This window comes from Pelmatolapia mariae, linkage group LG14 (assembly GCF_036321145.2).
Source record: "Pelmatolapia mariae isolate MD_Pm_ZW linkage group LG14, Pm_UMD_F_2, whole genome shotgun sequence".
Classification (NCBI taxonomy): domain Eukaryota; kingdom Metazoa; phylum Chordata; class Actinopteri; order Cichliformes; family Cichlidae; genus Pelmatolapia; species Pelmatolapia mariae.
In genome coordinates this window covers 22,772,057-22,841,163 of record NC_086239.1, presented here as the reverse complement: position 1 = coordinate 22,841,163, position 69,107 = coordinate 22,772,057, and the positions used below count along the sequence as shown (strand labels likewise).

Here is a 69,107-nt window from a genome sequence, read left to right as displayed (position 1 = left end):
TAGTTCAATTTAAGAGGTTGCCAAGTTAGTAGTGGAACTATATATTTTATTATTATTATATGTTTGTTTGAATATAGTGTAATTTTGTACAGGTTTGCAGATTTTCAGAGAGACAGATAATGTAAAAACAATTTCCACAGAAAGCATATATACCACTGTTTCATGATTACTGTGCAAAGAAAGAGGGGTGAGCAAAGTGTGGACAACTGATGCCCTGCTGTATCCCAGTCAGACAGAAATCAGAAATATATTGAACAAATGGTTATCTGCTAGGGATACCTACGTTACTAAATCATTTTACAGAAAACCTTTTTAACAATGATGTTTATATGAGAGTACTTGGTTAATTTCAAAACAATCCGGTCATTAACTTCAACAACTAACTTCAAAAACAAATAAAGGAAAGGAAATAGGAAGGACCGCTATGCAGTAGAGGGTTAATAGAAATTACAGACAGGCAATAACATTTTACACATTACTGTTTACATGAACAGATATCACATGTTCAGCAGTTACACAGTGGTTCTGGTATCCGTGTCTTGTTTTTACAGCCAGTGTTGACCAGGGTCTGAATGAAAAGGTATCCAAGTGCTGTGACCTGAAGGCGTACAACCCAGTCAATGAAATGTGTTGTCAGTCAACCATCACAGCAAAACCTGGACCAATGGCTGAATGTTGTGGTAAAGGTGAGCAATGCTGGACAGACTAGTGAAAAACATCATACCAAACATACAGCATACAAATAAAACATAGCATTACATTTACACCATCACAAAATCTCAAGTGTCTGTGACTTTTTAACAATCTGATTTGCTTGAGTGTTAAACACTGAGGCTTAGCTAGTCAGGCTCTATTCCTCTTCAGTGCTTTTGAAGAAGCTCCTTATTTCAGTAAGGTGTAACAATTTTATTTTAGATTCCTCAAAGCAACTTATTTTGTTTTTTGGGCTTTATTTTTGTGAATTCTTGAGTTTGTTTTTTCATTGTTTTTCTAGTGTTTAAATTTTGGATTCTCTTTTAATTTAATGTTTGTTCTAAACATTGTGAGTTGTGTCTGAGGTGTAGCCACTGTTTAGCATTTATGTAGTTTTAGATTTCTCTCTTAATTTCATTTTTCTAATACTGAGTTTGATTTCTTGTATTGTGTTTCTTTGATGTATTTGATGTACTTTCTGCAAGTACAACACATCATCCAATAGTATGATGTGTTGTACTTAGGTAGTTAGTTGCCTTTTCTCATATGTCAAAGGCAAATGTAAAAAAATAATTATTTGATGTGCTTGAAACTTTCAGTTGGGTTGTGCCAAAGTAAATAGTGTTATATACAGTAAACAGTCCTTTACAGCTACTGGTACAATCCAATCCAAGAACCACTTAACTAAAGAGAAACAAAGGAAACAAAGGAAACAACAAAACTGAGATTTTTGATTCCAGATGACATGTCTTTGTGAGAAACAAAGATGTTTAACAAGTGGTGATGCTGAGTACAAGCATCATTGTTTTCAGTAGAACTATTAGCAAAATAAAGATTTAGTTATGGTTGAGTATGATTTTTTTAAAAAAACAAACATGTTTTTTCCCCACAGAGGTTTTTGATAAGGATAAGCAGTTGTGTTGTCGTCCAACTGATAAGAGAATAATTTTGGTGAGGAATTCTAGCCACCACCGGTGCTGTGGCCACAAGCAGTATGACACCAAGACTCAGTGCTGCTGTACAAATAAGGAAAACATTCTGGAGATACAACCTAAAGATTCAGACTGCTGTATGAAGGACTCTCCAGCAGGTAAGCTCACGTAACTGCACGTCACACTGGGATTGGCAATAATAACCAAAATGTTGGTATTGGTATTGGTATTGGTATTGGTAATTTATTTCAAACATGTAAACAATATACAGGTACATTTAGAAAAGAACATAAGAGAGAGAGAAAAACATACTATACAAAAAAAATCAATACATTTCAATATAGCTGCCGTTCTGATTAATTTACATGTGGAAAGGGAGTGGGAAGAAGTAAACACTTATTTAATCCCACCCCTTTGCCATAAATTATCAGTTAATATTTAGTCAGCTTCCTTACTGATATAATTTGTAATAAAATATAGTGAACAGATTTCTGATATACTATATACTATAATATAACATCATGAATTTTTTTTGTGGGGGTAAAATGTTCTGCAGCACTATATACGTATGAACAGTATTAACAAAGAAAGAAAATATATAAAATGTACAAATATACAAACCGGTGTAAAAAAGAGAGAGTGTGTTGTAGTGATGGGAATTCCGGCTCTTTTTAGAGAGTTGTGGCTCTTTTGGCTCGGCTTACTAAAATGAGCCAGCTCTTTTGGCTCTTCAGTTTGTTTTGTTGCTTTAATTAATTTATTATCAACAACAATATAAAATTATGCACAAAATAAATTACTGATGTAAAAAAATGTTTTATTTATATATGTTTATTATATGAATATGCTTTTGTTTATTCACTACATATAAAAAGTAAAAAATAAATGATAAAATACAAAAAACAAGTATTTACATTTCAACTCTTAACACTGCAAACCACAACACAATAAAATATAGATTGAAATATGCAAAACAAAACAAAAAAGTGAACACCCAGACCATTTAGAAATACTAAGTGCCTCAACTTTGAGAAGCTGATCCATTTTTTTCTGTCAGTAATTATTTGTCCTGTTTTGGAGAAGATCCTCCTTGTTTTTGTTTGTTTTTTTCACCGTATTTTTTTTACGAGGTGAAGCAAAGAAGTCTGGTCATTTTGTTTTTCCAGGCTCCTTAGATTACCATGACCTGGATGATTGAGACCTACACTGACATTCTTTGATAAGTCCTTTAAAAAACTATAATGAGATGTGAGAATAATTTGAGAATAATCATTAGAGGCACTAAAAAGATTACTGACGTAACAATAAACTGCAAACAGCAGCTTGTTTGTTTTAAAAAACTGTGTGGAGCTCTGAATGGCTTCATGAACTTTGCAGTACCCCTGTAACTTGTTACGTTTATGACATGTTGTTGAACCAGAAAGTCAGCCAACTTTTAGTTTCTGCTTATGAGATGTTTTTCACTCTCTCCACATTCCCACTGTTTCTCTTTCACTCTGATTTTCGCACATTTGGCTTCATGTGCTTCAGGTTTTTTGTGGTTGGTAATTCCTCCACATCTGTCTCATGTTTTGCCTTTCTAAGTTTTCTACTTCTCTTCTTTATTCAGTGCAACAGTTTGGACATTCCACCATTGGGCTCAGTGCCCAAACGTTAAGGGTCTTAAAAGTAAATATGGGTAAGCCCACATTAGGGTCTTTCCCTTCCTCTGAGGAGATTACATCACCTCTTGCTTACGTTTCGCAAGATATAAAACATCCAACTCTTGTTGTTCACAGCTGGAAAAACAAAGCATGATTTGGCATTTTAGCATTTTTAACATGTGGATAAGCAACACATGGCAGAGGAGAGGGAAGGAAGATCAGATTGTTGATTGCTTCACAGACATGACTGAGCTGAAATCTCAATTTTATCATCAGTACAGTGCAAAGGATGGGAAAATAAGCAGGCTCTTACTTGTGAATATCAAAGAGGGTATTGTATTAGAAAATGCAGCTACAAGTAAACATGCTGAATGTGAACATGTATAATTTCTTCTCTCTCAGACCCTCTGAGTCATCTTTTGTGGGCATTATTCATCTCAACATGTTTTCTCTGATAAGATTTTCACCGCACTTTCTCATCTTTCCACCCTTCTGACCATCACACCTCTCTATTTAGGTCAAAGGAAGACAACATCCACTGTGTACAACCCCCATACACAAGTCTGTTGTGATGGATGTGTATCAGGATGGAAGCCTTGGATAGATCAAGTAATGTTTTCATTGTTCATTTTTTTTTTCAACCCTGACCAACTAGATGAATTTTTCATTTCAGTGCAAGTCAACAATGTCTGTGGCAAAATCAACCCACTCTTTCCAGTGAAGCCAGAAGACCGAAGCACTGTTCCTTAAAAAAGAGAGAGAAAAATGTATGAAGGCCATACTAGTGAGATTTTGACTAAGTGAATGTTAGCACATACATTACAGTATTAAATTCAGTTAAAATAACTTTAAATGTATAGAGCTAACAACAGAGTCCCAGTCATTCCAGAAATGCAAGTTCTTTTTATGCAGCTTCCATGAGAAAGCATGGAGCTCCACCCCGCTCCTTTTATAAAGTAACTGGGTGTTTTTAATGTGGTGCGTAAAAGTCATCTAAAGGCATACTTACCACTGCTGCAAAAGGATACCAAGTCTGGTAAGACTAAAACAAGACACATTATGAAATTAGATGTACTTAATGTAAAATTGTAACCCTTTTTCTTTGCTTTTAATATTACTGATTTTCATTTTTCATCTTTTTATTTTCCAAAACTAATACATTTTCAGCTCTTGCTGATCGGAGCTGGCTTGGCCCTGGCTTATCGAAGAATAAAGAAAGTGGAACTGGCTGTTCAAACCCCCCCAAGGCTGTCCGCTGGGATTGAAATGATGGGACGAGGTGTGACTTCTCAGAATGGGTTCACTGAGTGCAGCATGAATAAGATCTTGTGAAGCTTGTGGCTGCTGTGAATACTCAGAATAAGACCTCTGAGCGAAAGTTGGATCACATCATGGAGCAGCTCACTGTGGTCGTGAGTTCTCAGAATGTGCTCTGTGAGCACAAGAATGACAAGACCACGGAGCGCAAGTTTGATAACATCATGGAGAAGCTCGCGGCTCTCCAACGGGAGATTGAGAGACCAGTGTCGGAGTGTTAAGAACAGCTTTGAAATTCTCATGAGTTGTTCGCACTAAAGTAAAACCACCATCATAATGCGGCTATCCCTAACAAAAACTCCCTGATAATGACTGTGTTTAGACTGTTCTTCCCATTCCATGCATGGCCACCTGGGTTGGCTGGCAGACTGTTTACTTAGCCTGGCAGGGCGAAGGACACTGTCTCAGCTGAACTATGGACACGCACACACATACACTTACACTGATAAGCACTCACTTATCCCCCCCTCCCCTTCCAAACGCCTTCGATGCTTGTTCCCTCCTGGAGAACACGGCAGGTCTGGGCCCGCGCTGGAGAGACGGCGCAGTGGCAGGATGGCTGCTGTGTTTGCCTAGGATTACTCCTCACCCCCTACCCAACCCTGTTGCTGGTCACGTGCTCCATAATGTTATGCTGTGGACATTTATGTGCTTTCTGTGCAGAGGAGTTTTTTTGTTTCCTGTTCTCATGCTGTCCTCCCATAGGAGCTCAGCATGAGTAGAGGTCTCTTTTTTTCCTCTTGTACTTTCCCATCGTAGTGTACATTTCAGTGGTTTTCTGTAACGTAACCGTTCTCCGAATTGTATCCCCATGTGATGTCTGTGTTGTGTGTGTAAGGTCGGGGGGCGGGTCCATTCCACTGCAGGGCAACCTGCATGTGGCGAATAAAATTTGAACTTGAACTTGAACATTTATGTGTTCACCTATGTGCAATATAATTTTTAAGTTACAGAGACAGGTTGTGTTACAACGCTGCAATGTTACTGTATTATCTCTGATTCTTCAAGTGCTGTGGAGAGACACCGTATGGCTCGGGATGGGTATTCCTTACAACATGGCTAAAGGGACTATATGTTGTTCTCAGTTTCATGGCAGCCCAGGACAACACTGCTGTGGGACAGAAATTTACCAGCCTGATGTTGAGATTTGCTGCAATGGACACAGGTGATTTTGTGTGTGTGTGTGTGTGTGTGTGTGTGTGTGTGTGTACGGGTTCGTACTATCCTGGTGGGGACCAAAATCTGACTTTTACTATCCTGGTGGGGACTTTCTGCACCGTGGGGACCAAAATCCAGGTCCCCTCGGGGTTGAAAGCAATTTTCACACTCAAAATGCGGTTTTACTGTCAGGGTTACAATTAGGTTATGGTTAGGTTTAGGGTAAGGGTTAGGGTTAGGCATTCATTTTTAATGGTTAGGGTTAGGGTAAGGGGCTAGGGAAAGCATTATGTCAATGGGATGTCCCCACGAGGATAGCAAACCAGACTGTGTGTGTGTGTGTGTGTGTGTGTGTGTGTGTGTGTGTGTGTGTGTGTGTGTGTGTGTGTGTGTGTGTGTGTGAGATCAAATTTATTGTGGAAAACTGTCTGTTTGCTTGCCACCAGTCCAGTGATTTATTTATTTAGAAGAACTAAAATATTTAGGAATTTCATTTATTGTACCATTCAATATTTTGTATTGATAAACGGGTTGGAAACCGTTGTAATGTTATCAGAGTTATCACCCAAATCAGCAGCTGTTTAAATCTGGGTTTTAGTTTTTCATTTATGTTCAGTTTTGTATCAGTTGAACTGGTTGAGTCTTGGCTGCCGTTTCTACTTGTAGTAGCTGTGAAAGTGTGGTTGACAATGGCACTGGGTATAAATGCATTCTGTGTAGATCCTGACGGACACCTGAAGATGCAGCTCTGATGTTTTTCTTTCACTGTGTAAACCCTGTGCTGAAGAAATGAAGATAATACCTTTCAGGCTGAAATCTATCAATACAGATAATGGCTCATATAACTCAGGCTCCAATAAGCTTACATTTTTCATCTCACTCTCCATATTTGATATTAATTGATACCTCTGTTTTCCAACCAGACATCCCAGACTGAGAAACATCCACTGCTGTGGAGTCAAAGCCTACAACATTAAAGACCCACAGATGAAGTGCTGTGCAGGAACACTGTACAATCTGACATCACTAGATGAGCATGGAGGGGATGCACAGTGCTGTGGATCCATTCTGCAAAAGCCACAGGCCACACAACCCCCCCTGGCTTCTGCTCCGCGGCTGCTGAGTGACCCCTCATCTGGGGCTCTCCTCAGCTCTTTCTGGAATAGTGGCGCGGCTGCCCCCCTGTTGGTCTTCCTTGGTCTCTTGTGTTCTGGGGGCCTCTGGATGTCTGGAGTTTTGATCTCCTCCATACCTGCTTCATGCCCTGGAGGACGGGGCAGTGGCCCCCCACACCCTCTAGCAGATCATTACATGAAGGAACCTTTTAAAAACAAGCACGTTCATGCTCACAGGTGTACACACGGGTGATCACACACACAAACTACACCCTTTTTGGCTCCTACCTCAAAGCACACTGTGCGCTGTCGATCTTACGTGCTGCACAATAATGTTTAATATTTAGTATTTACTGTCATATTCCCATATATCATTGTGATGTTGTTTATTCTATTACTCTCATTTTCTTCTGCTTGTTTTCTTTTTTCTTTCTCAACAGGTGATCCAGGTGATCGATATATGTATTTTTTGTCTACTTATTCTGTTGGTTTTTGTTTTTTGCCCTTTATCCCCGTCCCTCTTCTCAGCTGTTTTTCTTTCCCTCTTTCTTTCTCCCCTTTCTTTCCCCCAGTCAAGTCTGTCCCGTATTCAGCAAGTGAAAATAAAATAAACAATAAAAGGTGAATCAAATAGACCATTACGGCAAGGCTGGGATGGTCCATTTGGTAAAGTAAATCCGTTGGGCATCTTTCTTCACCTTTAGACAATAATTCTGATGGCAAAAGAGCCAAACGGGACAGGCAAAAAACAGAAAAAGAAAAAAAAGAAGCAAAAGCCACAGGTAGAGTCAGTGATATTGATGGCGTCAACAAAGCATTTTGTATTTCCTACCATTGCTTCACCCCCTATAAACAGGCTTCTGCCTGTTGTAGGCACGAAACATGATTTAAAGTTACTTTTGGCTACAGTGGTTAGCATAACTGATTGGCAGGTTTTAATGCTAGATTTTTTTGTGAAGGAACATGAAGCATATTTTTTGAAGAAAAGAAATTGATATAGGTCTGGGGAAAAACTTAAGAAAAAACTTAAGAAACTTAAGAAAGCAGCAGCTCCCTCCCACTACGCCATTGAAAGTACTGTTTAGTAATGAATGCTATATAACTGGAAATCTTCTAAATAGCCCAACGGATTTACTTTACCAAATGGACCATCCCAGCCTTGCCGTAATGGTCCATTTGATTTACCTTTTATTGTTTATTTTATTTTATTTTATTTTTTTTACTTGCTAGATACGGGACAGGGGAAAAGAAAAGGGAGAAAGAAAGAGGGGGAAAAAAAAAAAAAACAGCGGAGAAGAGGGACGGGGATAAAGGGCAAAAAACAAAAACCAACAAAATAAGCAGACAAAAAATACATATATCGATCACCTGGATCACCTGTTGAGAAAGAAAAAAGAAAACAAGCAGAAGAAAACGAGAGTAATAGAATAAACAACATCACAATGATATATGGGAATATAACACTACATACTTAATATTAAACATTATTGTGCAGCACGTAAGATCGACAGCGCACAGTGTGCTTTGAGGTAGGAGCCAAAAAGGGTGTAGTTTGTGTGTGTGATCACCTGTGTGTACACCTGTGAGCATGAGCGCGCTTGTATTTAAAAGGTTCCTTAATGTAATGATCTGCTAGAGGGTGTGGGGGGCCACAGTCCCATCCTCCAGGGCATGAAGCAGGTATGGAGGAGATCAAAACTCCAGACATCCAGAGGCCCCCAGAACACAAGAGACCAAGGAAGACCAACAGAGGGGCAGCCGCGCCACTATCCCAGAAAGAGCTGAGGAGAGTCCCAGATGAGGGATCACTCAGCAGCCGCGGAGCAGAAGCCAGGGGGGGTTGCAGTGACGTGCCCGTGAGCTCCGCCGGCAGCCAGCTGTGCCTGAGTGACCGAGCCCCAGGCCGAGAGGCCGAGGGCACCCCACCCCCGAAGTGGCCCGAGCGAGCCCCAGGTTCCAGGCCCCGATAAGCAGCCACCAAGGAGTGAGCCGGTGTGTACCCGGACGCCCACCCCCGGACACAAAGAACCACCAACGCATCGATGTCTGAGGGCGTCTGCCACCGGCAGGGGAAGTGGTGGGGGGAGATAGGCCTCCAAACCTTGGAGGGCCTGAGATGTCCCCAGAGAGGTGGCGTCTGATACCCAACCTGACATATAGACACAGACATACAGGCACACTCAAATACAAACATCCATTCGCACCCTCATGCTCTCATAGGCAATTACTCCACACTCAACCAACGTGGAGACAGACATAAAGAGACGCTGTACACACAATCACACTCCCCAAGCGTACTCTAAGAACCGGGTCTAGGTACCCTTGCCCCTGGAGGGGGAAACTGCACCCAGACCCAGGTGGTGTTACCCTTTTCCCTGCAGTGGGGAGAAGCAGACTGCCCCGACTCCGCAGCAGCAGGGAGGCCCCACACACCAGACCCCAGTCGGACGGCCAACTCCTCCTCCTAGCCCCCCCGCTCCAGCAGGCCGCAGAGACCGGGGGTGTGAGAAGACTCCAAACCTCCCTCTACCCGCTCATATGTAGTGTTGATGTATATGTGTTCTAAGGTGCAATTAAAACCCAGGAGGGCATGGTGCTACCTGCCAGAGAGCAGCAGGTAAGCGCATAGCCCCTCCTGATAGCCCTCAATGTCTACGTGTATTTAAAATTGAGAGGTGGGCAACGACGCCAGGGGTGAGGTGTACACCCTGATGGTAATTTGGAGTCCGTGTTGTGAGCCCACCCCCAAGATCCTATATGTATGTGTTATGAGAGTGTGAGTAATGTGAATGTCTAAGTTGTGAGATAAAATTGAGGCAGAGGCAGCCAGAAGGGGACAGGGGGGGGGATGCCTCCTCTGCACCCTGGTGACACACCCCTACCCCAAGGCCCTGCATGTGTGGGTGATTGTGGTGGAGCGGGAAGAGGGAGCCAAATTTTCTCTGCTAATGTTACAATGTTTCTGTAACAAAGAGCTGATAACTGAGGATGTAGCAAGATTATTGGCTTAACATGTAATGTGGCCTGACTGAATTAACACAATGCCTCAGTGACAGTGACTGCAAACAATTATGTTTTTATTACAGTTTTTTACAGACGCTAGGACACATTTCTCAATACTTAGGTCACTTTTGCAATACTCCTCACACAGTGAGCACAACAGAAGTCTATGTGGGCTAAACTGAGGATCAGTTATCATTGTTTTGGCACAAAATGCATTCAATGACTACATCTCTCAAATTTCATGAATTATTTTCTCACTCAGACACAACAACTGCCAAAAATCTTTGTACGTACAGGACATTTTGCATGTACTTACATACTGTTTTCAAAACTGTTAAACTTATGGTCAAAACAATAACATAATGCAAAACTGAATAAGACAGCAAAATTCAACAGCAATATTTTATTGAAACATATTTTAAATCTAAAAATGCAGTTTAACTAGCCACAGCTGATTCTCATTGTAGATGAACATCTACACAGGTGTTACTCCTTCAATTTCATTAAAAAAGGAGACAACTGCTGAATAGGTTTGTTTTGTGATGTAAACATGGACCCAGCCAGAAATGGAGAAGTGGCTGAAAGCGGAAGAAGAGTGGCTGGGAGGGGGCGAGGAATACGTATGCGTGGTGGAAGAAGAATAAGAGGAAGATCAAGAGCTGTAGTCTCAGATGAGATCAGAGCTACTGTAATTGATCATGTAGTAAATCATGGTCACTCAATGAGAGAGGCTGGTCAGAGAGTGTAGCCAAATCTGCAACGCTCTACAGTGGCATCTATTGTTAGAGTTTTCCAGCAAACCAACAGGTAACTTGTATTCTGCAAGGGCATTTGCACATTTAAGAAGTAAATAAGCTTTTGTGTAATTGTTGTTGCATTTCTGCTTAGGACTCAACGGTTACCTCACACAGGAGGGAGAGGACGGATGTTCACTGATGTGCAGGAAACTGCCATTGTTGATATGGTCATCAGAAACAATGGGATAAAAAACATCAGGTCAGGATGAAACAGTCGTACACTGTGCCTTTTGAGAGGAACTCTGAACATGTCAAGCAACTCAGGAACCAGTATGTCCAGGTAAGATCACAATAAAATACAGATCAGTTTTTGAACAAAACCAAACACACACAAAGACAATTTTTACAAATTTACTACTGTAACAGCTTATGTTGCCTTGTGGATTTATGTTAGAGAGTCATGGAGATTGAAGGCAGGCAAACACACCACATTTTCATCTTTGTGGATGAGGCAGGTTTCAACTTGGCCAAAGCACGGCGACGAGGGAGGAATGTGATTGGGGAGAGAGCCACAGTGAATGTCCCGGGCCAGAGGGGTGCCAACATCACAATGTGCACAGCAATATCCACTGATGGCCTGCTGTTACACAGACCACTAATTGGGCCATACAACACTGAACGGCTCCTTGCGTTCCTGCATGATCTCTATGGAAGGGTTGTGCTAGGTGAGGAAAGGGATGCGGAGAGAAGGAATCAGCCAACATTTATAATTGTATGGGACAATGTGGCATTTCATCACTCCCGTGCAGTCACCGAGTGGTTTTCAGCCCATCCCAGAATGGAGTCTCTTTTCCTCCCACCTTACTCTCCATTCCTCAACCCCATAGAGGAATTCTTTTCCTCATGGCGGTGGAAGGTTTACGACCATCATCCACATGATCAAATGTCCCTCCTGGATGCAATGAATGCTGGATGCCTGGAGATATCAGCAGAAGATTGCCAGGGATGGATCAGGCATGCCAGAAGATTCTTTCCTAGGTGTATTGCCCTAGATGACATAAGATGTGATGTGGATGAGAACCTGTGGCCAAATGGAGAAGACAGAGTAGATTAGCGTTACTATTGTATGTGTATCAGTGGATGGTGTGTATACAAATTCTTGTATTTTGGGATTACTTAGTGCAAAAAAATAAAAATACATAAACAAATATTAACGAATTCTGCATGATGTCTGATTCATTCCAGTAACATATATTGAAATTATAAACGGAGATGTGTCCTTGTTTTACACAAGAAAACACTGTGTAATGCTACATGTTGTTAGTGTTTTTTAGGTCATTGTTTTGTGGGTGACAAAGTGTGTTTGTCGGCTGTCAACCTTTGCTAGGGTTCTGGAAGAATGAGTTTATTTGAGACCTGAATAAAGTGTTTTGGTAGTTGTAGTGCATTTTGAATGTGAAATGAACTGCTTTGCCAAGCTGAAGGTCAGTTAGGAGAATTGTGTGAAGAGTTTTGCAAAAGTGACCTAAGTATTGAGAAATGTGTCCTAGCGTCTGTAAAAAACTGTAACAATAATGTGACAGGTTGAAGGACTACTGTTGAAGGACTACTGCATATAAAACTGTTCTATTAATACTAATTCATATCAGTTGATATAAGGACAAAAATAATGTAAATATGGTAAGAAAATGGTTAAGAGTTTATTATTTTTCATGTTATATTAATGGCTTTCATGTTACTTAAGAGAACTGCAATCTATACATCAGTGATCGGCTAGTAAGCCTTTTCTGGGATCGATTAGCAGTGTCTCTATTCTCCACTAGGGGGCTTTCGCGCGTTCTCCTCACTGCAATAAACTACTGCAAGAGAGACGCAAGTCATAATCACTCTCGTGATTCTTTTCCCCCTGTTTTCAGGTAAGAAGTGTTTAAAAGTTGATATATTTTCAATTTGTACACTGTTAAGATATTTAAGAGGTAATCCTTCATTGGTTTGTAAGCTTTAGAAGAATTGTATTACAGTTTTGTGCACATATACGTGGCGGTTTTGAGCCTCAGTTTTGTACTGTGTAATGGCCAGTAAAGATAACGGCAGGAGCTAAAAACGCCGCTATTGTCAGCCATTTTGTCAGGAAACCTGTTCTGGCATATATATAGTAAGCACTTTAGTATTTTGGTTTATTATTTAGTGTTTTTCTTCCACCATGTGACATTAAGCAGTACAGAATGTGAAACGTTTCTGTTCATTTTCACTGCAATAAACTACTGCATGAGAGACGCAAGTCATAATCACTCTCGTGATTCTTTTCCCCCTGTTTTCAGGGGTGTAACATTTGGAGGCACCGCTGGGATGGCTGCTTAGATGTCCGGTGTCCACAATCTGCACATCACAGTCCAAGCCAGCTAAATCCCCCCACTACAACCCAGGCAGACTGCAGTGAGGAAAGTGTTGCTGTCGAGGCGAACTGGTAGCTGTGTTTTAGCGCATGTTTCCTGAGGCCAGCCAGAGATAATCAGGTGCTGCAAAAACGACTCAGCTCAGCGTCACCTGTACATGCAAAATTCTTCCTGCCTACTGCCACAATGTCTTCGGTGGAAGAGCTGCGAGAAGAGGTTGTGCATGAAATGCACACTTTGTCCAAAGATCAACTAGTGTCAATCTGCGAGTTCCTTGGCATTGCAGAGAAAATAGATGTTAGCGGAAAAACACGACTGTCACTGCTAACACACATCCAAATACACATTGAGAGAGAAGGTATAACAGTACTTGAGGATGAAGGAATGTCAGAACTGTTGTTGCTTAATGAGAAGATTGCTGAAGTAATGAAAGAGACAATTGTTGAGACTGAACCAAATGCAAATGAAGGGGGTTATTCAGGGCACAGAGAGCAACTAAACACTGCAACCTCACTGGTAACAGAGACAGCTAATGCAGTTAACACAGCGGTTAGTTCTCACTCCCAAGCTAATCGCTCTGTCCCTAACTCATCTGTGTCAAGTGCCCCCCAACGACCAAGCCCTTACTCGCAGAAAGATTTCAAAATATCAGGCCAGATTGGCGAACCAGGTCAGAAAGATAAACTGACATTTTCTAGTCTTGCTCACCAGATCGAAAATGGACTGAGCAGAGGCTACTCAGAGCTTGACATTGTAGATGCTGTCATCAGAACTATCTTGCCAGGTCTACAACTACGCAGCTATTTGGAGGGAAAAGCTCAACTCACCCTTCCGACTCTACGCCGCATCCTGCGCTCCCATTTCCAGGAGAAGAGCGCCACCGAACTCTATAAACAACTTGCCTCTGAGGTACAGACCCCAAAAGAGACTGCTCAAAGCTTCCTGATAGGAGTTTTAGATCTAAAGCAGAAAGTCCTATTTGCTTCCCAAGAATCAGAGTCAGGACTCAAATACGACCCAGCTTTAGTCCAACGTATGTGTTTACACACCATACTCACAGGCTTCCAGAGTGACAGTGTCAGGATAGATATTCAGCCACTCCTGTTAGACTCTAAGACACCTGATGAACTCCTGTTAGAGAGTTTAAATATGGCTTGTGCCAATGAGGCAGAAAGGGAAAAACAAGAAAAGATGTTTAGCATCACAGACGGCTACAAGTGTGAGTGCAGTGCAGTCAGATGATGTGTCGCCTGCTAAGAACCCTGTGAAAGAAGTTAAAGCTAAGATACCACCAACACTTTCAGGCTGGATGTAGAAGCAGAGGTATGAGACCATATAAAGAGAAGCATTTAAACCAGCAATGGTTACCACCGAGGGACAAGTGCCCATCATGCCCAACCATGCCCATCATCCACAAGTCCCAACATTGCTCCAACTGTAAACAAGAAAAGTCAGGCATGAGACAGTGTTCAGTATGTAAAAACGCACTTTATTGTTCAAAAGCATGCCAGAAACAACACTGGAGACAACATAAGAGACAATGCACTGGCTTAAAGACTAACAAAGACAATGAGACTGTTCAGGTACGACTGCCGCCAGCTCATGTAAACACCCCTCACAAAGTCACGTCTCTGGTGGGCAGGCAATGTCTGGTTGAGTGTCTCCTGGACGGCCAGAGGCTTCAAGCTCTATGGGATTCAGGCTCACAGGTGTCGGATCATCGATGAGAAGTGGAAAAAGGACTATTTGCCACACACAGAGCTGAGAGATGTAGCTGATATTATGGACACATCTGAACTCACCCTGACCGCTGCAAATGGGACCGACATGCCATATCTTGGGTGGGTTGAGACAACCTTCCAACTTGTTTCCGGAACTGAACAAACGGAGAAGTTGACCATCCCCATGTTGGTAATGAAAGGTTTTCAGCTCGCATGCCCTATTATAGGTTACAATGTCATTGAATACATTGTGAATAAGACTGACCAAGCTAAACTGTACAGCACAGTGAGAAAAGCATTTCCCAGCCTCAAAAGACACAAGGTGAAAGCTTTTATACAGGCTGTTAGTGCAGATACAGTTGACGAGTACAAAGTGATGACAAAGAAAGACTGTATTACTGTACCTAAACAAAGCCACATGCATGTTGAGGGTCGTATAGCAGCAGGGCCATTTAAACAGGACATGGTCATGATATTTGAGCCAGACTTAAACCCTCAGTGGCCAGACAATCTTGAGTTTTTTGACACTTTGGTTAAAGTTAAGAAGGGTACTTTACCTGTCATAACACTAGGTGTCTCTAACCCAACTGACCATGAAATTGTCATTCCAGGCCGTACATTAGTTGGCTCGGTTCAGACTATTACAGCTGTTTTACCTGCCCAGGTGTTTGAAAAAGCCGCATCTGTAGCTACTGTTAATCAGACAAATACACAAGCCCAGTGTAGCTCTAGTGAAGAGTGGGACCCACCTGTAGATCTTAGCCACCTGGGTGAAGAGCAGAGAGTATTAGCGAAACAGATGCTCAGAGAGGAATGCCATTCTTTCTCTAAAACAGACAATGATATAGGCTGTATTGAAAAACTGAAAATGACCATCTCACTCAAAGACAACGAACCAGTCAAACGCACATACTTGTCTGTGCCACGGCCGCTCTACCAAGAGATGAAAAGTTACCTGCATGATTTAATAGCACAAGGCTGGGTCAGAAAGTCAGACTCGTCATACTCCTCACCAATCGTTTGTGTTAGAAAAAAAGATGGTACTTTAAGACTGTGCATAGACTACAGAGACCTGAATCGGAAAACCCATCCTGATCGCCAGCCCATCCCACGCGTCCAGGACATTATGGACAGTTTGGGTGGAAACTCCTGGTTTTCGCTTTTAGATCAGGGGAAAGCGTACCACCAGTGGTTCATGTCAGAAGAAAGTCGTCCACTCACTGCTTTTGTGACCCCCTGGGGATTATATGAGTGGATTCGCATCCCCTTTGGACTTATGAATGCCCCTGCAGCATTTCAGCGCTGTATGGAAGAGTGCCTGGATGGGCTGCGCGACAACATCTGCATCCCCTATCTGGATGACACATTAGTTTACAGCAAAACGTTCAAAGATCACTTGGAGGACGTGAGAAAAGTGCTCCAGAGATTGAGAGGCTTTGGTATAAAGCTTAAGCCAAGTAAGTGTGACATGTTTAAGTCTGAGGTGCGCTATATGGGTAGAATAGTGTCTGTAGAGGGCAGTAAAGTGGATCCTGCAGACTTTGAAGCAGTCAAAGCACTCAAAGGTATAAAACCACAAAATGTTGGTCAGCTCAGAAAAATGTTAGGCCTTCTCTCCTACTACAGACAATACATAAAAGACTTCTCCAGAAAAGCAGGCTGTTTGTATGAACTGTTAAAAGCTGACAAAACCACAGAGAACTCAGACACCACAAAAGGGCCAAGGGCAAGACCAAAGAGAGCCAGTCAAGTTGTGCCCTCCTCAAAACAAATCGTGTGGACTGACCAGCATCAAAGTGCGCTTGAGGAACTAATAGACTGTTTGCTCCACCCACCAGTGCTGGGATTCCCAGATTTCACACAGCCGTTCATCGTACACACAGACGCCTCACACAAAGGGCTAGGCGCCGTGTTGTACCAGAGACAAGATGGTAAGCTGCGAGTTATTGCTTATGGCTCCCGTACTCTAACAGCAGCTGAAAAAAACTACCACTTCCATGCAGGAAAACTAGAATTTTTAGCATTGAAGTGGGCTATCACTGACAAATTCAGAGACTATTTGTACTATGCCCCAACATTTACTGTCTATACCGATAACAACCCGCTAACGTACATTTTGTCAACAGCCAAACTGAATGCTACCACATCAAAATGGGTCGCTGAGCTTGCTGATTTTCACTTCACCATTAAGTACAAACCAGGGAAGGAAAACGGTGACGCAGATGCTTTATCAAGAATGCCACTTGATGTAGAAACCTTAATGAGAGACTGCTCTGAGGAAGTGCCACCGGACACTATCGCAGCTGCTATCCAGGCCATTGAGGTACAGAAAGACACACCTGCCACATGGACACTGTGAGCTGCAGCAATGTCAGTCACAGCAGAAGGTGAGCCAGCAGAAGCAACATTCACACCCATACCAAAAGAACAGCTTAATGAAGCGCAAAAGTCTGATCCTGTTATAAGCCCTGTATTACAGTGTAAACAGACAGATTCAAAACCACTGCCCAAAGAGCTAAGAACATTTGACCCTAAGACAAAATGCTTGTTCAGAGAGTGGGGCAAGTTAATGCTAGATAACAATGGCATCTTGTACAGACTCACTTCTGCCCGGAAACAGCTAGTCCTGCCAGATCAGTTCAAAAGGACTGTACTTGAAGAGCTGCACAATAATATGGGCCATCAAGGTGTTGATCGCACAGTGTCTTTGATACGTGAACGCTTCTTTTGGCCACACATGCAGGCAGACATCGAGCATTATGTGACCAACGTTTGTTCCTGTGTAAACCAGAAAAAGCCCAGCCATAAAACAAGAGCTCTTTTAACAAACATTGTAACTACGCAGCCCTTTGAGCTGGTGTGTATAGACTTTCTCCATCTTGAAAAATGCAAAGGCGGTTATGAATATATTCTAGTGATAACTGACCACTTCACACGTTTTGCGCAAGCCTATGCCACCACCTCAAAGTCAGGCAAAACTGCTGCAAACCTGATATTCAATGATTATGCCCTAAAGTTTGGCTTCCCCTGTCGCATTCACCATGACCAAGGAGGTGAATTTGAAAATCAGTTATTCAGTCAGCTCAAGAGACTGTGTGGCATGGCCGGTTCTAGGACAACACCCTCTCACCCAATGGGGAACGGTCAAGTTGAACGTATGAACAGGACATTGTTGCAAATGCTTAGAACGCTAACTGAAACACAAAAGTCAAACTGGAAGGAATCTTATCAATAAGCTAATGTATGCATATAACTGCACACGTTGTGAAGTCACTGGCTACTCCCCATTTTACCTACTGTTTGGACGGTCACCCAGGCTACCAGTAGATATGCTCTTTGGACTGTACTCAGAAACAGATTTTAGTGACCACAGAGACTATGTTGAAAAATGGAGAAAGGGCATGGAACAAGCATACTCTATAGCAAATGAGAATGCAAAGAAAGCTGCTGAAAAGAGCAAAAGACACTACGACACAAAAGTAAGGAGTTCTGTGTTACAACCTGGCGAGAGAGTTCTGGTCAAAAACCTGACACCTAGAGGAGGCCCAGGGAAACTGAGAGACTACTGGGAGGACACTGTTCACACAGTAGTCAGACAAATGGGGCCTGACCTCCCTATCTATGAAGTAAGACCGGAGAGAGGCAGAGGGCGCTCTAGAGTGCTTCACAGAAACTTGCTTATGTCATGTGACCACTTACCTTTTGAAAACGTGCCTGAAAAAGATAATCGTACAAGACATGAACTGAAAAAGACTGATAAACCCATCGCTGTTGTGCCAGACATGATGAGGGCAGTGTTGATGAATACCGCTGTCATTACGCAACACCTCAACCTGTGTCCCAGCCATCAGAACAAGAACTTCTCACAGCAATGTCTCAGCCCGCAGCTTCAGCCCCTGCTCTTGCACCAACACCAGAGCCTCTTGCCGGAGACCATCTGGAGGCGCCTGACCCAGCTGTCATGGAGACAACTTGTGAGGAGGCAGAGCCCACTGCAGGTGACATACCTGCCCCTCCTCCACCTGTTGTACTCGAGAGACTTGAGGAGGAGACACCTCAGCGGCCACAGCGAGAGAGACACCCGCCAAGACGGATGACGTATGACCAACTGGGCACCCCATCCTGCTACAGTGTTCAGCCAGCACCGCAACTGCTTCCTGTGTACCCGGGCCTGGTCCCATGGTTTCCAGCTGTGCAGTCATACTGCACCCAGCCCATTGGTTTGTATGGACTCCAGCAAATGTAAGTTGACACTTTTTAACGGATGACTTGAAAACTGTACTTACAGACTGTCATCAAGAAAAAGACATTAACTTTTCCCCATCTGTGGATTATAACCATAGACATTAAACTTTGTGAAGACTCACATATGGACTGGTTATAGACTTTTCTTCAGTCACCAGTGATGGACTGTGGTGAAACAGGTGTTAAACCCACAGAATTGAGGACATTGGTTCACTCTACTGTTGATGTCCTGACTACAAGAGAATATAGACTGAAAAGCAATTTGTTGGTATAATGTCGGGACGACATTTTTTGAGTGGGGGAGAGTGTGACAGGTTGAAGGACTACTGTTGAAGGACTACTGCATATAAAACTGTTCTATTAATACTAATTCATATCAGTTGATATAAGGACAAAAATAATGTAAATATGGTAAGAAAATGGTTAAGAGTTTATTATTTTTCATGTTATATTAATGGCTTTCATGTTACTTAAGAGAACTGCAATCTATACAACAGTGATCGGCTAGTAAGCCTTTTCTGGGATCGATTAGCAGTGTCTCTATTCTCCACTAGGGGGCTTTCGCGCGTTCTCCTCACTGCAATAAACTACTGCAAGAGAGACGCAAGTCATAATCACTCTCGTGATTCTTTTCCCCCTGTTTTGAGGTAAAAAGTGTTTAAAAGTTGATATATTTTCAATTTGTACACTGTTAAGATATTTAAGAGGTAATCCTTCATTGGTTTGTAAGCTTTAGAAGCATTATATTACAGTTTTGTGCACATATGTGGCGGTTTTGAGCCTCAGTTTTGTACTGTGTAATGGCCAGTAAAGATAACAGCAGGAGCTAAAAACGCCGCTATTGTCAGCCATTTTGTCAGGAAACCTGTTCTGGCATATATATAGTAAGCACTTTAGTATTTTGGTTTATTATCAGTGTTGGGGAGTAACGGAATACATGTACCGCCGTTACGTATTTAGAATACAAAATATGAGTAACTGTATTCCGTTACAGTTACCGTTTAAAAAGGTGGTATTCAGAATACAGTTACTTTGTTGAAATAAATGGATTACACGGCGGTACTTTCCTGTTTCATATTATCGCGAGTCAGGACTGTTTGGGTTTGTTTGACAGCTACGTTCTGTTATTCCAGGCTGCAGCGTTACGGTTGCCATGGTTACTGGGTGACGAGGTCGCTCTCTGCGTGTTTCCTGGGTGAGAGAGCGCTTTTTTGTTGTTGTTATTGTGCTAAGCTAAAAGGCAGAATGCTACAGGCATGGCCCTAAAGAATGTAGCCTCATGGGCAGTGTAGTCCGTGCTGCAGCAAGAATGGACTGCCATACACGTTATGTGTCTGTGAGCGAGGGAGGGAGAGAAAGGAAAGTCCGAGCTGTAACGGAGCAAAAACGGGAGCTGGAAGCATGTAAATATAATAATAACCACTGCAGCCAAGAAGAGTGCCTGACGAGCCCATTTGTAAGTAAGCTATTAAGACTCGACTGTACACTGTGTTCGTGTTTTCCTCCGGAAAAAATAAGTTCCGTTGGAGCAGTCTTTCAGCGCCTCTCTCTGTCTCTGGCAAGCAAAGTTGACCCAGACAACAAAGTAAAGCTATTTTTCGGCTACGAGCCCGACACGGAACCCACCGTATTAGTCAGAGGTCCCTTTACTACGGTTCGGAGCCGCGGACCTTCAGTAACAGTAATAAATCACAGCAATAGTACATTCACGTAGTTGTAAACAGCATGATAATATATTAAGTAATCCAAAGTATTCAGAATACGGTACTCTCATTGAGTAACGTAACGGAATACGTTACAGAATACATTTTGGGGCATGTATTCAGTATTCTGTAATGGAATACATTTTAAACGTAACCTTCCCAACACTTTATTATTTAGTGTTTTTCTTCCACCATGTGACATTAAGCAGTACAGAATGTGAAACGTTTCTGTTCATTTTCACTGCAATAAACTGCTGCATGAGAGACGCAAGTCATAATCACTCTCGTGATTCTTTTCCCCCTGTTTTCAGGGGTGTAACAATAACACATAATATCTTTTCAAAACCAGGAGATTTGCTGCTCATGTGAGGAAAAAGAGGTGCTTTACACTGTCAAGACAGGATTTGGATGCTGTGGTCACCTCTATTACAACACCACCCTGTGGTCGTGCTGCGCTGGGAGGCTTACATTAATCAATGAATCAGAACAGGATCAGAGAAAGATGATTAATGGTCTGTCGCAGACGTTTAGATGTCCTCTCACAAAGTAGAACTTCATTTTGTGTCATTTTAACATGATGGCACAGCCCAGATTCTGCATTTTTACCAATAATATGTCTATAATCTTTTTTTTCATAATACCGACATCTCTCTGTGAATAATCTGAATAAAACTGCTCTTTGCAATAAAGGTATGAAATATATACGCATATTGGAAGAAATGCCATTGAAAAATTAATGTGTATTTGTAATGCAATGTTCTGCATCTCTGTTTAGTGCGCATTGGGATTGTGGAAGGTGTATCTCTGCGTAGCATTGTTTTCAAGAGTATGCTAAAAGTCCACGGGAAGAAGGCCAAAGTCAAAGCTTTGTCTTTGCCGTACACCCTGAAAATAGTTGATCACTGCAGCTCCCTTAAACTGATTCCTGGGAAGATCTATATCTTTAACAACGTTAATATTTTCACTGATTTCAATCATGAGTCTGTTCTTCAATCACTGCATTTCATTTTTTCCAAGTGTTCACCTTAGATCAGTACTCACATTCTAGTTACAACTGTGTTCTTACTTGTGTTACAAAGGTTATCTCCTTGAAGGACAGATTAGAAGAAGAGAAAATCATTAAAAGTGCCATATGGGCATTTCTTTCATTTTAGTGCATGGAAGGACAAGAACATGCAAGTACAAACTGCTTCTAGCTTGAAAGTGACATGCACATTGATCCCAGCCAAGCAGCTAGAGCCCTCATTTGGAAATAGATTTCTGTTTATTTGGGACTGTAGTCTAACTAGTGTGATGGTACACCTAAGGTCATGTTAGAGTAATGCAAAAAAAGATAAGATGAATAAAAATTATTTATTTATAAAACTATTTAAAATGTAAAGCAATTAAGGAAGTAATAACTATTTCAAAATCACCAAGAAATGTCAAACTTCAATTACTTTGGTTACAATTATGTTATGTTACTTTTTAAAAAACAATGAGCAATGTGTAATTTCTTACTGTTTATGGGAACCATCCCATCTTTATGTAACAGTACAACATTCAACCTTACAGACCCGCACAACAAAAAAAGAAGATATAAACGTGATCATCTTTAGGTATAGCCACAATTACCAGCAAAGTTAGTGGAAAAACAGCTCACAATTTTCAAATAGCCAGTTCAATAGAGTTCTCTGGAATTGACACAGTCATCTTAAGCACTGCTCAGGGTCTTAGGGTCCTTTTTCAGGTTCTTGACAAGAATTGAATCCTGTTTGCAGCAATGGATAGATGCTTCTCACAATGAAATCAATGTATTGCACTAATCTCAATTGCTCAATGTTGTACACCACTGTATTTTTTGTGTTTCTGCAAGGTGAGCCCACATAATTGTTGCATTGTTGCATACATGAAAAAGCTAAAACTGTTTTTTTTAAGTCAAACCCACACTATTGAATGTATACATGTATTATAAATCATATGGTTTATTTTACTAGCTAAAGCTAGAGAACAATAAGCACTTACTTCTGAATGCCATAGATGTTATAAGAATTGCTATTTCTTCTTAACTACCCAATTGTGTTCACCTTTGTGTAAGCTGTAGTTACTTTTTAACGAGAATGTGATTTACGTAATGTGATTAAAGATAGAGTACTGTAACTGGCAGATGCAGAGTGGGTACTATGGATGAGCCCCAGGAGTCCAGGCTCACCCAATAAAGTTATAGTGCCTCCTGAGCTGAATTGTATGCTATACTGTAACTAAGTTACACTAATTCATACAATTTGGTGATTAAAAAAAAACCCCAAACAAACCTATCCAGGTCAAACTTTGGGAAGTGCCTTTCTCTTTGAAACTAAAAAAAAAAAAAAAAAAAAAGATTCATCAGGTTGTGAAGCTAGTTTTAAATCATGACCCTATTCAAAGGTTTCAAAAGAAATGGAAATCTCTTCAGGATATTTACTTAGGTTTATTGAGCCACTTCTGCACTTCTGTCCCTTTTCCTCTGCAATATAAGACAGATGCAATTTTATAAATATTTCTCTGTGAATGTTTAGTGCTATGCATGTATTTTTATTTAATTTTTCTATAGAATAGTAAAGTGACTTGTGCTGAATGACTCCTGTCAAAGTTGGTTGTTCTTCCAGTTCATATGGTCTGCAATTGACCCAGGGTAAAGGTTTGCCATTTTTTGTACTGTATATTGCTTTATTAGAAGTTGCTAACATCTGTCATTTTTTGAGTTGATTTATTAAAGAAAACAATATTGTACTCATAAATGCATATTATTGTCTAAATCTGTCTTCCAACAAACTGATGTAGTTCAAGGGCTTAAAATGAATCCACTAAAAAATACATAAGACTGGGGCCAGTTTTTTGCACCACCATCTTAAATACAGTAGCCAAGATGAATATTGCCAATCCATCCAACTACGATTTATATATGTGGCTATATACTGGTCACATATGGACAACAGAACTCACTGACATTTGCATACTGTGGAGACAAATTTTAAGACTTGACTTATGAGAAGTAAGAAAGCAGAATTAAGTTAAAGGCAATCTACTGGTAATTGGTGGAACCACAAAGAAGAACACAACATAGATTTTCCAAAGAAAGTTTGACTGTTGTACTAAATTTTTTATATATTTAAGTGTATTTAAACCACTTTCTAATACATTGAACTATAATCTTGAAGGCAGAGTGGTCAAACGGTATTAAATGTCAAAATTATTCTATACATGAAAGATTAATTCGCCCAGTTCAACTGTCATCCCTCTCTTGTCTTTGACCTGTTGTTCCCATGTACAATCTTTTATACAAAAAGTATATTATATACAGTGGTTTCTCGTTTATCGCGGGAGTTAGGTTCCAAAAATAACACGTGATAAGTGGAATCCGCTAAGTAGCTAACTTTATTTTTTACAATTATTATACATGTTTTAAGGCTGTATAACCCCTCACTACACACTTGATACACTTTTCTCAGATAGGCATGAACATTTTCAAACTTTTCTCTCTTGTTTAAACTCTCTCAAAGTTCAAACCTTTGTAGAAAAATAAGTCCAGTATTATAGAATGAATCCAAACCCTGTTTTCAGTTCCAGAACATGGGAATAGTGCAGCTATAAGAGAATTTAACACTAATGAATCAATGGTACGTAAGTGGAGGAAGCAAGAAGAATGACTTGCGCCTCATAATGCGGTGTGCCTTCTGGTCTGAAAAATAGGTAACTTCCCCCTTCCTTTAGCATGTCCAGAAGTCCAACTTTTTGTGCGGTGGTTAGCATCTTCCTCTGCCTTTTGGGTGCTACTGCAGGTGCCTATGACAGTTTCATCGACATTGTTGTGTTTGTTGGGGAGAAAACTTACAAACATCAGTTCAGAGTCACACTGCTAGTGATCAAAGATTTATGTAAATTTGACAAACTGAACACATTCTGTACTGTACAGGAGACATGGCATGAGATTGATTGACAATGGTCTGCAGCCGATCAGGACACAGAACACAATGCATTGTAAAAAAAAACAACAAAAAAAACAAAACAAGCATGCAAAGTTGCACAAAAAAATCTGCGCATCAGCGAACCTGCGGAAAGTGAACTGCGTTATAGCGAGGGACCACTGTACTCTAATTCCAACTGATGCATTGAGAAAGTAGAAAGTATAGTCCCTTAAGACCCAGCTGAATGCTTAAGTAAAGGTCAGTATGAAAGTTATAAATATTTTCCAGAACATTCTTCTTTTAGCTGCCTCTTTTAGAAATCACCAAAGTAACTCATCTGCCTCGATCTCGCCCTATCCGTAGTATCCTCCTCTGTCCTCTGATTTCAAGATTTCAAACCACAGGAAAATCACTGGGTTATAAGAAGCAGAAAAGCATGCACACATAGGACATGTATGCTATTGCTATTCATTGCAGTTTAACCTGTCAAGGACAAAAACATGAAGAAAATTCCGTATCAAGTCCTGTATTCATTGCTTTCCCTGGTGCAGTGGATAGCACTGTTGCCCTCATAGAGTTTGCATGTTCTTCCCGTGTTTGCATGGGTTTTCTCCTGGTACTCTGGCTTCCTCCCACAGACCGCAGACATGCAGTTAGTGGGGCTAGGTTAATTGATCATTCTAAATTGCCCATAGGTGTGAGGGTGAATGGTTGTCTGTTTCTCTGTGTTAGACCTGCAATGGACTGGTGATCTATCCAGGGTGTACTCCACCTCTCCTCCTATGCCCCATGACATAGGCTCCAGCCTCCCTGAAACCCTGAAAAGGACAAGTGGAAGAGGATGGATGGAGCGACAGCTACGTGAATTTTGTTAAAAACTGATCAAAGTGGAGGAAAAAAAAAGATCTTTTTTAATGTTAACCAGACTCTAGACTTTGTTGAACACTCAACACAAAAAATAGCGCTTTAAATGAATTTAAAATAATCATGAAAAGGATTTCCACGTTAATAAATGGCTTTCTATTAGATGCAATAATTCTGTTCGACTAACATAATTTGCATGGGTTGGATCAGCGGAATTAAATTAAGTTGGACTCAACTGCAGTAAATAAGTTGATTCATCATTAATTGATTAAGTTGGTCCAATTCAAGTACATTAAGTTGGAATAACAGAATTGCATGATGGTAAAATAAAGCAATTTAATCATGTAAATTTATTTAAATAGTTATTTTAAATAGTTATTTTGTGGTAGGTTATTTAATGTTAGTAGTTATTTTGAGTATGTAGTAATCGGAGCACTTGTGGCAGTGACCTCTTAACTGGGTGAGTAGCTCCAGCAAATCCCAGGATCAACATCTATCCAGAAGAGTGCAGTTCTAATGCAGGACGAGCAAAGATACTGAGCTGCTAGAGGACCCAAGCTTGAAGGATATAGACTGCCCTCAGCGCAAGTGGGGAATCTATTTATTTATTTATTATTATTATTAGTTTTAAACACCTTTGTAACAATTTCAAGCAAACTCTGTTCACTTTGTCATTATGAATTATTGTGTGTCAAATTCTCAGGTGAAAAATTACTTACTACTTCAGTAACTACTGAAGTGCTGTGAATACTTTTTGGATGCACTGTAGAGTTTATTTTGTTTTTATTTTTTCAGCCTAACGATGGGCTCCCTAAGTTGCATTGACATCTTACTCTCTTATTGAAAGTTCACATCTTGGTTTTCAATTTAAAATCCACTGTGGTAGAATATATTGGTATACAGAGGAGTTTGTGGTTGGCTCATCTCCACTTTGGGTCTGTTTACGTCTGCATTTTGGCTTATGGATTCGGTTAAATGAAAAGTGAAATGGCATAAAGTGTTGTTGATCTGAGGCTGCTAATGGCTCTTGTTTTTAGAGGGACATAGCATACAAGAGCATTGTGCAACATGTGGGTATTAAGTACAATTTACCAACATCTACTAGGACATCATGGTGACCTTTTAAGAATAATTAGACTAATGAGAAAAACATCTGAGATATTTCTATTTTCAGTGAACCTTCCCACAATATCACTTGCCTGAGGAAAATCACAAGGAAGTTACAGAGAATGGGTGTTGTATAATGAGAAAAGGAATAGCAGCAGTTCCCTTCAATCATGCTGGTTCCTGTACTGGAACCAATTCAAAAAATTCTAATAGTTCAATGTAAGAGGTTGCCAAGTTAGTAGTGGAACTATATTTCATTATTATTATTATATGTTTGTTTGAATATAGTGTAATTTTGTACAGGTTTGCAGATTTTCAGAGAGACAGATAATGTAAAAACAATTTCCACAGAAAGCATATATACCACTGTTTCATGATTACTGAGCAAAAAAAGAGAGGTGAGCAAAGTGTGGACAACTGATGCCCTGCTGTATCCCAGTGAGACAGAAATCAGAAATACATGGTGGGCCATTTATATGGATACATCGTAATAACATGGGAATGGTTGGTGATATTAAAATCCTGTTTGTGGCACATTAGTATATGTGAGGGGACAAAATACAACTTTTGTTTTTTCAATAGGAAGAGGGCCATGTGACACATCAAACTTATTGGTAATGTCACAAGAAAAACAATGGTGTGCTTGGTTTCAACGTAACTTTATTCTTTCATGAGTTATTTACAAGTTTCTGACCACTTATAAAATGTGTTCAATGTGCTGCCCATTGTGTTGGATTGTCAATGCAACCCTCTTCTCCCACTCTGCACACACTGATAGCAACACCGCAGGACAAATGCCAGCACAGGCATCCAGTATCCGTAGTTTCAGGTGCTGCACATCTCGTATCTTCACACCATAGACAATTGCCTTCAGATGACCCCAAAGATAAAAGTCTAAGGGGGTCAGATCGGGAGACCTTGGAGGGCCATTCAACTGGCCCACGACGACCAATCCATTTTCCAGGAAACTGTTCATCTAGGAATGCTCGGACCTGGCACCCATAATGTGGTGGTGCACTATCTGGAAAAACTCAGGGAACGTGCCAGCTTCAGTGCACAAAGAGGGAAACACATCATTATGTAGCAATTTCAAATATCCAGTGGCCTTGAGGTTTCCATTGATGAAGAATGGACTATCATTGTACCCCATATACCACACCAAACCATCACTTTGTTGGTCCAACAGTCTTGGAGGGATCCATCCAATGTGGGTTAGTGTCAGACCAATAGCGGTGGTTTTGTTTGTTAACTTCACCATTCACATAAAAGTTTGCCTCATCACTGAACAAAATCTTCTGCATGAACTGAGGGTCCTGTTCCAATTTTTGTTTTGCCCATTCTGCAAATTCTGTGCACCGATCTGGGTCATCCTCGTTGAGATGCTGCAGTAGCTGGAGTTTGTAAGGCTGCCATTTGTGAGTAGCTAATATCCGCCGAAGGGATGTTCGACTAATGCCACTCTCCAGTGACATGCGGCGAGTGCTACGCTGTGGGCTCTTGCTGAATGAAGCTAGGACAGCCACTGATGTTTCTTCATTAGTGACGGTTTTCTTGCGTCCACATTTTGGCAAATCCAACACTGAACCAGTTTCACGAAACTTAGCAAGCAGTTTGCTAACTGTAGCATGGGAGATGGGTGGTCTCGTAGGGTGTCTTGCATTGAAATCTGCTGCAATGACCCAGTTACTGCATTCACCAGATATCAACACGATTTTGATGCGCTCCTTACGTGTTAACCTCTTCGACATGTCAATGGCTGTGAACAAAGAGAAACTTGTAAATAACTCATAAACGAATAAAGTTACGTTGAAACCAAGCACACCATTATTTTTCTTGTGACATTACCAATAAGTTTGATGTGTCACATGGTCCTCTTCCTATTGAAAAAACAAAAGTTGTATCCAAGATGGCCGACTTCTAAATGGCCACCATGGTCACCGCCCATCTTGAGGAGTTTGCCCCCTCACATATACTAATGTGCCACAAACAGGACTTTAATATTACCAACCATTCCCATTTTATTACGGTGTATCCATATAAATGGCCCACCCTGTACATTGAACAAATGGTTATCTGCTAGGGATACCTACATACTAAATCATTTTACAGAAAACCTTTTTAACAATGGTGTTTATATGAGCGTATTTATTTAATTTCAAAACAATCCGGTCATTAACTTCAACAACTAACTTCAAAAACAAATAAAGGAAAGGAAATAGGAAGGACCGCCTTTGCTGCTGAGCGGAGGCAAACACGTCAATTTCTGACACAAAGGTTGTTATAGGAAATATGAAACAATTTTTTTTTCGTTCCGTGGCCTGCCCTCCTGCCCTGTCGCGTCTCTCTTGGACCCTCCCCCCTCTGGACCTCCTGGAATTGATTGATTATACTTTATTCATCCCGAGGGAAATTGGGTTAAGGCTGCCAGCCGTGCCAGCGCCGTCTTACCCATCCGACCATACATACATTACACAAACATCACATGGGGAAGACAGGTCAGAGGGGTATAACATGGAAAAGCACAACATGAGGAAAAATAAGGAGAAAAAAAATAACTCCCCCCAGACTGAGCTCCAACAGGGAGATCAGTTTGAGAACAGAAAAAAAACACCTCTGCACATAGCACATGAAAAAAAAACTCTTAATACACCAAAGAAACACATGACAAGCAACAGGGGTGGGTAAAGGGTAAGAGACATCCAATGTAGACAGTACATCCGGGCCTGCAGCCTATGCGCTGGTCTCCATGATCCACCGTCAGTATCGGAAGGGAATAAGCGTCGAAGGCGTTTGGAGGGGGGAGGGGGGATAGAATGGGAAGAACAGTCTAAACACAGTCCGTAATCAGGAGAACAGACTGTGAGAGAGTGTTCCAGGGAAAAGTAATACAAAAAACACGAGACTAGACAAGGACACAAGAGGCTAAGCAGGGAAGATAAGAGAGAGGAGAGGAGGAGGAAAAAAAAGTGCGACCGCCTTCGCCAAGAGCAAGAGAAGAAGCGAATTGGACCATCTCCTCTCACTTCCTCAACCCCCGGTGGCCACTTTTACGGTCACCCCCTCCTGTGCTAAATGGCCTCTACCTGCAAGTAAGCACACTCCACTGCAGTACCTACTCACCTCTAGCCATTCTCTGAGGATCTTTGGTGTGCCCTAGTCAAAGCCCTGACCTAAATCTACTGAGATGCTGGATTTTTTCCCTTAATAATAAATAACTTCATTTAGAAACTGCATTTTGTGTTTACTTGTGTTTGTATGTTTACCATATTGACAAACATACAAAAAAATTGGAAAATTGAGAATGGGGAAAACACTTTTTCATACCACTGTATTACAATTCTTAAGGCTGTAATTCCTAAAGAGTCAATACAATTCTTAAAAAATCCATTCAATTAAATGTAATGGTCTTCATGATGGAAGGGAACCGCTTCTTTTCTTTTTCTCATAATACAACACCCATTGTTGTATTTCCCTCAGTCCTTGTGATTTCCCTCAGGCAAGTGATATTGTGAGAAGGTTCGCTAAAAATAGAAATATTGTGTTTTGATCACAATATTGATCATAATCAAATATGTGGGGGCGATCGTCAGTCTCGGTCGTTGTGTCCTTGGGCAAGACACTTCACCCGTTGCCTGCTGGTGGTGGTCAGAGGGCCCGGTGGCGCCAGTGTCCGGCAGCCTCTGTCAGTGTGCCCCAGGGTAGCTGTGGCTACAATGTAGCTTGCCATCACCAGTGTGTGAATGTGTGTGTGAATGTGTGGATGACTGAATGTAGTGTAAAGCGCTTTGGGGTCCATAGGGACTAAGTAAAGCGCTATACAAATACAGGCCATTTACCATATCTCAGATGTTTTTCTCATTAGACTAATTATTCTTAAAAGGTCACCATGATGTTCAATCATCATAGCAGCTGTTTGGACTTGGGAAACCAAAGGCACCTGTTCAAACTGTATTAAAGTAGCCTATATCATATGTTCAAATATGACTAAAATATCATGCCATCATTTAGAGTGACACTATCATAATGTGTTAAAAATGTTACAATCCAAGAGTCCATGATTCTGTTTAAGTAAATATTTATATAATATATAATATAAATATTTAAAAGTCATTAGAAATGCACTGATGTAACTGTTTATAGAAGTAAGAAGCAAGAAGAGTAATAAAAAAGGGAGTAGTAGCTTTTTTCATATGAGTACTCTTGTGAGGCCAAGTTGGCATGTCTACTCGGTACAATCGGATGTCATTTCAAAGTTCAACAAGCTCATTTCAAAAGCTTACAGTTCTTAGCTTGTTGGATGTTGAAATTTAGTTTATTTGATTTATTTGTTTGGTTTCAAATATTTAAGATGTATATTACCATTTAGTTATCTCGGAGGCGTCTTGTCAACAATTTGGCTGGCAGTCGTGTTTCAGCAAATATGTATGAAACTCCAGAGGTCACAGATTCTCCATCCAGGTTTGAGCAGTCAGAAAGTCCTGCTTGTTGTTCCTGCACTTACTCAGTCTGTGTTGTTACACTAGTAAAGAGTAATGCAGTGAGTTCAAAAGAACTGATAGTTTACCCTATTTTCTTTTGCCCATGTCCCAAAATGAGTTAAAAAATGAATAGATAGCTCACTCATTACTGGAACGGCTGTTTAAGCATGCTGCTAACTGAGTAAGTGAGAGGAGGGTTGTTATTGATCATTTTCTGTAGGATGATATTTTAATGATGGAGTGGGTGCCCCATGGAAAGGATTTCATTGTGCATCCAATTTTTCAAGCAGTAATTCCATTCAGGTACTGTAATTTGTTTGGTGACTTACCTTCTTGCACTGAATGGGCAGAGTGTGATACTGATGTAGGCGACGCACTGACTATTTGCTAGTATTTTTGTAGAGTAAATATTTAAAAGCTGGGGTGAGTATGAGTTCATCTGGTTAGGAAGTAACAAACAAACAAATGGTCACAAAGTTAGACTCTATTTCACTGACTCATTGGGAGGACTGTCAGCATGCTCAGTCTGCTGAAGGTAAATGGTAAGTTCCCTTCTGAAAGTGAGCACAAAATAGTTAGCTTTTATATGCCATTTGGATTGCATTCTATTCAAGTGACCCAAGTTGGTTTGACATATGCACCAAACAATCAGTACATTCACACACACTATAGTGACATTTATCTAGAAGTCTGTGCTTTACTTTTCATCATAACATCATTTTATTTATCCATCTATCTATCACATTCAGACAGTTTACGATTCCCATGCTCTATAAACAAGAATGTGCCCTAGATAGCCACAATATTATTCATGCAAAAATATTCAAGTTGTTTTTAGAAAACAAAAGCATTTTGTTTTTAAATTCCACCTTTGTTTCCAAATAGGTACAGCCAAGTATAAGGGAAACATCTAGGGTGTGTAGAGTGGCAACAGCCCTATGACATGTAACAAAAACAGTTAAATGTGTTAGATTTACAACTTACCAGTATGACAATGTCATAATCAAACAAGCAATTTCCAAAATGTTGTTTAAGTTGATAAGTTTTGTGGTCAACAGCACCTCATGCTTATGCCACTACCAAAAAAGTTCAGGAAAGACTGTTTTTTTTTAAGGAAAATTAGATCTTTTAATGTCTCTCTCTGAAATGTTGTCCTTGTTTTACACATCAGTTATTTCTTTCTGTTATTTCTTTCTTTATCGCTGCTTGGTTTGGTAACATGACTCTGAAGAACAAGTATTGGGTGGGTCTTTTGGTAAAAACTGCCAGCAAAATCTCAGGGCATTGGCAAGACAGACTTTTGGCCATTTATAACAAGCATGTGCTGAGGAAGGCTCATTCTATTGTTAATTGTTTTAACCATCCTCTTTACAGTGAGTTTGACTTGTTGCCCTCTGGCCGTTGTTTTAAAGTACTGCAGTACCTACTGCAACCCGTCTCCTTAATGGTAAATAACTGTGTTGTGGCTTTTTATTACTGTTTTGTTTACTCTTATTGTTGCTGTCACAGTTTGTGGGGCAAGCCTTGTGGTGTTTGTGGATAAAGGACCCAAGATGCAGGCAAAGCTGTGATGCGAGTGAGCTTTATTATGGGAGGTGAAAACAACAAAAGCGAGGGTGGCAAGGACAGAACTAAAACATAACCTAAACTGGGAAAACTAGAAAACAAACCTGAAACTATAATATGCCAGGATGAACATGGGATGGAGGATGGAGAATGGAGAACAGAGAACAGAGAACAGAGAATGCAGAGAGACACAGAGATACACCGAGTTACACAGAGAGAGTGACAATGAGCAAAGGCAAACACACACTGTATATACACAGGCAGGAACATGAGGGAACGAGGAACAGGTGCAACTAACTGGGCAAGACAAGACAAGGAAGTAAAACAGAATAAAGTAACATGAGACAAGGCCTTCAAAGTAAAACAGGAAAGCCACAGACTGAACTTACCAAAACAAACTCAGAACTGAGTCAAAACAGAGTCTCAGGAGTCCACACGAAAAGGTCCTTTACACACAACAGTCCAAAACATAGTTCAGGGGGCCAGCCATGTAGAAGGTGGCGGCAAACTCAACAGATCTGGGGGCCACCCATGCGAAAAGCAGCAGTGGTGCAGATACAGTTCTGGAGGCCGACCACGCGGTAGGCAGTAGTGGCATGGGTGAAGCAAATTCAAAGGCCGACCGTGCGGAAAGCAGCCTTCAAGACCTTCTAAGTAAAACAGGAAACCCACAGACTGAATTTACCAACACAAATTCAGGGACACAAAACAGGGTACAGAGAGAGCACACGGACAGGGATAACTAGGCCTTAAACAAAGGAGGCACAGGAAGAAAACCTAAGAACTGGAAATCCTGAGAATGAAACATACTCACTAATAAAGATAACCATGAAGAAATCAAACATCAAATCAGAACAAAACTCAAAACACTGGGTCACTGACCCAGCACCTAGATTTATTAGATAGTTGGGATTCTAAAAACAAGGAAGAACTTTCCACCATAAAAAGGTGCCAGATTCTTTATCACAAAAAAGTCTAACTCTACTTGTGTTGGCCACAGAGCATAAACAGATTATAATCTGCAGAAAATCACATTTGTTTTTTAAAAATTGTGCAAACAGTCCTGCTGCTGTTTTAATGGCTACTATTTAAGGTATTTAATCTTGGACTATCAGGGATACATGGACATTCCAGATAAAGAAAAGATCCAGATTTATTCTGTCACATCTAACAGGACTTCCATGTTTGTCTGTTTAGTCTGCTTAGTTTTGATTTGAGTCGGTTTGTTTTGTTAAAAGTTGGAGACCCCGAGATATGAATATTGAAAAAAAAAGAAATGTTTACAGTCCAGAGAGAAAAAACAATGAAATAAGCTTTTTTCCCCAAAGTGCTTTTTTTAAAGTCAGTTTGAAAGAAAAGTCACTAATGCAACTGGCTGTCACTGTGGTCCAAAGCAACAGTCAACCAGGGCAGTACACCGATGCCCAGATTTTAGGAGGAGCTTGACTAACATGTCAATAAAATTGAGCCTTCCAAATTACACTGTATAGCATTTATTTAAAGCTGGACACACAATTTTTTCCAGCAGGTGATCAAGCGGAGTTTTAGTGTCTTTTCTCTCTGTCTCTCTTTCCTTCTGTTTTTCTTTCCCTCTCCTTTCTTGAGCTTCTTCCCATCTTCTCTTGTCTTCATCTTTCTCTTTCCTATCCCCTGGTCCTGTCTGTTCCGACTGTAATAACTTAAAAGTAAAAAATACATAAATAATAAAAAGATTGAACAAACTATGGCAATCAAGTGGACCAATATGGCAAAGCTGTAATGATCCAATGATGTGTTGGGCATTTTTCTTGGCCTTCAGACAGTAATTCTGATTGCTACAGTGCCAGACAGGGGGGAAAGAAGAAGAAGAGGAAAAAGCTGGACACATGCAGCAAATATTTTCCTTAAAAATTGACTTTTAGCTGCAAACATTTACTCAGTAACTTTACACTCCATTAATTAGTACACCTACTGGGAATATATTAGTTGTGCTTCCTTACCATATTACTGCCATTTGTGGAAAATGCATGGAACTGCATATACCCCCAGCTGCCTGGTTGCACCTAGAAATTTGCTCTACAATCTGAGTCTGATTTGCTGCTGGTGTGGAACAAACTCTCACTATGTACAGCGAATGAATATCCTGTAAAAAAAAGAAAAAAGCATTTTCCATTTCCAAGCAAATGATAACACATCCTCAGGCATCCTTGAGGGTAAAGAGCATGGTCAGCAATTCAGATAGATATGCTTAAATGACAGTCTGCCAAGTTGTTTCCCACTGCCAAGATGAAAGAATTCACTTCCTTTGCAGTCTTGGTCCACTGATAGTGAGTTCATTGAAATTTTTTTTAAAATGATCAGTTCTGCTGGTCTGCATTTGTATTTTGTCAATTAAAAGTTTTCAGGGATAATTTGAGATAGGGATACTGAGTAGAATAAACAAATAAAACAAACTTCATTGAAAAAATAGAAAATACAGGGAGCACGTTATTACAAAACATAAATAAATAAAAACGTCCAAAAATCCAAGCAAAGTGAGAGCTTAAATACAGCAAGTTTACTGGGATTTTCATGAAAGAATTTTAAAAGTTGTTTATTTATTATTTTTTAATAGTTTCAAGGACAGCTGAAAGACAATTACATAACCACAAAAAGCTCTTTTAAAGTCCCACTTAAAATGAGCCCAGCTGAAAACATTAAAGGGTAAATTGCATTCAACTTTGATCCTGGAATTAAGTGGATTATAAGTAGCTGAATCCACTTATTATTTGTGCCTTTCAACACAAATAAATATTACAACATTTTGCTGATGGTGGCAAAATGATCACCTGGTGTACACAACAATGTCCTGTTTGGATAAGTGCAGTGTTTGGGACCTATATCCTCCCTCAAGTGGATGGCTTCGTGGCTTGGCCATGAATGCAAAGGTGAGGCATTTTTAGTTTTATTTTCACAAGTAAAAAGATGACCATATAAAGTTTAACACTACTTATTTTGTTCAGTGAGAGATTGCTTAGTCTTTTATTTTTCCCCTCATTGGTGCTAAAGAAACTTGCAAAAATATCATGCTTAGGATTTTTCTCAATTCAGTAACACATGAGCAGTAAGTTAAAGACATTGCACTAGCTAGGACCACATCCTCATTTAACAACAGGGTTTCTACTAGAAAATGGTGGACAGCTTGAGCATGAATTTAGGCTGCATTTTGGAGAAGGCCTCAAATTGGAGTGGAAGTGGCTCCAGAAATTCAGATAAATTATCTCCAGTCTAAAGTGTGAAAAGTTGTGTTTGAGTATTGAAAACTACTGCAGGGGTAGAATAGACCTGCAAAGCTAAAATGAGTATATCCAAAATATGTTGCAGTTTTTTCAGCTGTCTGGCATAAATCCTGCCTCCAAAATGATTAATTATAACCAACATTATTCATGACAGATGAGTATCCCCTTCATATTTCCATTTAACCAGCCTAAAGTATTGATCACTATGTACAAGTGGTGTTTAAGAAGAACAGTTTATAACATTCAAAACTCAAATATTGGACGAAAAGATGATCACAGGGGAGAACTACATGCCAGAGTCCCACGAGGATTATCAAGATTCAGATGCAAGCATAACCCTTGGGTGTAGCTAGTTAGAACGTGGACAGACTTAAAACCACTAGTACCTGATCTTGGATCATCTTATTGGTTGGACACAAGCCCCATTGTGCCAAGCAAAACCAGTCAACAAATTCCATAACAGGCTCATCAAAATTGAAATTGAGCTTCACAACTGAGGACACAACTGACTCTGATTAAGAAAAAAAAAAGAAAGAAAATTGAGGAATTTCAGGAGTAGTGTTTAACTTTTGGATAGGATGGGACCAATTGAAAGTAAAGACAAAAAAAACAGAACACTAAAAGCAGTAAAAAATAAAGTTTTTTCACTCTATATGCTGTCAAGGAATGTAGCAAGGGGCTTTTACACATGCCCTTGCAACCCAAAAATGATTTGGATAAAGAACATGGAAAAACCAAAGTACTTTGGTTATCAGCATATGTCAAGCGGCGTGTAGAAGCTCATCAGTGTCAAGAAGTGCTTGCCTTATCGATATGGACAAGAATGTTAATTTAAAGACTTATATTAAATTATGTTAGCTAAGTAGTCACATACTTGATAAATCAGAGGAAAATAACAACAGTATAACTAAAAATGTAAGGGGATAACGTCTGTGCTGCCCCTGGCTGCAACAATGAGTTTTATGTTAAGAAACTGAGGATATACTGTTCGCTTTCACTGTCTGTCTCTTTAGTAGCAAGTGGCTGTTCACTGATTGGCTAACTGCATTCAAAATCCAGCTGTTAGCCGTAGTGTTCAGGTTTGTATAGCACCTTAGGGAGGAGAACCCGTTTGAGTCACCAGACAGATAAGCTGGTCTCCAGCTTTTCCTCACCAGGCCAGGGTGAGGTGAAAATGTGCCATCAGCTGGCAAAGCAGATGTTGGCAAGATGTGATCAGCGCTATTTTATGTGATAAAATGTTCTCTCATTTCCCAAACACAACTAAAACGTTTACAGCATCACAGGTTACTACAAGCATATCACATCCCTACCTCTTTAAGCAGGTCTAACCTGCCTGAGGGCAGAGATAGGGGTGGTTGTCATGGTGATGTGTGAAGTGGTGTCTCCAAATAAGGAGATGTCCAGAAAGCATCAGAAGAAGAAATGTAAACCGTGTATTGGATTCCAGTCCAATAAGGAGTGGCTTTTCTCCAACTTTTGACCAATCACCTTAGTATCCTGTTTATCACATATAATAAAAAGCGTTTACTGGCTGGGTGCAGCAGCCTTTTTGTCTCTGAGGCAGAGAGGAGGTCCATGGTGCCATGTAAAACTCATCTGAAATTCGAACTGTTTTGATAATAAATTCAGAAAACTTATAATTTGAGCATATTTGTCTTGTCTCTCATAAAAAAAACCCTACACTATTCTTCCTGCAGACTTCCTGATGGAAATTCATTTTTTTCAATAAGAAACTTCGTTCTGTTTGTGGTGTGATGTGCATGGAGTGGGCTGTTATGTTGTAAACTGTCTGAATGTGCTTGTGAAGTGAAAGATTATTTTATTGATTAAAATAGTGCTGATCGCATCAGCTAATTGCGCCGCTGGGTACACAGGAGGAAAAAAGTTTCTGTCAGTCTTTTGAGCTACCTGTCACCTGGCTCAAACAGGCTCTCCTCCTGACAGTCCTCATTTATAATGGGCTTTACAAACTGGAACATCATATGATCACATCATATGATTGCTCGGTTTTTCTCTGTATGTATTATTGTAAGGTCCACCTTACAATATACAGCACCTTGAGGTAACTGTTGTTGTGATTAGGTGCTGTATAAACAAAATTGAATTGAACTGAATTGAATGGTCCTCTTGTCCAAGGAACAAGTCACTTAAATGGCTGTCAATGTGGTGCAACCAAGTCCAACACAAATGGCAGTTACTCCTGTGCAGGACTTAAAATCAACTTTTCATCACAGCTGTAGTAGCAGCACAATGAAGATCTGCAATATCTGTGGATCAAAGATAGCCATGCGGACACAAAGTACACACATAAGGTGCACACAGAAGAAAAACAGAATTCAGTTATTTCCAAATTTTATAAGCTCATATTTTCTTCACAATACAACATAGAAAATATTTTAAAACCCAAAAAAAAAGATCATTTTGAATTTGATGACACAAAAAACTACTACAAAAAACAGGGCAATATTTCATATCAATACAGTCCATAAATGTCTGGGAACTGAAGAGACCAGCTGCTGAACTTTTGGGAGAGAAATATTGAACCATTCTTGTATGAAGACAGGGAAGGATCCAGGAGAACCGGACCATCTGCAGCTCTTAAGGGTGCACATAACCACACATCTTGGTGACATCTGCCCAGATGGTAGAGTCCCAGAGGACCAGTGGTGACAAGCAGCCAACCTCGCTAGATGCCAGCCATGGAATGTCCTTGACTGAATTTAATGTAGGGCTTTGTATGGAGGGCTTGTTTTTCTCTGCTGTGCTGCCACATATCATGTTGACTGATATATATATATATATATTTTAAATGCACATATTAATGTGATGATGTTAGTATTTTCGGTGGTACCCAATCATCTTTAGTAACACAAGAACTCTTCAGGATATGGAATAAAGAGTGTTGTGTGTTCTTTTACAGCTTGTATATGTCAGCTGTTGTACACAGATATCAAGTTTTTAATACTTTGTAATAAGGCAGTTCTCCTCTGGATAAATCCTGCAAGCCATCTGAGTCTCTGTTCTTAGGACTTCAAAGCCAATCATAATTACTAATTGCTAATATTACCATATATATATAGCTGCTTTGGGAGGAAAATACATGGGTAAAACCAGAGTTTTTTGGGTTGGAGTCTTTTTTTTTGTTTTGTTTTGTTTTTTGGTAGGTTGATGTTTGCTCATGTCTGCCTGTTCAAGGGCCAGTGTCCTTGGCATCTGTGTGGCTTTTCCATCCTGTTGCTCTATGCACTATGCAGTCTTAATGCGTGTTTCACTTCTGTACATGCTCAGTGACTCTTCTCCCTCTGACTGCCCTCACCTCCCATCTTTTATGTGTGAGTGTGTGAGCAATTGTGGAGAGTTGCTTTGATTAAGGTGTGGGAAGGAAGTAAAAAACAAAACTTCAAAATAAAAGCATGCAAACTATATAAAGATAAAGATCCATAAAACCATACTATAAAACCAAAACCAATGAAAGACAGCATAAAGCATTAAAACAAGTTATACCCCGTAACACATAAAGTAGCGCATTGTTTGTAGATCAACTGAATAACTTTACCCTCCCATTTAGCATTTTTGTGCTTGCTGCCTCATGCAAATGTATCTAATTCACTACCACTTGGTAAATCTGGCTGTGAGAGCCGTACCTGCAGCTTTTATTCTCCGTGGTTCTGAATGTGTTTGCTGGTCAATGTGACAGATCATAACACGCCAAAACGACCAGCCACCGGGAAATTTCGCCGTACCCCCCATGCCCAGTTTATCTCTGCAGACATCATTTCTGCTTATCCAGCTCGGATAATCATCATGAAAAATCGTTGTAACTCTATAAATTTGATTTTAAGCTATTGATAATGATATTGGGCGTTTTGAAGCCTCGCTCTTCAGTCTTCATAGATAGATAGATAGATAGATAGATAGATAGATAGATAGATAGACTGCGTTTCTTGCACTTTTTATGTCTACTTCCAGTCGTTTGTAATTTGCTATAGAGGTTTTTGAGACTCTTTAACTAAGCACCCACCAAATAAGATATTGTAGTTTGATTTCTAAATGGTGTTAACAATAACGATATCTTCACCAGAAAACCACTTCAAAGTCCCATAAGTACTAGAAAATTTGCTTCACTAAAATATTTAACAAACTAATTTTCAATTGTGCGCTGAGGACGAGCAAAACGAGAAAAGCACAAATCTGTCGACAAAGATATTAACTGAAACTGGACAACGTGGAATGGAGATTTTGTTTCTTTTAACGATGTGTTTATGCTGTTCGTTTGTTTTTAAGCTATTTAATATATTCTCGTAGGAGAGGCAGAGCGGTCTGAGGACTGGAGGTGGGAACAATCTGTGGTCGGCAAAATATGGAACATATTTGTATGGCATGTTAACTATAAGAGATGTCCTTCACAAACACTTTCCAAAAAATGTCAAGCTAACTCCCACGGGTGCCTTAAGGGCAACATCAAGAATAATATATAAAGTTACAACTGTTCATCATCATATGTGAACGCCATAAAAACTGAACCCAACAATAAGAAAGGATAATCAAGCTTGCGCTTGAAAAACATCGTCAACTATTTCAGGTAAGGGAAAAGTCAGTGCTGGAACCAGTTTTGAAATCTGGTGATCCAGTTTTAAATTCTTTTTAAGTTTCACCTGAGCAAAAATATTAAAGTCTCGGTGGCGTGTCTATCGTACACCTAATTACTATATCCTGTAACAGATGCATGCTGAAAGTCTTATAATCGCGTCTTGCTGACGAAGCGCTTGTTGGATGTAAACGTGTTGGGCAAGCACACTGATTGTGTCTTTATATGTGCCATATTTTTAGACTATAACACGTGGGGGTGTGGCTTTAAGACAACTTAGATTCATCAGTTTTTTCCCTCTTGAATTTCATTCTCATATTCAGCACTCAGATTCTACTAAAAGGCTTCCAAATGTTTCCTCTTTGGGGTTTAGGATTTGGTAGGTTGAAATCGTTTACAAAATGACTTTAGGATTATTTGAGATAAATTGTATTTATTTGATTCTTTACCTACATATATATACTTTTAATAATGCTTATATGTCCATTTCAGCCTGGCTGATTTTTGGCTTGACCACTAATTCTGGTGAGTTTTTCTTTCTTTTTTTTCTTGTTTCTCGTGTGTGTGTATGTGTGTGTGTATGTGTGTGTTTGATTGAAGGGCCGCTTGATCACTATTTCCACACAGTTGATACAATTTTTTTTATTTTATTTCCGGGGCTGCTTTGTTGTACATCTGTGCGTATATATGTTTGTGTTTAAGAGGCAGAAGGTAGATGGAGTTATATAAATACTATATATGAGTTATAGGTTCTAAGACTGCATGTATTTATACATAATGCGCCATGTCAATTTGGCATCATTGTTTTTAATGGGTGGCTGTAGCTCAGGTGGCAGAGCAGGTCAGCCACTAATCAGAAGGTCAGTGGTTCGATGGCTGCATGCCAAATATCCTTGGACAAGATACTAACCCCATGTTTGCCTACTGGTGGTGGTCAGAGGGCCCGGTGGTGCCAGTGTCCGGCAGCCTCGCCTCTGTCAGTGCGCCCCAGGGCAGCTGTGGCTACAATGTAGCTTGCCATCACCAGTGGGTGAATGACTGAATGTAGTGTAAAGCGCTTTGGGGTCCTCAGGGACTAAGTAAAGCGCTATACAAATGCAGGCCATTTACCATTTTAAGAGCAGATAAGTGGTTTTAAGTCTCATGTGCGTGATGACGCAATAAGCACTGTCACACGCATGATACTTTTATCTACTAATTTATTGAAGAACAACTCCAAGTTCGTGGAAACTGTGCCTTTGGTATTCTTTTCTTCTCTTGCCTGAAACCCTCCTCCTAATGTCTGTGGTGTGAACGTTGCCGTGACGTAGAATTTTACAGTGATGATGCTTTGGGAAAGAAAAAGGGCAATTTGTTAGGGTGACATGTGGGTGGAGGCGCTTGGCTGATACTCGCATTTGAAGAAACTCCAGCTCACTCTTGTGCTGTTCATTACAGCACAGTGACAATCATGTGTAACCAATGTAATTATTGAATGATTGATAGCTTTAGAAGCAACTGAACTATACAATATTTAAGCAATCCCAGTGTTACTTTCATATGGCGATTAAGAAACTTACTATCAATCTAGATGATTGTTGAAATATGAACAGAGTTTACTCTAATTGTATTTACCAGTGACTCACACTTTGGATCTTGTTCTTGCTGACAGAGCCTGCAGTGGGAGCTAATGCAACCTCCAGAAAGGATTGTAATCGGTAAGTCGCTCCCTCTTCACTCACTGTGTGTATGTGAGGAGGTGTTCTCCTTTAATAATGGGGAAAAAATGCCTGAGCCCTGAGGAAAAAAGGAACTTCCTACTGAAAGTGTTTTGGGATTTTCTGCCTTTTTGGAGCTAAAAGAAGCCACCCAGGCACACGGGATATCAATGGAAAGCCCAGGATGTCCTCTATTTAGTACAACAGGACTTAGTAGGGTAGTTCAAATAAGTCAAAAGACATTGACTAAAAACAAATGTCCATTACATAGGACATACATGTATAGGCTGGTTCTCAGTAAGATATTTTTTTCTTTTTTGGAATGCTCAATTCAGTTTCACTAGCCACACACAACCTTTTTAATGTCAGACTTAAAGAAACTCAAGAACAGAGGCAAAATAACTGAGTAATCTGTCAGTCTGGAGAGGGTTAAAAAGCAATTTCTCAGGTTTTGGGACTCCGCCAAACTATGGTGAGAGCCATTATGAACAAAAGGACAAAACAGTGGTGCACCTTCCCAGGAGTGGCTGGCCTACCAAAATGATTCCTAGAGCATATCTGGTGGTCACAACAAATAAAAGACAACATTTAAAGACCCGCAGGATTCACTTGACTCAGTTAAGTTTGGTATTCATGATCCAACAATAAGAAAGAAATTGGGCAGAAAAATGGCATCCATGGTAGAGCTCCAAAGACAAAACCGCTGCTCCAAATAAACCTGTAGTGGCGAATTTGTCTCCCAAGATTTGAAAAAATAATTCTTCCACTTGTTAATGTGATCTGTCCAGGTGTATTTCTGATTCGTACATACAACAAAGCTATCATATCGCAATGTCACATGATTGCAAACTGTTTGCTGCTAAAGCGCACATTTCCAATGATATATATAATATAAATGATGTATATATATATATATATATATATATATATATATATATATGGACACTGACACAAGTTTTTTTTTTTACCTGTTTACTGAAACATAGTCCAATTATAGTTAAATAATGAACATAATGTGTAGACTCTCAGCTTTCATATGAGGGTATCCACATTCAACATAAATGAAGGGTTTTACAAGTTTCAGCTCCCTAACATGTGCCACCCTCTCCTTAAAGTGGCCAAAAGTAATTGGACAGTTGACTCTAAGGCTATTTCATAGGCAGGTAAGGGCAATTCCTTTGTTATGCCATCACCAATTAAGCAGATAAAAGGCCTCCAGTTAATCTGAGGTGGGGTGTTTGCATTTGGAAGATTTTACTGTGAACAAACCACATTCAGTCAAAGGAGCTCTCCATGCAGGTGAAACAAGCCATCCTTAAGTTCAGAAAACAGAAAAAAACTCATCAGAGAAATTGCTACAATATTAGGAGTGGCGAACTCTACAGTTGGTACATCCTGAGAAAGAAAGAAAGCACTGGTGAACTCGGCAACGCAAAAAGACCTGGATGTCCACAGAAGACAACAGTGGTGGATGATCGCAGAATCATTTCAGTGGTGATGAGAAACCACTTCACAACAGCCAACCAAGTGAACAACACTCTCCAGGAGGAAGGCATATCATTATCCAGGTCACAAAGAAAAGTCTGCATGAGAGTAAATACAGAGGGTTCATTGCAAGGTGCAAGCCTTAAGAATAGAAAGGGTAGGACTTTGCAAAAAAACATGTCTAAAAAAGCCAGTACAGTTCTAGAAAAAGATTCTTTGGAAAGATGAAACCAAGATCAACCTCTAGCAGAAAGATGGCTAGCTCATAATCAACGCATACCACTGTCACGGTCCTGAGTCTGTGGACTCAGTGTTTTTCTGTTGGAATTAGTTATCCTTGATTTCACCCATGTGGATGACACCTGGGTGAAAATCAAATCTCAGGATGTACCACATTTCACGGATCACATTAACTCTGTGGACCGACACATCAAATTCACCAGGGAGGATATGAAAAGAGGCAGGTTAGCCTTCTTAGACTGTGAGATTTCCATCAGCAATGGGGGACATCTAAAAGCTGACGTGTACCGTAAACCTACACATACAGATCAGTATTTAAGGTTTGACTCTCATCATCCACTGGAGCACAAACTGGGTGTCATTAGGATGCTACAACACAGAGCGAACACCATCCCCACTGACACAGCGGCCAGGAAGGCAGAAGAACAGCACATCAAGAAGGCCCTGAGTAAATGTGGTTATCCCAGCTGGACTTTTGTCAAAGCTGGAAAGACACCTAAGGAGAGAAGGACAACCGCTGCCCAAGCGGCTTTTAAACCCCAAAACACGCTGCGCCAAAAATTGGTCCATCCCAAGGATCAGGTCCCCCGACACAAACAGGGTAACATAGTGTACGCTCTTAAGTGCCAGGAGGATTGCCAGGATTTATACATCGGGGAAACCAAACAACCTCTGACGAAGCGGATGGCACAACACAGAAGTGCTACCTCGTCAGGCCAGGACTCTGTAGTCTATTTACACCTACAGGCCAGTGGACACTCTTTCAATGATGAGGATGTACACATCCTGGACAGGGAGGAACGCTGGTTTGAGCGCGGAGTCAAGGAGGCCATTTACGTGAAAAGGGAAAGACCATCTCTGAATCGAGGAGGGGGCCTAAGGGTACATCTTTCGCCATCTTACAATGCTGTGATTGCAGCCATTCCCCAACTCTCTGTGAATGGGACTCATGGCCATTGATTAGTGGTCTTTGATCAGTGGGTTTTGGTCAGTGGTTGTTGATCAATGGTCATGAGAATTTGCATAATTATGATTAATGAACTGACCTCCCAGCCCATTGTTCCTTCAGTGGGCTGGTTTCAGTCATTATGCAAATGTACTGTTTATAAGATTGGGGAAACCTGCAGTCAGCTGAGACTGAAGAAGTCACTTGGATGAGTGACGAAACGTTTCTCCCACAAAACGCTACGTCCAGATGAACAGAATCAACTTTTGGAGATTTACTTTCCTGGATGATTGAGAATGCATCAAGACGTGATCGAGTAAGTTATATTTTTCAGTAAGCACATGCGCAACATGGGTGTAAATGTGACTATGCAGTAGGATGTATTCACAGATTATGGCTACTCATTTTAACATTCTGAGTGTTAAGTATTTTCATATCAGTCCATCAGAGGTCAGTATTGCAGAGGATTATGGAGGAATGCATAGGTCTAACTGTAAAACGTTTTTTATATTTATACATAATTTATGTACTTTTATGTCAGATGAATACAAATAAGTGTCAGGGATAATGTCCTGGATTTTGTCTTCTATACTTTCAGAAAAGACTGCAATGGAATACAGTATGACATCCAAGAGGCTGTTTGCTGTGAAAATAAGCTTCACCCTGGTGTAAGTCTATTTTGCTGTGGAAAGGAGCCTTACAATCCTGGAACAGCCACTTGTTGTAAAATACAACATGGACACAGCACCACAGGTAATCAACTTGTAAAACAATAATTAAAACTTTGTGATCTTGCAAGAAATTGGGCACCTTAAGAAGGTGAAAATAAGAATTTAATAATGTAATGTATTAGTTAATGGTAATGGTAAGATATTAATTCAATGTTGGAACTTCAGTTTGTGGAACATTTGAACTGTATTGGACTATAAAAGTTAATACTGTGTAACCTTAACTGAATAAACTGGCAACTGGCCTCTTAAAAATCATTGTAGCTACTGTCCTGCTAACATAAATAAACACTGTGTAATGACCATGCTTTAAATTTCCTTGGGGTTGAAAAGTGCCTTATGGAGATTAGAAACAGCCAAACACAAAAGATTAAAACAAAACTTTAAAAAAGAGCTTTTAAAAGACCATGCTAATAAATATGATAATTTGAGGCGGGGTGCTTGCATTTGGGAGATTTTACTATGAACAAACCACATTCAGTCAAAGGAGCTCTCCATGAAGGTGAAACAAGCCATCCTTAAGTTCAGAAAACAGAAAAAACTCATCAGAGAAATTGCTACAATATTAGGAGTGGCAAAATCTACAGTTGGTACATCCTGAGAAAGAAAGAAAGCACTGGTGAACTCAGCAACGCAAAAAGACCTGGATGTCCACAGAAGACAACAGTGGTGGATGATCGCAGAATCATTTCAATGGTGATGAGAAACCACTTCACAACAGCCAACCAAGTGAACAACACTCTCCAGGAGGAAGGCATATCATTATCCAGGTCACAAAGAAAAGTCTGCATGAGAGTAAATACAGAGGGTTCATTGCAAGGTGCAAGCCACTCATAAGCCTTAAGAATAGAAAGGGTAGGACTTTGCAAAACACATGATTCGTCCATGGATTCATCTGTTAGCACTTAAACTAAATTAGATGTTTTCAGTTATTCAAAGCTGCTGCAACAATCCTTTTTTACTGCTCTGTGTACGTCACTCACCCTGACATTGTGCGCAGTAAGCAGATGAAGGGCTTTTGAAAAACATCAGTGAGGAAATTTTCTCTGAGTCATTCACTTCTCCCAAGAGTTAACAATGCCTTGAGTGCATGATGAAACACTGCGAAAGATCAGATATTTACTGACTTTGCCAAACCACCACAGTCTTCATCAAAAACATTTCTTTAAACCTTCAAGAGTTGTGGCTGTGTTTGTTGTGGTTGGTTCACGTAACAGTGAAACACCCCTAGCTATTTTTAGATTGAGCTTTGGGACTCGTTGAACTTTGAACATTCTAGTACTGAGTTAATGCACTTACCATGACACACTTCTAGCTGTTACACAGGGTCTAAGTGAAAAGGTGTCCAAGTGCTGTGACCTGAAGGCGTACAACCCAGTCAATGAAATATGCTGTCAATCAACCATCGTAGCAAAACCTGGACCAATGGCTGAATGCTGTGGTAAAGGTGAGCAGAACTGAACACACTGATGAAAAACATCATATTATAACCCTATACCAAGGAAAGTTAACTGTCCAGTTAAAAGAAACCTATGAAAATATACAAATTGTTTTGGAGAAGTTTAAATATAATGAGCAAATGTGATTTTATCACTGAATTTTCTGGAAAACAGCAGAAAATTTTTCTTTTAATGTAGTGCAATTGCTTATTCAGTAGAATAATTCAGTAGTACAACATCTGTAGGAGGTAGAAATATAATGAATCGCCATGGTCTTTTCCACAGAGGCTTATGATAAGGACAAGCAGTTGTGCTGTGGTCCGAATGAGAGCAAGATGATTCTGATGAGGAATTCCAGTCACCACCAGTGCTGTCGTCACAACCAGTATGACACAGAGACTCAGTGCTGCTGTTCAAATGAGGAAAGCGTGGAGATACACTCGAAGGATTCATCATGTTGTTTGAAGGACTTTGGTGTATCTGCAGGTCAGTTCAGGACTTAACTGCATGTAACACTGTGTGGGACCAATCTAATGAAAGTTGATGCAGTTTGAGTCACTGTACATATCAGTCTTAAGGGAGGCAGTCTTGGGGGGGAAAAAATTATTGACTAGAAAGTATGCAAGCAAAGACAAATTAGTAAACCTGCCCCAACCATGTGCATTTTCCTAACTTGCAATTCAAAAACAAATAAACAAAACAGTTTCCTGAGCAAATGTGTTTTTCTGTTTTCCCTCATGCAATCTCTTTGTCTAAAAGTTATTATACAGTAGTTATGTTAAACCAAAAGCTCTATAGGTCATTAACACTGGAACTCCAGTGTTAATTTTGACAGCAAATCTTGATTTTGTTTTAGTCAGTCTGTTGTCTTGTCATTTACGTTTAGTTATAAGTTAAACTAAAAGTAAAAGAATTTAGAAGCCTATTTTTAGTCAGCTAAACATCGTGAGATTGTAGAAAACTATATCTGAAGTTGATTTAGTTGACTAAAATACAAAGTGTAAAAGTTCGCTGTGATTTTAACAGTGCTTCACACGGTTTACAGTGTCCTTTGTTCTTTGTCATTCAATGCCAAATATGCATGTACTTACTCATCTCTCCCTCCAAAGCACTGACATTTTTTTCATGAGAAACAGGGAGCATGGGAGCGAATTATAGTATTTATCCCCTCAATATAGCTTATTGAAGATATATTACATGTGAACATTCCTCACATTCCGCAGAAGAAATTTGTTTAAGTTTGGGAACTGAAAAGGAATTTGGACCGGGAAATGGCTAATGACATCACACTTAAGAGGCAGATAACAGTGCAACAAAAGAATTCAGGTCACCTGATCCAGCCCTAATTATATGCTTCATTTAAAAGAAAAGTTTTCAGCCTAATTTTATAGAGGGCTGTGTTTTATTCTATTCAGGCTCATTCGATTTAATTTTCAAGTCAGTTTTATTTATTTAGCGCTAAATCACAACAACAGTTGCCTCAAGGTGCTTATATTGTAAGGTGAAAACCCTAAAAAAATATAAAAGAAAACAGAGAGAACCCTAACAGTCATATAACCCCCTATGAGCAAGCACTTTGGCAACAATGGGAAGGAAAAACTTCACTTTAACAGGAAGAAACTTCCAGCAGAGCCAGGTTCAGGGAAGGGTGGCCATCTGGTGTGACCATATGGGGTGAGGAGAGGAAGACAGGACAAAAGACATGGTGTGGAAAAGAGCCAAAGATAATAATAATAATAATAACTAAAGCAGAGTAGAGTATAAATACATTAGTGGAAAATGTGACTGAAGAAGAACTACTCAAGGGAAGATTCAAGGTCACCTGATTCAGCCCTAACTATATGCTTTATCAAAAAGGAAGTTTTAAAACTAATTTTAAAAGCAGGGAGGGTGTCTGTCTCCCGAATCTGTCCCCCATATATGAGTGTCCTGAAAGCTGAAGGCTCTGCCTCCTATTCTTCTTTTAAATACTCTAGTGACCACAAGCAAGCTTGCAGTTTGAGAGTGAAGTGCTCTAATGGGGTGACATGGTACTATAAGGTCATTACGATAAGAAGAGTAGTGATAATTCAAGGTGTTGTATGTGAGGAGCAGGGTTTTAAATTTGATTCTGAATTTAACACGGAGCCAGTGAAGAGAGGATATTTCTAATTTTAGCAGCATTATATGGTAAAGGAATTTTATGCTGGTTACTATGAATGATGCGTATATTTTGACCTTGTCTTTGCCTCTACAGCTCCTTTATGTGGAAATACAACCTTCAACATACATACGCATTTATGTTGTCAGTCAACTGTTGTTGCCAAATTTTCACCACAGCACAGATGTTGTGATAAAGGTAAGCAGAGCTAATCAAAATACAAGTATTTCACTATAAAAAACAGTATTTAAATGATCTGTTGTATGAGGAACATATAAAACCCATTTCCTTAAAAAAGTTTAACATTAACTTAATTATGAATAAAGTACACTATATGCATTTCATTTTCTAGTATCTGGTTCTTTTTCCACAGGGACATATGATGTGGAAAAGGAGCTGTGTTGTGGTCCAATTAATGATAAGAAGATCCTTAAAAGGAACTCTACAGATCACCAGTGCTGTTATCATGACCAGTTCAACACAAAGACTGAATGCTGCTGTTGGAAAAAGGATAGTGCTGAAGTACAATTGAAGAATTCATCTTGCTGTTCAGAGGAGTCATCTGTGTTTGAAGGTCAGAACTTGTCTAATACAATTTCATGCACATCTTAGAAATTACATTTGATATTCAACTGAATTTACATTTTGCATTTTGTATTTTTGCAAAATTCTAGTCGGTGGAAAAATGCTACATTTACTCCATTTTATGGAGCTGTTGTTGTGACTTTGGGATGGCAGCATGGACTGCTAAATCCAATAATCAGAATCACAATACTTTATGAGGGCTCGAGGAAATGATGTGGTCACAGTTGATCCAAGTCATTAACTGGTAACCAGAACAGTAAAAAATCCTGAGCATTGTTCAGCAGATATTAAAAGACTTCAGCCACCTCTGTCTTTTCCTGAAGAGTGCAGTGGTGTTTAGCCCAGTCCAGTTTATTGTCAATGTGTACTCTAAGGTATTTATACATACTATGTCCACATGGAGTCTCTGGATTGAAACAGGGGTCACAGGTTTCATGATCCTCCTAAAGTCCACAATCAGTTCATTGGTCTTTGTCATGCTGAGCTGCAGATAATTCTGCTTGCACCACATGACAAAGGAGTCCACGTGTGGTTGAGTACCTGGTACTCCACGTCGATGTATCACCTTCACTGATGCATTCAACCGCCGCAGACTCATCAGAAAACTTCTGAAGATGGCAGGTCTCTGTGCAGTGTCTCCCATCAGCGGTGTAGAGGGTGAATATGAAAGGGGAGTGGACGGTCCCTTTGTGTTGTTGATCATCTCGTCAGACACAGTTTTGAAGACACACATGCTATGAACCTTCAGTCAGGTAATCAGCAATGCAGGACACAAGAGAGGCATCTACCTGCATCGCTGTCAGCTTCTCACATAGGATGGTCAGCCTGATGGTACTGAATGCACTTGAGAAGTAAAAAAACATGACCTTCACAGTACTCGCTTGCTGATCCAGATGGGCATAGACACGGTTGAGCAGGTAGATGATGGCGTCTTCAACTCCAAGACAGGGCTGGTAAGCGAACTGAAAGAGGTTCAGGTATGGAGCTGATCGAGGATGACTCTTTCCAGGTTCTTGATGTGGTCAGTGCTACTAGTCTACAATGACCAGAAAAATGTTTTGGTCATCAATTCAATTCAGTTTTCTATATAGCATCAATTCATACCAACCTTTGTTTCAAGGCATGTTATACTTAACCCACTATCATGGCAAAATGTGACGTTGGGTCCACTGTGTCCACTCGCGGTTTGCCTGTCCAATCAGTTGGGGTTATCAGGTTGCTATATTGCAAGGTAAAGAACCTATAATATTAGAAATAAACCCCAACAATTACACATTATCCTATAAGCAAGCACTTGGCAACAGTGGTACTTTTATCAGGAAGAGCTCTCTAGCAGAGCCAGACTCATGAGAGGCACCCATCTGCCACAACTGGTTTGGGGTGAGGGGATAGAGAAGAGAGAACAGACAAAAGACACAATATGGGAGAGAAAGCCAGAGTTTAGTAATTACTAATGATTAAATAGTAGTAGTGTATTAAGGATTAAAATAGAAAATGAGAGATAAAGATGAATGGAGGACAGTGAACCAGGAAATGCAGACTGGTGAGGAGGAAGTGAAGATAGCTATGAAGAGGATGAAGAAGGGGAGCAGAGGTAACACAAAGGATGACAAGCAGATAGTCCGAAAAGGAACAGAGGGAAGCACACACTAAATATACACACAAGGTAATGAGGGAAATGCACAACAGATAGGAGACACAGCTGAACCTAATTAGATGTGGTGAGACAGGGAGACTTAAGGAGCTAGAAACACTAGCAATGATAAATCATGAGGAAATCAAAGATTAACAAGAATAATACAAAACACAGAACACTGGGCCACCGTCCCAGAGCCATAACTCCTTTAAATGTATGGAGGTGTCTAGGGTAGAGGGCAGTGGTTATTTTAAACAGACTGACAGTATGATCCTAGAGAGTGATTGGAGGCCTGAGGAAAGGATAAGAAGTGGATCGGCACTAATTTTCAAGAACAAAGGTAAACCACAACCATTAAATAGTAACTACAGAAGGATAAAATTGATGAGCTATATCATCAAGCTGTGGGAAAGAGGTTAAGAGGAGAGGTGATGATCAGTGAGCTGCAGTTATTGCTTTGTGCCGATAAAAGCATTACAGATTCAGTGTTTGCTTTGAGACTGTTGATGGAGAAGTATAGAGAAAGTCAGAGGAAGCTTCACTTTGCATCTGTAGATCTACAAATCAGGGACTGGCTCTTAGCTTCTTCATGGTGGCCATGGTTATAGGCAGGGCAACAGGTCAGCCTGAGTTCAGGCAGTGCTGTGAACTGTGTTTGCACACAGCATTGTGCTCTGTAGTGAGAGAGTGTGGAAAAGAGCCTGGAGACTTGGAGGATATCCTGGAACACAGGAGAGTAGGCAGGATGGAGTGGGTGTCATGTCAATGAAAGAGATTTCTCACTTCATTTAAAACAAAAGTTGGATTCAGGAGAAAACAAAAAATGTTACAAACCAGTTGAGAAGGCATTTTACAATGTTAAATCTTTGAAATGTGTTTTTGACCTGAATCTAAATAAAAAAAAAAAACGTAAAAAAAATTGTGCTGTCAGTTTTCATTAACGTGGGGCTGCATGGCGCTAACGAGCTAACCGCTCTAACGCGGTGATGCCATGCAGCCCCACGCACTGGGCGATCCGCGCTAACTCACTAAGGGAGATTTGCCACGTTAATGCAGATATGGCATTAACGTCATTTCAACGAGATTAATGTTGACAGCACTAGTAAAAATGAAACATTTGAAACAAATTCAGATGACATTTTTGTCTTGGATATAAAAAACATTGTGCTTACTCAACTTTTTGTAGCAAATGGAATGTTTGAAAGAACTGCTTTTTTTTTATTACATTCCTACCACCAGGGTGTAGTGGGCAATCCTAAGGAGTGTAGACACAACACCTTACATAAGTGGTTGTGTAGTTAAATCATAGCAATTAAATTAGTATGCAGTGGATGAAGAAAAGCTTTACTTTTTTTTCTTCTTTTTTTTAACAGAATGCTTCAGATTGCCAGAAAGACATTGGAATAAGGCTGAAGTCACTTAATGGTCCAAATAAATTATCTCAGAAAATCTTATAGATCAATAGCCAAGATGGAGTTAGATTTGAAAAATTCAGCTTGATTTTTTTTTCTTCTTGATAGCACAGGTGTTTTTTATTGAGATAAGTTAATGAATTTACTGTGTAGTGCACCACTTTCTTTTTCTGTTTATGAGAGTCAATATAGCTCATCCAAGAGTCTTTCTCTTTCCTTGTCATCTATGTGACAGTAATCATCCAAATAACTGCATTTATTTGATTTATTTGATTGTTTCATAGTCTTTATTACTATAGCCTTTACTGGGCCTCACATACCACAGCAAAAACAATAATATGCCATATACTGTTTTCTTAATTTATATATGTGCATGTAGCCACTTAAATAGAAGCAGTAGTATTACAACATTAACTTACAAGGCCCAGTCAAAATTTCTGGGACCCATCCAAAGGGTGTATAGTGTAAACTAGGGATGGGAAGCCACAGTGTTTTCTTGCTGGGTTTGGTTTTAGATTCTTTTATACTGAATTCCTACATGCAGTGCACAAGAAGGGCAAAGATGGATGTGTGTGTATTATGGTATTTTGGCAAAAACAAATTAAAAAAAACAGGACAAAAGACCACAGATCCTCTGAGTCATCTTTTTCATAGGTAATTCATCCCCAAATGTTCCTATCTACCCTTTTCACCCTCACACCCTTCCTTAGGTCAAAGCAAGTCCAAGGTGGATAACCAAGTCTGCTGTGATGGCTGTGCATCTGTGCAGAAGCCTTGGATCAATCAAGTAATGTACTCAGTACATTGTTTGCTTCTTTTCCCAGGCCTGCCCAGCTGGCTGACTTTTTTCTATTAATGCAAGTCAAAATGCTTAATCTCTGGGAAAATCTAATTGTTTCCTGTGAAGGCTAGAAGCTATAAACACTGTTTTGAGTTTTCAGTTCTTTTTATTTTGCTTACAGACAAAGGAAGAATATAATAAGTCCATTCTGGCAAGATTTTTAATGAGATAATTGATTAGAAAGAATTGTGGACAACAAAGGTCCAGAATTAAAGGTAAATTTGAGCAGGATTCAATTGCTGCAAAGAAAAATAGAATGTAGAGTTAACGGCAGTCGGACCCAGTGATCCCAGTGCAAAAAAAAGAGCTGTTTTTGTACCACTTTGATGAGAAAGCTCGGAGCTCCACCCCGCTCCATTTACATGGTAACTCAGGGTGTTTTCTATCTGATATATAGGATGCTTCTGCATTGCTGCACACATTACTGTATTTTCTCTGATTCTTCAAGTGCTGTGGGGACACACCGTTTGGCTCAGCACAACGTGGAGTTCTCTGTTGTAATAACACCTTGTACGAGGACAGAGATGATGGGGAGGAATGTTCAGAGATGGGTATTCCTTACGACCCGGCTAAAGGGACTATATGTTGCTCTCAGTTTCATGGCAGCCCAGGACAGCACTGCTGTGGGACAGAAATTTACCATCCTGATGCTGAGATCTGCTGCAACGGACACAGGTGATTGTGTGTGCGTGTGTGTGTGTGTGTGTGTGTGTGTGTCCTGAGGGACAGCTCATGTCAAGCATTTTTGAGACAAAGTTAGAGAGGTGAGGCTGTTTAGGCATGTGCATAGGAGGGATTGTGGATATACTGGACAAAGAATGTTAAATCTGGAGCTGCCAGCCAGAAGAAAGACATTACTCTCACATGAAGATTTATGTATGTACTAAAGAGTACATTCAAAGATTTGATGTGAAAACAAGAGGATAGTAGGGAATATCCAGTGTGGGGACAATTTTTTTTTTTTTTTTAATCGGTATGTAACACTGGTTTGCATTTTGTCTCTCAGGACAGCTGTGCTAAAGGGAACCAGTTAATTTAATGTTTTCTGAGAAAGGGTGGAGGAAAACTCAGAAAGGAGCGGCATGGAAAAATTCTTTTTCATGGAATGCACATGCGTCTGTGATACGTAAATGCTCCAGCTGGCTGTGCACAAACCCTACCCCCCCTTGGTTTTCAGTCTGGTGTCTTTAAAATGCACTGAGCTACTGTGCCAGAGAATTTCTGTCTCAGTCTGTGTAGTCTCTGACTGGGTTTGGTCCTGTTTCAGTTAAAGTTTATTGTTAAAGGCTGTCTTCATGTGTGCATGTCTTTTCATAATCATGCTCTTTGTCTTTCTTTTTAGAGGTTATTATTTGAATTATCGCCCTACTCAGCAGCAAATAGCATTCAGGTTTCAGTTTTTTTCTTGTCATAGTTTGCTCTTTACAAGATGAACTGGTTGAATCTTGGCTGCTCTAATCAAGCTTATTTCCAGTTGGAGTAGCTGTCAAAGTGTGGGTGACAACACCTTTATGTTATTTTCTGGTTTTATGTTTTATTCTATTATCCTTTAGATTGTTATGTTATGTGTGTTTTTTGTGTTTTATTGTAAATTGATTTTCATCTGTATAAGTGCTTAATAAGTACATTTTACTTACTAACAGCGTCAGCATTACACATAGCCATAGCCAGCAGCCACTACCTTAATTATAACTAAGCAAGCAGCTAATGTGGCTGCAGGGTAACTGCTAAGAGTTAAATGGCTAACATTAATGTGATAACTGCATAGCATGTTACTGTTGTTGAAACAGAAGCATTACTGATGTCACAAAATAAATTGATGTTCCATGATGTGAACGTCATCAACAGTTTATGTGTTCAGCTGCTAATGAGGGGAGCATCTATGTATGCCGTGCTGTCTGAAGTTGCACGTTCAATGGAGGAGGCGCAGACAGCACTTTTGGTATCGATATTGTTGGAGATAAAATTATAATTCATTATTAATTTTCAGTATTTTCATCTGAGTTTAGTATAGATGAAAATCCTTTTTTTCCTGGCAACACTGTGTTGAAGAAGTTAAGAGGGTATCTTCCAGAGTGAGATCCAGTTAATACATAAGACAAGAGTCATCTAATTCAGAATCTTTTCGGCACACATCTTTATCTCACTGTCCTCACTGTCCATAACGGTTACCTCTGTTTTCCACCCAGACATTCCAAATCGGAAAATATTCACTGCTGTGGGATTAAAGCCTACAACATTAAAGACCCACAGATGAAGTGCTGTGCAGGAACACTGTACAATCTGACACTATTAGATGAGCATGGACAGGATGCACAGTGTTGCGGATCCCTTCTGCAAAAGCAACAGGTAGAGTTAATATTACTGATGCTATCTCAAGATCTACTCTTTGTTTATGTGATCATGTCTTACACCTTATTAGGTCATAAGATCTTAGAATAGAATAGAATAGAATAGAATAGAATAGAATCCAACTTTATTGTAGGAGAGACTACATGTACATAGTCTCTCCTACAACATGCAATGATCCAAGCACACTCTGTGGGAGGAGGTATGCAAAATATGGAGAGGGGCTTCCAACCAGAGCAGATGTGCTCCCATGCAGTCCTCAAACCATCTATCTTCTTAGCTAAAAATATAACTATTAACATCCTTGAAGGCGCATGCCAATGCACAGCTGAGTCTTGTTCTGATGTACTGCCTTTCCTATGTTGTGACATGTGGAATGTAGTCTCTCCCACAATATGCAATGGTCCAAGGACACTTTGGGGCAGGAAGTGTGTAAAATACTTTCACAGGAGGCTTGGCAGCTGTGAGGAAGGAGAGGGAGAGATGAAAGGGTGGCTGCCGTTGCAGGTTTAAGCCTTGATTATAATATGTTACAAAGATGGACATGGATACCTGGAGACCTAACAGTGGTCATTCCTCTTAACTTCTTTGAAGTCCGCTTGATGTCTCCCACCTGGGTATATGATGAGTCAGTACATTGTCTGCAGATGTTCCTAGTACACATAGACCATAATAAACCAAAGCTTTCAAACAAGAAGTTTAGTGGTGTCAGTGAGCTGGACCCATAAGCCCCTTTACCATTAGTACCTACTTGGATTGACTTGGCATGGTTTGTAACAGTTTCCAGGGTTTTCCATTAGGTCCAGGTGCTTTTTTAGTAGCTGCTCGGCCCGGATTCCAAGCAATCCAAACAGGTACTAAAATGTGATGTCGTCAGACTGGTTGCCACGAATTGGGTGGTAGGTAGCATCACTTGATGAGTCATGAGAGTATCTCGGTCGCGAAAATCCATAGTCTGGGGTTGTAATGGAAAACCAGGCAATCCGAGTCAAGTTGTGTTGATTCGTAGAGAGTTGATCCAAGTAGGTACTAATGGAAAAGGGGTTATAGAGTCACACTGGTTAAAAAAAATTGACTTCCCTCACTGGCCCACTCCAAACTGCTTTCAACTCCACTGCTGTTGGTTGGCTTTAAACCAGTGATAGTCTTTATGCCAACCAGACTTCCTTCCCTCAGAAGAATTTCCTCCACAGTTTAGGGATAAAACATCCAAACTGTCAGGAGTTTTCCTGTAATTCAACTCAGATTGGAATAAATGACACTCAGACAGGTTTTATAAATTAACGTGCACGGGAGAGAACTGGACAGGCGCTGTTCCTTCGCTTGACCTCAGTTGCTCTTGTCCGCTCTCCCGTAACACTGCTCTTTTATTGTGGTTACATGAATATGCATAGGTTCATTAACATATGACATCTTATAGGTATACATGTGAACAAAGAATACCTTGTGTGTGTGTATGTGTGTGTGTGTGTGTGTGTGTGTGTGTGTGTGTGTGCTCATAAAATGACTTCCTAACCCTGCTGGCCTGGAAGTCCAGCAGTTCATCTAAACAAAATGCACTTAGAGTAAAACAGACATAGATACGTTTATCCTATCATAAAACAATAAGACAAGGTACGACCTCTCCCATGCTCCCAGGATGTGGGTGTGAAAGCCAGAGTGCTCTGGAATGCACACAAGCTTTCAGGATACTATCAACTACATACTTCTAAACACAAATGATTACATGCAGCATTCTACCATAAGTAAACCTATATAATTAAAAGGTAATACTGACATTATATTTAACATTCTATTAACATTCCCTCCTGTTGTCAGTTTAACTTTTAAATGAGATATCATTATGTAACATCTTGTTGTACATTTCTGTCACTTCCTCATTAATCACACAAAATCTTCACGTTCCAACAGGTCAGAGTCATTATCATCATTTGTCACAACTATGTATGTAGTAACACTGGAAAATATTATACGGTTAATCATGAGTTTTAGACATGGCAGGATACATGTTACAAAGTCACAAAATAAAAGTAAAAAATAGTCCAACTCCAATAAGTAGTCTTTCTAGCACCTGGCTTCAACCTTAAGTATTGTGTTTTTGGCAGGTCATAGATGTTCTCACATATTCTTTTGCTGAAGTTTCAAAATTAAAATTAAAAAATAAAGTGTAAAATTATTGATTTATTATAGAGATCATCTTCCCTCCTGTCGAGACATGATTTAAAGCATGGCTCACTAGAGTGGCTGTTTTGTGTAATGATTTGGGAAGAATGGGAATTCCTGCTATTTCATATGTCATCAGTGTCTAATAATGCTCCGTGTTTTAGCCATTGCGTTTGTTCTTTTAATTGTGCTGCTTCTTGTTCATCCTGCAGTATAGACAGTGGGATAGTGTGATTTTCATAAGTCGTTAGTAAGACTGTGGTTGCTATGGCTGCTGCTTTTGCAGCTTTATCAGCAAAATTGTTTCCCTTTGTAACTTCAGAGTCATCCTTCTAATGTGTGGTCCGCCACATATTTCTGCAGAACAGTTAAGTTCTGCAGTGCCGCATATATGTCTCTTCCAGTTGTTCCCATCACTGTCCATAGGATCAGAGTCCAAATGTATGTAGAATAAACATTCAAACATACCAGTTGAGTTTGTTGTTTGTCAACATGGGTCTCAGCTATCTTGAAAGCTGCAGACCTCGCTCGAGTTTTACGGCCTCTGCCAACCCCCATCACCTCACTTCAGGCCTCCTTGTCCTGTGGGGGATATTTATGACTCCTCCATTGTCCATTCTCTGCAGGAAAAACTCTGTGGAAAGGATGCTGGATCCAGTTATCTTACTGCTGTTGTGATCCCAGCAGTCTTCAGTGTGCCATCGTATGCACAGTATAGTGACACAGCATTAGGTGATGTTCATAGGAAACTGCTGTCATCACCACCATCGCTTCTGGTTCCGTGCTGTTCACAGAATCATGATGCCATCCTCGAAATCTGCCTGCGCTGTCGATTGGAGCTTGGCACGCTCCCCTCATCCTTCAGGTGCCCGTCTGTCGTCCACAATCTCCTCTGTTGGTCTCTGGAAAGACCCCCTTGGCACAGCTCTCATTCCAACGCAGCTTCGTGGTCCTTGCTGTGGCTCCAAAGTCTGATCTCATGATGGGCCCCAAACAGCTCGACCTTTGACCTCAACCACTGCCTTGGCTGTCAGCTATGCCTGGAATGGGTTCGCTTCTCACTGGGCCTCAGAAGATTTCTCAAGAGATTCCTTTCAGCAAGACTGCTGCACCTGTATTTCCTTGCTAGGAGGAAAAACTTCTATCTGGAAAGCATGTCAATCATCATCGAACTACATTCTTTAGTTCAGTGAGCTCCATCTATGGACCATCAAAGCCTCATCTGAACATGGATGCACCACTTTGCATAGGTTTAATACCTGTAAATAAACTGTTAATCACACAAAAATCACTGCAAAAATCATAAAAACATAGTTTAGAAAACATAAAAAGATAGTTTCATGTAACTCTGTAATTCTGGACCCCTCCTCTTGACGCATGGACACTCCCATGAGTCAACTCATCAAACCTAGATTCCTGTCTGAAATAAAAAGTTAGCGAGATCATGTCCCAGGCAACATCAGGGTGTCTCCCCCTCTGGAGCAGCACCACCCCGGACCTATAACCCTGCAATAAAAGATGTTAGTGTGTTTTGCATATTAGGTTTGCTTAAAACCCCGCTCCGCCAGGAGCCTGCATACACACCATCATGGCCTGGAAAAAATCAACCTTCACACTTATAAACAATTGTATAATACGAGTATGAAAGCATTCAGCATCAACAGGACAAGTATCACGTGCAGGTTTTCTCAAATCAGTAAACTGCAATTATTGGCATAATTTGCCTCAGACATGGATCATCCCATGTGCTCAGTTAACATTAATGTAATCGGTGACTTCCCTTAAGCAAAGTCACTCCACTTAGCTATCACTAGGAGCTCAGTAGTGGCCAGCTAATGAGCCCCATATTAAACTATTCCATAAACACTGTATTTCTCATTTGCTTTCTCATGTTACTTGTCCGTCTCTGCTGAATCCTCTACATGCAAACTTAGAAAAACAAACATTTAGCAACACACATGGACAATCCTGGAGGTCAGGCACAAATTGACAGGGTCCAGAGGTGCTGTAAAAAGACCATAAAGTTAGCCAACCATAACTGTGGACACAAGTGACACTAGTTTCAACACAGGAAATGTTTCACATGTTATTCACATCGTCAAAATAACCTTCACATTTCCCCAACAACACAGTGTAACAGCATCACCAACTCATAACCTGTAAACACAGTTGTCTTCACACATGAACCCAGAAATCCTGTCGTAGAAAAACATCAACCAGCTATCCTGGTATAAATCACATGATCAACTGACATGAAGAACTGTAATGCTCTAGAAATGTTAGCGCTGCGCAGGTGTATACACACTTTCTCACAGTTACCTCTGTGAGCAAAACAAGGTAGTGAATAACACCCTTGGTAGATGCAAACACAGAAAGTGGCATTTAAAAGGCTAAATCGTCATGCAACCTCGGATGGTGCTATCATCTTCCTGCTCCTTGTAAGAAGAAACACACATATTTATCTGCACCTTTGTCAGGTGGGGGTTAACTTTGCACAGTCGTGTTACATCAGTAAAATTGTGTCAGCTTTTGTCAATCAGTCAGTTTTATTTCTCTTACTCATTTGTCATTCACTCATTCATGCATTCATTCATTCTTTGCTAAAAGTGGAACCCATCAACGCATTCAGTTTCCACACTCAGCAAAATGACGTCATTTTAAAAAGAAAAAGAAGAACTTTTAGATCGGATTATCTCGCTGAATCCTTTTTGGGCAGGGACTCTCATTTTCTAATTGTCCCAAAAAGCGACTTCCTCCAGAGCCTATTGTAATTTTTGGAGAAAGTCAACGGTTTGCAACGGTTTTCTCGACATGTCGTTTAGCGCTTTTGTTCCAATCATGCAGATCTGCTCAAACAGAGATTATCAAACAAAACTTTCAGTGCACTGTGAAAGTATCAAAATAAAAAGGCCTTGTTAAATCATGACACACACTCCTCATCTCAGGAGGGTAAATCATACCATTAGCATGATTTATCAAACCATCATACTAATTGGCAGGCTCAACTTCACAGCAAAAGAAAAATCATCAGCTAGATAAACTCCAAACCAACCATTAGCCGCACGACACACAACATGAGCCTAATGACTTATTAGCTATGAATTTAATCTGTACTTTTTTACTCATTTAGGCCAAAGATCTCATTTAGTTTTCCTTTTTTCCCCGTCATCATAAAACATGTGACATGTCATCAGATATTTCACAAAAGAAGTTTGTTCTTATGTATTCAGAGTTGTGTATCTGGGTGCAGGATTCACTCACACATCACAACAGGAAACTCAGTGTTTTAGAGTCTCCACTCCAACAAACTCCAACACATCCCATTCACTCGTGCTAGAATTCAGTCACCTTGCATTGATCTAAGAACGATCAACTAATTTGCATATCAGCTATTAACCCACTAAGATGACAGGACATCAGAAATGCATGTGCAAAATATTATCACAACAATAGAATTTCCCTCATACAGTAAAATATTTTGTGCTGCATCAATCAGGCAGAAAGCATCTCCCAATTTACTATATTAACAACTAAATTTATTGTCCGATCACTGGTTGTTCAAACCAGAATCTTTTTTCCCACAAAAATTAAACTGTTGTCCTGCAACCTAGAGAGTTAACTGTCAGCATTGGATAAATTCAGCATTTAATAACAAGTCTGTTAAATTGACACGATTTTAACACTGATGAGAGATAACAAGCTGATTTTCATTGCATATGTGTTTGTGTTATTAGGCAGGTTTAATCAATGTGTCTGGAGCTGCATCTCCAGCAGGGCATGTTCTTAAAGCTGCCTTTCCTACACACTTCTCTGCTATTAATTGATCATTTTTTAACTAACGTGCTATGAGTCCACTGGTCTTTGCATCACACGAGGTGACTTGGACAAGATGATAAACAGACTCACATGCTCAAGATGCTGTCTAACCTTCATGAGCTCTCTTGTGTTTGTGTTAGTAGGGTTAATGCATGTTCTGCTTGTGTGTGTGATTTTGTATATGTTTCTTTTTGCAGTGTTTCAGACTCTTTCACAATTTTCCACTTAAAACAGTCAGTATTATTTTGCCCAGATTTGCTAACCCAAAATTTTGATTTCCCACATTAAACAACAGCATTCCTCTGTGTTCTCACCTACTGCTCTCACTCTGTTGTCCTCTCCCACTTCAACAGTCCAACAGCCGGCAGTTCTTCTTCAGCTTTGTCCTGTGTTCCACTGTTTCTTCTTGCCATTTTCTCCAAAGGTGGCAAATGTCAAACTCCAGACAGTCTCCTCAGTTCTCCTCAAACGTTCTTTTCACAAGCACAGTGAAGTTGCAGCTTGTTGGAAACACAGTGCCATTCATCAATCAATCAGGATGATGGGTTTGCTTTTCTTCTCTGATGCTGTTTGTCCACACTGCTGCTGCTTGCTGGGTCTCTTTGCTCAGGACTTTGCTGTCTCTTTATCTGCCTCGTTATTGCTCTTTGGAACTGCATTCCTTGTCTTCAGGGAGGAGTGAGAGCTCGTTTGTGAGGTTGAGGGACACATGGAGCTGTAGATAAGTTAGCCAGAAGCCTGGCCTGAATGTTTCCAATGATCTTAAACTATAACTTTATTCCGACCGCTGCATGTGGAAAATTGGTCCAGGTCTGCTTTTCATCTGAAAGTGACAAAACTAAGACATTTTCATTATTATCATCACTGCTTAACGAACACACAGAACTCTCCTTTCTTAAAAGCAGAAAATGAGATTGCAGTGGTTCTTGGCTAATAAACACATAACCTTTTTCCTATGATTTTTCATCTACAATGTAGATTCTGTCTCTTTTTACTCTTTTTTCTTTACACTAGCTGGTGACCTGCAGAATCACCGCTCTCATAATTTGTGACAATTACGTTTACACAACACACGCACACACTGCGACGTCAGGCACATTCACACTCACTTTTTTTTCATCTGCATAAATAATCATATGGCTGATGACATGTGCCATGGTGATCCATAAGTATGATCACAAGTTTATTTAATTATTTTTCAACCCAACAAAGCAAATAAACAAAAACATGATGCTGATGCTATGAACACTCTACACACGAGTCAAGATCCAGGAAAACTGCTGCGCATCTGAAAGAAGAAGCTGAACTCACGGATACGCTACATACTCGAGTTATCATAGTTCTCTTCCCCTTTCTTTGATGAGTTCTCAGCCAGCTCCTGATCTGATAATGTGTAGCTTGCTCATCAGCTCAGAAGAGACAGTAACGCAACCTCACACAGTGGTTGCGTGCTTTGCCCACAGTGGCAAAGACTTACACATATTAATTTCAGCTTCTCCATCATGTAGTTTTAGCTGTTTTATACAGGGTTCAGCTTATTAGTTGTTTTCATAGGTGTGCTCTATATCTCAACAATGGCTCATATTAGAATGACAGTTTTTAAACAGGTCAAGTGCCTCTATGCACGTAATTAGGTAAAATATTTGCCTATTTTACTTCATCTCATATGTCATTGTACTGTATTTGAGCAACCTTAAGCTTAATGCAGATTACTTTTAACACTTATCCACCTCAATCAAATCTGTGGTCTGGAGCACAGGCTGTTGTTGATCAGGGCAAGCTAAAGAATCATCTAAATATTTTGTGTCAGCAAGGGGTGGGGGAAGCCATTCACCAGAGCATAGTTTAAAGGCTGCTGATGTGGGCTGGCCTTCTCCACACGCTCTTCGAGGCTGCTGTGTTTTCTGACAACTTTTAACATGTGACATTCTCCAACCACTGGTTTACGGTGATTACAGTTATGAGCATATAAATACCTCGCACTGCCGGGAGTAAATCCTTATAATGTGTCGTCTCCCTGTGAGACAGTCTTACTTGCTCGGGAACCCATGATAACAACAACAACCGTGTCACAGACCTCGCCTGCTCCGCAGTCATTCACACAACAACAACAACAACACAAAATAGGCCTTTTCAACGCGTACTACGTTTTACGGACAAGGTTTATCTAAAAATGCTTCCAGCCCTCTTTCAGGCGAGCCTTTACTTCTAGAAACCCTTCTAAAAATGCTTCCAGCCCTCTTTCAGGCGAGCCTTTACTTTTAGGAATGCTACCAACCCCTCTGGGCGAGCCTAAACGTTTTACGCGAGGTGTCTCAGAGTGTCAATATTCACCTGGTTGCTGATTCACAGCCGGTCTCTCAGGTCCGCCTCATCAACCCCCAACGCCGTGTACCACTTGTAATAACGCCAGCCAGAACCCGAATTCACGTCTCTGGTCTTTTATACTGTACCTAGACAGTAGCTGTCGACAGACTTCAGCGCGGGCTTCTCACGACGTCAGGACTCGATGAGGTTTTCCCGTAGGAGCATACAAAACGTTATGTCCTAAATCCGGCTCGGAGGACCAAATAAATGTCAGGAGTTTTCCTGTAATTCAACTCAGATTGGAATAAATGACACTCAGACAGGTTTTATAAATTAACGTGCACGGGAGAGAACTGGACAGGCGCTGTTCCTTCGCTTGACCTCAGTTGCTCTCGTCCGCTCTCCCGTAACACTGCTCTTTTATTGTGGTTACATGAATATGCATAGGTTCATTAACATATGACATCTTATAGGCATACATGTGAACAAAGAATACCTTGTGTGTGTGTGTGTGTGTGTGTGTGTGTGTGTGTGTGTGCTCATAAAATGACTTCCTAACCCTGCTGGCCTGGAAGTCCAGCAGTTCATCTAAACAAAATGCACTTAGAGTAAAACAGACATAGATACGTTTATCCTATCATAAAACAATAAGACAAGGTACGACCTCTCCCATGCTCCCAGGATGTGGGTGTGAAAGCCAGAGTGCTCTGGAATGCACACAAGCTTCCTAGGATGAGACATCCTTTCAGGATACTATCAACTACATACTTCTAAACACAAATGATTACATGCAGCATTCTACCATAAGTAAACCTATATAATTAAAAGGTAATACTGACATTATATTTAACATTCTATTAACACAAACACAAGCTAAAAAATGTACTGTGTGCTGTGCATTACAGTGCTCAGATTGTTACATAGGAGAAACCTAACAATCACCCCCCAAAATGCATGGTACAACACAGGAGAGCCAAGTTATCAGGATAAGACTCAGCTGTACATTTATAACTAAAGGAGAACAGACACTCATTTGAAGATCCCACCAGGAAAACAGTTGGTTTAAGAGAGGAGCAAAGCAGTCCAATGTAAATGACGATGACTGAATAGAGGTGGTGGTCTATGACACCAACTATCAGACAGTCTTGAAATCCCTTCCCTGGTGTTTCAAACCACACTTGAAGCACACCTTGAACTATGTGATCTTAATAACTCACATGATTGCATGGTGGGGTAGTGTCTCATAAGAGATTCACACTCTAGTTACCATAAATGACACACTGCTAGATTTGCACACATTTGCTGTTATTGAAGTCACTTAAGACTAACATGGACTGGATTACTGTGAATCTACACAGACATACAAAGCTGATTTTAGCTAATGTAGCAACATTACTGGGTGAACTTGACATTAACTAACACATTCCTCAAAAACTCCAAACAATTATGTTTTTATTAAATATAAAAAACACTATGTCTTTTTAAAACCAGGACATTTGCTGCTCAAGTGAGGACAGAGAAGTGCTATACTCTGCTAAGACAGGATTGAGATGCTGTGGTCACCTCTACTTCAACACCACCCTGTGGTCATGCTGTGCTGAGCGGCTGAGATCAATCCATGAACCAGGACAGGATCAGAGAAAGATGAGTAATGGTCTGTCGTTTCTACTTAAAAGTCACGAAGTAGAACTTCATTTTGTGTCATTTGAACTTAATAGCACAGCTTAGATCATGTATTTCACCTGTTCTGTGTCTATAATGTTCTTTTACAGAATCCAGACTTCAATCAGTGAATAATGTGAACAAAACTGATCTTTGCAAAAAAAGTAGGATATCAGTCTATATGTAAATTTTTTTTTTTAAAAAAAACCATTGGAACAAATACTGTTTAGGAATTTATGGGGGTTTGCAATGCAATGTATTTATGTTTGTCTCTGTTTAGTGCGCATCGGGACGGTGGAAAGTGTCTCTCTGCATAGCATTGTGTTCAAGAGCGTGCTGAAGATCCGAGGAAAGAAGGCCAAAGTGAAAGCGTTGTCTTTCCCTTATATCTTGAAAACAGATGATCACTGCAGCTCACCCAAACTGATTCCTGGGAAGACCTACTTCTTTAACAAAGTCAATGTTTTCACCGATTCCAACCATGACACTGTTCTTCAGTCACTCCACTTCATTTTTTCCAAGTGTTCACCTTAGATCACCAGTCGCTGATGGATACATATTACTTCTTACTCACACACTGATTTACATTTTTTCACAACAGCTATTACAGAGATGCGTTGTCACATAACGGTCTGTTACCTCTAAAACAATCAACCTTAAAGGTACTCATCATCATAAAAAAATTAAACCTGACGTTTTACCAGCGATACCAGCAGCAAAGTTGGTGAAAACCAACCCAAAGAGATCTTTTCAGTTCATCATTACTTTTCTTACTCATTCAGGCTCAAAATTTGACCTGTTTGCTTGGATTAGCATGCACTCACCTTGAACATTGCTCTGGATCCCACAGATCTTCAAGAGCTTTGCTGATCTTTATTTTACTTTTTAAGATTTTTGAATAGGTTTGAGTTTGCATTTGCAGCAGTGTTGCACTGCCAAAATTTTAGGCCAGTCACTTTTTTTTCTACAAGGTGAGATCAGTTATTGTTGCACAAAAAACAGTTGGAGGTTTTTTGTTTGTTTATTTTAAAATTTTCTATTATACAGATTATGTAACTTGAGTAAAAACAAAAACACAGCTAGTTTGCCAGTAGCAGGCAACCATTTACCTTATTTAGAGACAATGATGCACAATATTACTGCTATACAGACAAATGTGATGTAAGTATACAATGCATTACTTTTTATATCACACCTACACTGCTTACTTATTTCATTAAGAAAATCACATTGTGTTTCCAAAACAGCAGTATCAGTTATTAGTGATATTACTTATACATTGTTATCAATATATTATACATTGTTTTTCAAATATTGTTTCACTTGTTACATTACTCTGCCTGTATTCAGCCAAACCATGTTCCTCTTTGGTTTAAGATGCCCCAAAAAGTCTCATCACTGTGAGACTTTATGTAAAGATGTTTGAAATGAGTAAGAACAATGTACTTCAAAGTGTAATATTTACTGAACTTCATATTGTAGTCAGTCACACAACTTAAAGTAATAACTGAGTGTAACACAGCCAATTGGTACACAGTGTTGTTCAAATCTAAATCTGTAATATATGCAATAATGGAATATGATCACCAACTGCCAAAGTCTGAAACAAAAAGAAAAAGCTGAAGAAGCAAACAGTATATCAAAGCTTGTGCGAGTCTGGGATCAGCAGTAGCTGACACCTTAGCGGTCATTATAGCAGGTAGCACACAAGAGTAGCATACAGCTGTGTGCTCAACGCTGCTATTAGCTAATATGGTTTAGCTTTTTAAATATTGGGGATTATTATTTTTATGCTATTCTGATTCTTGCACTAAACTAAATTGTAAATGGCGACTGTTTGCACATCATTAACCCATATAATTGAATGTATACATGTTCTATTAATGGCATTTGTTTATTTTTATTGATTAAGCTACTAGATGTACTCAACTTGCGATTTATGGTGAAAGATGCTTTAAGGACCCAAAAGACCACCCAGAGGCCACATTTACATATCTTGGGTTTGTTTACTTGTAACTACTAATTTTTGTTCTCCTTGGTTTAAGCTACATTTCTTTTATGTGGAATATGTTTGGCATGTATTTCACTGTATGTTTCTTCACAATATATAAGACACACCTTTAACCCAGAGAAACCCTGGAAATGTTGAAGGCACGCAATTTTATATTTTGCATGTTTGAGTGAAATTGTAGGAGGTACTGTCCTTTTAAGGATAAAGCTTTGAATAAATAAATATAACAGCATGTTGTGTTTTATCTTATTGAATTGATGGTCTTTAGGTTGGTCTTGCGATTTATTCATGGATCAAAAAATAGTTCCAGCTGGAGATGAAATGAATACAGAAATACGCTACTTTTTCAAAGTTGTGACTCTTGTGCCAAAAATCCCCTGAAATATAGATTTCAAAGTGAGTGGTCTTAAAAATCTAACACTGGGTTTGTCGCCTCTCTGAATGACAGATGTACTCACCCGCTATAACTGTGTTACTGCTCTTGTAAATCTTTGGCCTCTTGTCCCCAGGTAACAGCTGTCTGACAGAACATGCTGTATTCCCCTTGTTTCAGCTACTTGAGTGGACTCAATGGATTGTTTAAGTTAGAGTCATTATAATACTGACAAGCTTTATTGAATTTTTTAGTTCATGGGGAGGACATGTGTTTCATCAAAACTTTGTTCCTAAATTGCTCATTTAAGGTGTTGCATTTGCAGCTTTGTTGTAGATAATAGCTACTTCAGACATTATCAAGCTCTTTTGTAAGTATCGTAATATAATTCCTACTATAACTATATCTTAAAACTTGGCATGTCACATACTTCTTTTCCCTAAACAGAGGCTGTCTTTGCATGTTGTGCTAACAGTGTGTTCCTTGAGTTCATTCACACAAACTAAAAAAGTTCTGCTTCATTTTCTTCAAACAACTGTTGGTTTGTCCATTTTGTTTACGTTGACTTCTTAACAACAAATGACATTAATAAAGGATTAATCCTTTATTAATGTTTCAGAGAGCAAAGAAGGTGATTTTTTAGGTTTTACAACACTTGTTTGTGAAGAAATACATCTATTATCAAATAAGACCATCTCCGGTTTCACCTAAGACATGAAAACTGTCACAGCCAAACTGTGTGGAGATGAGAGACATGGACCCAAGCGCAGACAAACAGAGAGATGGGTGGATGTTTAACTGAAGGTGAGCCTTTGTTTGTGGATG

The 69,107-nt window shown here is 40.0% G+C and overlaps 1 protein-coding gene across 1 annotated transcript; it reads left to right on the top strand.

The window, feature by feature from the left end:
• Positions 1-40,783: 40,783 nt before the first annotated feature.
• On the top strand, positions 40,784-68,133 carry LOC134641298 (uncharacterized). Its single transcript, XM_063493654.1, has 14 exons — positions 40,784-40,831; positions 40,945-40,977; positions 42,104-42,149; positions 45,419-45,573; positions 46,864-46,995; positions 47,273-47,473; positions 49,224-49,325; positions 49,501-49,701; positions 53,471-53,547; positions 54,050-54,276; positions 55,791-55,950; positions 65,728-65,890; positions 66,009-66,062; positions 66,179-68,133. The coding sequence occupies exons 1-14, from the start codon at positions 40,804-40,806 to the stop codon at positions 66,430-66,432; spliced, it is 1,833 nt and encodes a 610-aa protein (XP_063349724.1). The 5' UTR covers positions 40,784-40,803; the 3' UTR covers positions 66,433-68,133.
• Positions 68,134-69,107: the final 974 nt, after the last annotated feature.

What these genes read in the sequence shown, in the direction of transcription:
- LOC134641298 (XM_063493654.1), top strand. Translation starts at nt 40,804, where the DNA reads ATGTTTCCTCTTTGGGGTTTAGGATTTG. An exon ending in GGACTTTGGTGTATCTGCAG is followed by an intron (nt 47,474 to 49,223) that starts GTCAGTTCAGGA and finishes TTGCCTCTACAG; the next exon opens with CTCCTTTATGTGGAAATACA. An exon ending in ATCTGCTGCAACGGACACAG is followed by an intron (nt 54,277 to 55,790) that starts GTGATTGTGTGT and finishes TTTTCCACCCAG; the next exon opens with ACATTCCAAATCGGAAAATA.